Source organism: Clinocottus analis, unplaced genomic scaffold (assembly GCF_023055335.1).
Source record: "Clinocottus analis isolate CAN_PGR_092001 unplaced genomic scaffold, fCliAna1.0.p SCAF_13, whole genome shotgun sequence".
Taxonomy (NCBI): Eukaryota; Metazoa; Chordata; class Actinopteri; order Perciformes; family Cottidae; genus Clinocottus; species Clinocottus analis.
In genome coordinates this window covers 2,256,045-2,314,130 of record NW_027175854.1, presented here as the reverse complement: position 1 = coordinate 2,314,130, position 58,086 = coordinate 2,256,045, and the positions used below count along the sequence as shown (strand labels likewise).

At 40.2% G+C, this 58,086-nt stretch overlaps 8 protein-coding genes across 16 annotated transcripts in view; 2 read left to right on the top strand and 6 right to left on the bottom strand.

Annotated features, from left to right (window-relative positions):
- Positions 1–2,473: 2,473 nt before the first annotated feature.
- On the bottom strand, positions 2,474–4,112 carry tmem141 (transmembrane protein 141). Its single transcript, XM_068574425.1, has 5 exons — positions 3,958–4,112; positions 3,738–3,804; positions 2,935–3,018; positions 2,735–2,845; positions 2,474–2,631 (listed from the first exon to the last, which is right to left on the bottom strand). The coding sequence occupies exons 1-5, from the start codon at positions 4,009–4,011 to the stop codon at positions 2,570–2,572; spliced, it is 378 nt and encodes a 125-aa protein (XP_068430526.1). The 5' UTR covers positions 4,012–4,112; the 3' UTR covers positions 2,474–2,569.
- A 3,898-nt stretch (positions 4,113–8,010) lies between these two features.
- Positions 8,011–11,712, bottom strand: zmynd19 (zinc finger, MYND-type containing 19). Of its 2 annotated transcripts, none has more exons than XM_068574433.1 (6): positions 11,448–11,712; positions 9,716–9,775; positions 9,505–9,611; positions 8,773–8,913; positions 8,363–8,543; positions 8,011–8,193 (listed from the first exon to the last, which is right to left on the bottom strand). In XM_068574433.1, exons 1-6 carry the CDS (start codon positions 11,496–11,498, stop codon positions 8,050–8,052), a joined length of 684 nt encoding a protein of 227 aa, XP_068430534.1. In that variant the 5' UTR covers positions 11,499–11,712; the 3' UTR covers positions 8,011–8,049. The 2 variants fall into 2 exon arrangements, with proteins under 2 accessions (XP_068430534.1, XP_068430535.1); XM_068574434.1 differs by lacking the exon at positions 11,448–11,712 and adding an exon at positions 11,132–11,391.
- Positions 11,713–14,147: 2,435 nt separating this feature from the next.
- On the top strand, positions 14,148–18,796 carry bspry (B-box and SPRY domain containing). The gene is made up of 6 exons (XM_068574432.1): positions 14,148–14,519; positions 15,179–15,277; positions 17,218–17,448; positions 17,607–17,632; positions 17,730–17,854; positions 18,214–18,796. Exons 1-6 carry the CDS (start codon positions 14,148–14,150, stop codon positions 18,747–18,749), a joined length of 1,389 nt encoding a protein of 462 aa, XP_068430533.1. The 3' UTR covers positions 18,750–18,796.
- Positions 18,797–21,319: 2,523 nt separating this feature from the next.
- coq4 (coenzyme Q4 homolog (S. cerevisiae)) lies at positions 21,320–26,117 on the bottom strand. Its single transcript, XM_068574361.1, has 7 exons — positions 26,054–26,117; positions 24,807–24,959; positions 23,727–23,823; positions 23,521–23,623; positions 23,284–23,413; positions 23,008–23,101; positions 21,320–22,267 (listed from the first exon to the last, which is right to left on the bottom strand). The coding sequence occupies exons 1-7, from the start codon at positions 26,115–26,117 to the stop codon at positions 22,084–22,086; spliced, it is 825 nt and encodes a 274-aa protein (XP_068430462.1). The 3' UTR covers positions 21,320–22,083.
- A 146-nt stretch (positions 26,118–26,263) lies between these two features.
- traf2b (Tnf receptor-associated factor 2b) lies at positions 26,264–38,701 on the top strand. Of its 3 annotated transcripts, none has more exons than XM_068573770.1 (11): positions 26,264–26,392; positions 29,768–29,970; positions 30,845–30,923; positions 31,147–31,245; positions 33,220–33,381; positions 33,475–33,549; positions 33,930–34,004; positions 34,698–34,922; positions 35,223–35,526; positions 35,798–35,946; positions 36,037–38,701. In XM_068573770.1, exons 2-11 carry the CDS (start codon positions 29,795–29,797, stop codon positions 36,253–36,255), a joined length of 1,563 nt encoding a protein of 520 aa, XP_068429871.1. In that variant the 5' UTR covers positions 26,264–26,392; positions 29,768–29,794; the 3' UTR covers positions 36,256–38,701. The 3 variants fall into 3 exon arrangements, with proteins under 3 accessions (XP_068429871.1, XP_068429870.1, XP_068429872.1); XM_068573769.1 differs by having other exon boundaries at positions 26,277–26,417; XM_068573771.1 differs by lacking the exon at positions 26,264–26,392 and adding an exon at positions 26,705–26,765.
- Positions 38,702–39,840: 1,139 nt separating this feature from the next.
- fbxw5 (F-box and WD repeat domain containing 5) lies at positions 39,841–47,300 on the bottom strand. 5 transcript variants are annotated; one of them, XM_068573766.1, is made up of 11 exons: positions 47,211–47,298; positions 46,774–46,806; positions 45,815–46,010; positions 45,522–45,679; positions 44,090–44,273; positions 43,795–43,943; positions 43,354–43,671; positions 43,065–43,248; positions 42,823–42,970; positions 42,361–42,573; positions 39,841–41,891 (listed from the first exon to the last, which is right to left on the bottom strand). In XM_068573766.1, the coding sequence occupies exons 2-11, from the start codon at positions 46,783–46,785 to the stop codon at positions 41,606–41,608; spliced, it is 1,848 nt and encodes a 615-aa protein (XP_068429867.1). In that variant the 5' UTR covers positions 46,786–46,806; positions 47,211–47,298; the 3' UTR covers positions 39,841–41,605. The 5 variants fall into 5 exon arrangements, with proteins under 5 accessions (XP_068429867.1, XP_068429865.1, XP_068429866.1 ...); XM_068573764.1 differs by having other exon boundaries at positions 46,774–46,852; positions 47,211–47,285; XM_068573765.1 differs by having other exon boundaries at positions 46,774–46,839; positions 47,211–47,285.
- A 2,636-nt stretch (positions 47,301–49,936) lies between these two features.
- On the bottom strand, positions 49,937–53,359 carry LOC137784201 (PR domain zinc finger protein 12-like). Its single transcript, XM_068574693.1, has 5 exons — positions 53,143–53,359; positions 51,545–51,735; positions 51,263–51,418; positions 50,960–51,074; positions 49,937–50,789 (listed from the first exon to the last, which is right to left on the bottom strand). Exons 1-5 carry the CDS (start codon positions 53,357–53,359, stop codon positions 50,356–50,358), a joined length of 1,113 nt encoding a protein of 370 aa, XP_068430794.1. The 3' UTR covers positions 49,937–50,355.
- Positions 53,360–57,680: 4,321 nt separating this feature from the next.
- Positions 57,681–58,086, bottom strand: part of fubp3 (far upstream element (FUSE) binding protein 3) — an 18,867-nt gene continuing 18,461 nt past the window's right edge. For both annotated transcript variants that reach the window (XM_068574459.1, XM_068574460.1), the window contains exon 19: positions 57,681–58,086. This exon is cut by the window's right edge and continues 1,026 nt beyond it. The gene's annotated coding sequence lies outside the window, so the exon portion shown is untranslated.

Here is a 58,086-nt window from a genome sequence, read left to right as displayed (position 1 = left end):
TGTTTATCTCTGACCTGCCCAGACTTGAGCTCTCCTCTCGTCATCATTTGTGCAACCTTTAGCTGTGATTCATGTTGAAGATACTGTCACCCTCTCACAAAGGACTCCATGTGATTTATCAACTGCCTAGTGCATATTATTCAGTTATTTTTCCTGTCAGACCAGGTGTTGAATCACACATTACTATGTTTGACAAAAGTACTTTTTTTCTATATGAGAGATGAGGTTGAAAGAGAGGACAGACACTCAATAAATCCCCTCACAACATATGCCGGCACCCTCACTCTGACATTCAATCACACACCAGTTGTTCTTGTTAACATATCAATGTGTGGGCATTGATTATGACTTGAGGCTAAAGAGAAGGGTCCAAATAGATCAGATGTTCAAATACTCAATACTAGTGTTTTAGAGTATACGGATACACGGTGGGAATGAAATATAAATACAGTTAATTGTGTTTGTTTTGGGGCTTTTTTCCCCACTTGATTGTTATATAACCAACAATAAAATGAAAGTGAAGAAAGAGGAAGAGACACACTCGCTGTCCATTTGCAGTGATAACTTGACTCACAGGGTCAGAGAACGGAGCACTCACGCCTGCACTTCTCATCTCTCTTTCCCATGTTGTCACGCACGTGTACTGCTGCCAGACACACACACACTAACACACTTTACAAGCCATGCCAGTGGTCGCCAAGCCTGCCAAAAGGCCAGTAACGCTGTTTATCGCTGTTTCCGCTGTTTGTTTCATTTATTGGACATGTACAGATCCTCAGCTCCACTGCACAGTCACTCCTCTCATGTAACACACACACACCCACACACAGTCACAGTCTTTTACTTCATTATCTCCTGTTCTCTGTTCCTCTGCAGTCTTTTCCTTCAGCAGCATCAGTGTGCATGTGACAAAGGATTTGAGAGCTTATTCAATTCATGGAGCCGTTTCTTTTGTCGTAATGGAGAACGACGGAAAGAGAATTCAAAACATTTAAATCTTGGAGGTGTTAAATCAGATTTGAATTACAGTGCGAGGACGAGAGTGAGTGGAAGCGAGAGTGGGGGTTGATTCAGGCTTCACAAAGATAGGAAGGAACAGATGAACATAAAGCAAAGCTAAATTTGTATCTTCCCTTGTTCAGATTGCCTTTACTTGGTGAACATTGTTCTGATACAAACATTGTAAAAAACGTTTTACTAATATGAGCTTCTCGGAGTTAGTGAACTTTCTTTAGCTTGTTCTCAGTGAATCAAGGCCCTGGACTTTGTTCCCTTCATTCCCTCGAGGTGTTAAAGCCTGAAAGACTCAATTGTTTCAATGGGTTGCACTGCATGGTGCAGAATGTATGTTGCTAACACCTTCATGTACAAACTAGTTCAGCGATGCAAATAAACAGAAGCAATAGTGTAGTTTAAAAAAAAGACAAATGTAATTATGAGCACAATTTTTATTTGTGGACAGGTTTACAAACACAAAGAGATTGTGTTGACAGAGCTTTAGTGCTATCAGACATTTTTACACAATTCTCAACAACTCTTCTATTTGGGTACTTCTCTTTATGGTACGTTTGTTAAAAACATGTAGGTGTCTTTGTTTCTCTGGATTAGGAAAGGATGGATCAATGCTGTGTTGTTATAATGTACTGTAATATATATTGGCGTTGACTAAATACATTGCCTCTAATTTTTATATAGGTAATAACATATACAACAAAGAGTGGGTTTGTGGATGATGGCATCTATTAGCAGGATGGAAGATCTCAAATTCTTCACTGAAGACCACAGTAAAAATTATTGAAATATGTCACATTTACTTCACAGTACAGCTTTTCTCCTCTCAGTTCTCACATTTGCCTAAATCAAGGGACAATTCAATTCTTAAAACTGCAAATATTAAATATTATCCTGAGATTTTGCAGGGTTCTTTACGGCATCACGGCACTGACGACCAAAGAATGAACATGCAATGTCTAAAGACAACAAACATAAATGATTGAACGTGGATTACACTAAGCACCCTAAGCATTTGACCAGATCACTAACATATGAGATACATGTTTATCTATTTTTTTAATGATGAGTTTTGTTCAAGGCAAACATGATTAAAATGATCAGTGTAATTTAGATAATATGCTTAACTGGTTTGGTCTACCCACCAGTAACTACAAGGCAGCTGTGCAGATCCCGTGAGGTAAACAGTGACCACTAGTGGTTGGCTTTGGTACAACAGCGTTAATTCAGTTGCATGTCAAACAAACACGTCCAAATAATAATACCGGATCACAAGCTTAACATGGGCGTCCTCCTAAAAACCCAAACTAATTCCTGACCTCTGATTTGGGAAACTCATCTGTTTATCCACACAGTAATGCTGTTATGAAATTCAAAAGCTCCTCAAACTCTGAAACGGAAAAAATGACTTAATTCATGTGGCGTATTGCAGAAATGGAGGTGGAAAAGAAAGACACTGAAATGCAATCATATACAGAATATATTTTACATCCAGCACACTCTTTAGTCAATACACCACCTGAATATCTCAAGCACACAAGTTCATTTCAAACGATGTTCATTCCATCGTGTCACCATATTTTGTCTTCTCAGTTCCTTCTGATACCTTTGGTTCGGGCACTGAAAGACAGAGAAACATAAAGCATTACAGTCTGCAAACTGTCCTCATTTTACTACTTTCCAGGATGAGCCATGAGGGTCTGTAGCGACGCTTTGTACTCACCCTGCGCCGGCGTTCTGTCCGGGACTTGTCCTGTTTCCAGCAACATCCAAAGGTCTGTACATTTCTGCGTTTCCCAGCGAGTCACTGCATAACTTCCCACTGATGACGCCACTGATGAGAGAAGAGAGAGTTAAGCCGTTATGGCTGCGAGGGAGTCTTGTGTGTTTAAACCCGTTTCAAGATGATGTTTCATCACTTACTTATTGAAATGAGAAGGTTCCATTGAAGAGGGTAAGGAAGCTTCTTCTGGAGAACCTTCTGAAAAGCAAATAAACTACCGACACCTGAAAAACACATGATGAACATTCAAACTTTCTGTGACTGATTCAATATTCACGACACTCATTTTCATTGTGAGAACATCAAAAGTCCTTTACAACATTATTTTTCTTCATCTGACCGAAACATGATCCATTGTGAATGAGTCAGTCTGTAAGCACTCTTTTTTTTGTCATCTGTGCTGAATTCCAATAACGATGTGTGGAATCACAGAAGGTTATCATGTTCATTGACTTCATTGTCGTTGAAGCCAAACTGAGCTGTCATCTTCAGCATGCAGTCTTGTGTAATTTTCATGAATGGATTAGAACATTCTGCATATATCACGTATATTACTCTACAACTATTATGATAGTACAACTGTCATTACTGTGTGTGTTGAGTTGAGTGTGCACCATGTAATGAAAATGTCCTGCTTTATTGATACTAGAAACATTTGCAGAATATAGCTCCCTCTTGTGCTACGCACGGGTAAGAAACATAGTGTGGTCTAGTTTTGTCGGTCTTATTTCTTACTTGGTGCATCTCAACATGCATGTAGGACTTTAGCTCAGTAAAATGTGTAATATATGTGTTCGTGATTGGAATTGGTGTCGTGATTTAAGTGTAGAAATACGGGGTAGTCATGTATACTTTTTAAAAAAATGTTTGATAGTTCAGTGACGCAAATACAAATGATAATAGTGTATTTTCCAGTGTGGGGAATTAGATACACATCTCTTACCAAATATAAAGGTCGCAGTCCCCTTCATGAAGGCACGAGACTGACAGGCAGCATAACTCTGTAAGCCCTGAAAGACAAAGTGAGAGAAAACTAACCATGACAGCTTTTACGAGACAATTTGACCTGTATGAATATGGCTATGCGGTTCAATCTTTTGATTGTCGGTGTCCTGCGGGGTCAACAGGCTCTAGTGACGTAAGAAAAATAAAAAAAAACCCACCGGGTGCTTTGCTGCCAGCGAGTCGTCCACTTTAGTCAGACCGATGTTGACCATTCTGTCGTTGCTGTTGCAAGCCAGAGGTCAACGTATTATATGGATAGTAACATTAGTATCTTATGCTGCGACCGTGTTCATAACTTCACTGTTATAAAACTTCCGCGTTGCAAACCAAAGAGCAAACACAGAGGAGAGGAACAGCTGTTTGTATAAACACTAGCGACGCCTGACGGAGAGGAGGTGGTACTGCAGCTCCTCGCCAACGAGAACTAAAGAAAAACACGCTCCAGTTGTTAAAAGCAATGTCAATGAATGAGTTATGGTGGCAATTTAAGTTAATTACATTTTTTACAGTAAATGTTTTTTTCCTGCTTTGTTATCTTGTCAACAATCCTTCAGTTTTATCTTGTGGCTCCTTTGGGAGAGCCACCGGCATTGACTTTAAAAGTTGCTATTTGTCTATTTAGATGGGCAAAAAGTAAATCCTCTATCTGAAAAAAAAGTGAAATTATAGTAAGCATATATTATATACACCAAAGCTACTAATTATATGTTATTATAGATAATTTTCCACACATTATAAGATGAATTTGATGCTTTAATATTATTTTGATCATCTTTGGTCACTAATCAAGAATATATGTATTATTTGGTGACAATACTTGCAAATGCATGTAAAACGTTACCTACAGCAGTATTAAGTTTAAGTAAACACATTAACGCTTCAATAAGTCATCTTTCCAGCCTGTCGTTGTGTCTGGAAAACGCTGTGTGACTTCAGGCCTTCCACAACAACACAGCCTGCTGACCGCCGCGACCTCTCTGTTGAACTTTGACACCACGGAGACTTCAAGGGTTCTGCTAGAGGCCGGACATGAGCGAGAGGAAGAAGAGGCAGATGGGAGAGAGACGGACTACTGCTGAGACACAAGTAACAACACAGAGGCTAAAGTTACCAGACATCTGTTCCTTGTTACACTAGAACCAACAGGACTACAAGTGATGAAGCCAAAGAGTTGATGAAGGGATTTCTATGTTTTTTAAGATATTTCAAACACAGGGAAAAAAGAACAAATCCACAAATTCACTACAAGAACTCAACGGCAGAAATATCAGCATTCAAATCTTTGAGAAAAACATGTAACTCACTATTAATTTTCTAAACTTCTTCCCTACATTTTTACTTTCTTCTTTTTTATACACTGACCCTTGAATTTCCCTTTGGGGATCAATAAATATCTATCTATGTATCTATCATTAAATTAAAGGGAAGAGTGATGGAGGAAAATGAGCTGACTGGTCAGCCTTTTGGTTTGAGGGTTCAAATATCAAGCTTCCCTTCCGCAGATATCACGTAAAAACACTTCATACTAAAATGTAGGGAAATGATTTGGGCTACAACTTGTGGTTATTTTCCTAATCTATTATCTTTTGATATTTTGTTTACTTAGTATAACGCAAGAAATCTTTTAGAAATAGAAGTTTATAAACGTTTGTTAACATCTTGTGGACACCTATGGGCAGTGCAGGTGAAGTTAAAAAAAAACAAATAAATATCCCAACAACTATAAGACCTTATTTTACAATTTTTACAACAAGTTTTCTTCTGGAAACTATCTTTCATTATTAAGGAGTTTCCACATGTTCTTCAGTCTTTGACCAAACTGTTACCTACAAGCCAATTAAACCAAAATGTATTAATTTCTTTAAGCAACCTTAAATTGATACTAGATCAATTATAATACATTCTAAGGACTCCACAAGCTGACTCCAAACATATGGAGGTTCATTTTATTTATTATCATTTTACATTGGAAAAGCAACGGTCAGTTATCCCCCCTCCCTGCCCCAACTGTACTTCCATTCACATATTGTAGCTCTTTATTTCTAGGTGATTAATGTTTATATTCTTACAAAACAAAAGGATCTGTACACTCCAAATCATCCAAATCACACCCCGACCTTCAACCCATCTAGGACAAACACGCTAACACGGGGAGCCACATTTTTAGTGCAGTGTTGAAAACCTGTTCGCACACACATAGAAAATAAACAATCAACAAGTCGCATGTACAACTGAGTTACATGCTTACTATGTGTCTGGACTCCTCACCTGAGACACAAGAGGACACATTAAGCAGGTGTGCGTTGTAGGTAATACAAGGAAGGCAGGCGATTGAGGATGAAGTTGACTCAAAACAATTTCACTTCGACTGCCGTGTCTTAGAAAACAAAAGCTGGAAATGGTTCATATAACCACTCCAAATAAAATCTAAAAAGGTCTGTAAATGAGAGTGAGGGTGGAGGCGAGGGGGGGATTCAAGTTTTACACTCCAAGACATCTCTTGCGTGGAAGATTTTTAGTGACAATGATGGTGTGCAGTATTTTTTATGGAAAATTGGAAGGGCAACACAGAGGAGGACTCACGTGTTCATTCAGGACAAGGGAAGGAAAAAAAAACAAATAACCAGGTTAAAGTGTTCCGTCCCCCTCTTTACTTAAAAAGATGTGACATAAAAAAGGTCCCATGTAGTCCACTTCTTGTTTTGTTTTTTTTAGAACATTTGCCTTCAAATATCACCAGGACAAAAACATGTTTCACAATCAAATGTTTTAAATAAATATAGCTCCATTGATAGAATTTATTCAACAACAACAAAAAAAACCCTTAGAGCAAACTCTCACACAAGAAACGTAGCCCTGCCTCCCCTCCCTGACCGAAACACACGCATACCAGAACCCTGCAGGTGCAAAAAATACAGTTGAAAAGACAGTTGTCTGTTAAAAACCAGCAAACTAAGACTGACTGGAGGGACTTAAACCAGTTGATACAGGAGAGCCAAAACTACACAACATAGTACTTTGGTAGATAATCATCAGAGATTAGATATTAGACAAAGATACTTTGTGTCTTGAGAACATGAAATAATTATTTTGAGACCAAAACAACAAGCTTTGTTTATGTGACGCAGGCCTTTAAAGTGCTGAGATCACCATGAACAGCTTCTTAAATAACGGGAGATTTTGTTTTGTTTTTGCTAATTGTTTTCAAAGTAGGAATTCAAACGGTGTACCTTGTCTCAAACAACACAAGTCTGATCAAATTGATAGAAAAATAAATTAACTCGTGGGTCAAGAAAACGTCTAGAAAAATGTTTTTGCCTTATTTGGCAGCTACTTTATTATAGAACAGTGAAAATAGTTAACCCATCAATTTACGATTAAATATGAAATTTAAAACTGTGTAATATGGCCCCTTTAAGAAGAGAAAAGACATACATTAACCCTGCCTGAAACCAATGTTGACCATTTCAATGTCCTTCAGTATATATTGGCAGCACATACATACCCACACACACACTCACAAACATACATACACACACACACACACACACACACACACTCCCACACTCAATACTGGTAGTGTGATTCAATCAGTGAAATCAATCAGATGTGTGTCGTGGTTGGCTGCGCGGGGAGTACGACAGACAGGGAGGCGGCGAAGGTGTGGGTGACCATGAAGACAGCAGCCGTGTGCAGAGAGGGAGCGATACAGTGAAAAGGTCCATGTCCCATTGTACCAGTTGAACGACGGGTACTGCAGCCCCAAGGCCCCCCCTGTTTGCACAGGCGTCACCACACCCAGCGGCTGGGTGGAGGAACTAAAGTGGATGACGACGACCGTCTATACTGTGGTCCAAAAAAAGCTTGTCCAGTTCGTCAACAAGACAACTTTTCCCCCCACACATACAAAACCATAGCAGCAGGTAGATCTCGAGGGTCTCCCCTCTCGAGAAAAATAATGACAAAAAATAATAAAATTATAATAATAATACCTTTCCTGTCATCCAGCAAGCTATGGAGCATTACCAGTTCTGGAAAGTGGCAGATGCCTTTTTGCTTGATTCTCCTTCCCCTCCATCTTCTTACCCCCTGAATCCATCAATCAAGCAACCAACATTGTCCTCCGTTGTTAGTCTCTTTTCAGCAATTTTCCCAGTTTTGCACTTCATCCCCGCCCCCCTCCCATAAGTCCGACCCTATCCCCCCCCACTGTTCTCCCTCCTCCTCTCCCAGACGAGGATGAGGGCAGATCATCGTTCGGGCTCCGACTCGAGAGCCAGCACCCGCTTGCGCTCGCGACACTGCTTCTTGTGGGCGGGCCAGTCCCTCTGCTGGCACTGGGAGCCGCAGTAGCGCGCCACCTGGCAGCGACCGCAGATGTTGAACTCGCGGAGCTGTTGAAAGACGAGGAACAAGATTATGTTTGGCTCTGTGACCCGAGGTAACAGTTTTGCCGGACACATCAAAATCTAGTTGGGTCCATGAGGGGGGGAAATGTGTCTGGAAAATGCCTCTAGCTTTGATCTCTCACTCAGAAAATATCTGAACTTTCACAGTACATACCCTCCTCTCAATGAGTGAACAAGGAGGATAATGACACTCATAGTAGGTGCAGGAGCACTCCTCTTCCTCCACCAGCTCCCCGTTAGCGTTGTAGTAGCGTGTGCGGCTTAGCTCCAGATACTGCTCCTCCACAGGGTCAGCTGGTACCTGCTGGATGGCCAGCCAGTACAGAGACTGCTCTCTGGACAAGTCATGGAACATGGAGGAAATATTTGGCTTAAATATTTTCTAAAAAACTCAATGCAGATTTTGTGTGACTGGCAAGTGAGAAAAAAAATCTTCTCTCAAGATATCAGGATAAAAAAATGAAGTAAACAAATGAATCCGACTGGCTTTGCAGACACACAAAACATATGGCCTGGGCAGTACTCCATGTTCAGCCCTTAGCACTAGCATAGCTGTGGTCCTACCTCTGTTTGCTGGAAATCTCTTCCGGCTTGGGGCTCCAGCCCACTGGCACCAGTCGCAGGTTGTCTAGCCGGTTGTCCACCGTCACAGAGTTGATGTGGATGACTTGAAAACTGGGGGCGATGCCTCCTCTGTGCTTCTCCCTGTGTCAAGACATACACATCATAAGTCAACCAGTCTCTTTATCAATTACATAACAACTTTGTGATCAAGATGAGACCCACTGATGTAGCGATGTTAATAGGACTGCTTTTTAGCAGCTTACTTTTTTATTTCAACACTGATCTCATGTTGAAGGGCATGAATTCTAAAGACCACAAGAAGAGACCTTAAATATATTTGCAGCTCAGTCATTTTAATAGATCATGGGGCAAGGTTCAATTTATTTATTGATAAACATGGGATAATATACCATGATGAAAATGATGAATAACAAGCAACTGTCAACTCCATAACCAAAAATGCAGATGGTGTATCTCAAGGGGAGTTAACAGTTTTACTGGCTGCTGTGAATTGGCTTCTTCAGCATTGATCTTGCAAATTGAACTATTTTTTTTTAAAATAAATCAAGACTGTACACTGCAATAATATTCATCTGTGTTCAGACACCCTATGATAATGTTTGGGTAAATGATAATCGAAACACCCCACAACTCAACAATAAGAATGCTCGCCAACGTCTTAAGCCCAGATACGGCTTATTCCACACCCGATATAATGATCAAAGTACTTACCAGAGCAGCTCATGCAAAGGCCTTCCTGCCCAGCGGCCTTTGCCAATGTCGAAAGCGTAGGCAAAGATCTTAGCTCCATTGCCATCCGCATCTACCTCCATGCGCGCCTGGAAAGGACACATTGGTATTTTTAAACAAATGTACTATCAAAGAAGTGATATCAGCAATACTTCTCATCAACACAAGTTGCAGTTGAATCTTCATAGTTTACCTCAAATGCATAGTTTTCCACAAGCGGTATGTCTTGCTCATCAATCAGTGTGTATTTTGTCTGAAATGAGAGAATGGAAAAACAATACTTTCATGTCAACAACCAGGACACATACAGATGCAGCTATCTTTGGTATCGCCTGCTTTTGGGATCCTTTACAAGAAACCCAAAGGGTAAAAGAAAAAAGGCAATGTGAGTGAGTGCAGACAATGTATAAGTCAACTTGCAAATCAAATCACCTTCAGGCAATCACAAAGAGCACTTTGAGCAGGTCGGAACTTTATACTCAAACAGTTAAAATCAATAAAATTTATAGAATCATTTGATAAGCCCATGCTTGCCTATCGAAGAACCACTTCCTGTTATTTAGTTATGGCGATCAAGAACTTTGAGTTACAAGAGAGACTGGCAACACAGTTATTAACTGTGTCCCACCTGAGGAATGAATCAGTTCCAAATGGGGCTTGAGTGTATATTTATGGACAACCTATCTGGTTTGAACAGACGAGCAAAGACAAACACCACTACTTATTAAAAGTAGCTTGTTTGCAACAACATGCACAAATAATAAGCAGTTTAAAGTATGTTCAAACCCATGTTTGGTCATTTGTCCTGCACATGACAGCTGCAGACAAACATAGTCATCATAAATGTCCACGTGAACCAGCATTGAACATCCAGCCTCAAAATGCACATTTAAAAAGTAGAAACACAGTCTGGTGTTGACCAGAGCTATCTGAACTTTTTGTTATTAGGTTGGTATTTCAAATGCACGTGACAAGATACCAACACAGTAGCCCCTCGCTTCACTGAGCTTGGCACAAAACCGCACATGGTGTTGTTTTCCACATACCTAAAAGGTCCAAATATGCAATGTGACACGTTGTCTCGACTGCCAGACTATTGTGTAGATCTTAACGGGTGTGACATCATGTAAAAAAATAAAATAAAATGCCGTGTGCCCAGGAGCACTGTCACTCAGCAGGTAGGCAACTGATTCAACCCAAACGGTCTGCCCAGTATACCCACAGTGCGAGTGTCTTGTGACACGCGCAGCTAGACACGAGTCTCTCTTGACCATCATTCAGCCACACTTTGACGTCGCATTAGTCACTTTAACTCTGCAACTCAAGCCCCCCAAACACCCTCTGTTTTCGGCTACAGATGTAGAAAAGTGTGCCGTTCTGCCGGTGCTTTGTCACGTTGCACAAAAGAATCAGTTGATGCATTGAGGCAATGGCTTCCTCATTAGCAGACACTTCACCGTGTAATCTAAATAACACAGCTAGCGTGGCACTGCTAACTGTATCACTGGCCGTTAGGACGATATGACACCAGCGTCGATAAATAAATACTTGAATTGTCGTCTCAGTTGCAACCCGACACTAATGCCAAGACAAGGACCCGTGTGTTTACCTTTGAGGCACTATTCTCCCGTTTAACGTCTGCCAACTGCTAACGTACCCGGCTACATGCTAGTTAGCTGCATAGCGAGACCGTCGGTGGCGGCGGAGGAACAGACAACCAGTCTGGCTCGGCCGGCTCCTCTAATCCGTTCAAATACAGTTAAAATCGGCAAAGACGCGCCCCTCCCGCGTCGGCAACGGGTTGATAACCATGAAAGCTGTTGACCGACACCGTCTGTCACCCGCTAAATCCGTTTTCCATCGCCTTTTGTGGTCCCCGCGGGCCCTCCCCCGGCCGCACATGGCAGTCCTGGGCTCCTGCTCACCTTCCCGGCCACACGGCCGAGCCGCACGATCCCGAGCTTGAAATCCGACATCAGGAGGACGGGTGGTGGTGGCGACAGAGAGAGAGAGGCGCAGGTTCCAACCGAAGCTGTTAGTCGGGTTTAAAAGTCGCCGGGGCAGCCCCTCAGCCCCACTGCGATGCCAGTTTGGGTTAACTGGATGGGTGTTCGCCCTGACTCCGAGTCTCTCCGGCGGCAGCCCAACCTCGGTGACACACCACCGCTGCTGGCGCAGGAAAGCCGAGCTGGCTGCTGGAGGGGCGGGGCCGAGGGAGGCGGGACGAGCCGCTCAGCAGAGCGTCCAATCAAACGCGACGTTACTTTGCTTCTATGGGAAGCGTCCTATCGTGTTGTCCAATAGCAAACGAGTATTTTTCAACGACCGTCTGTGTCAGTTATTACGTCTTTAAATTCTCGTGACCACTTCCAGCCATTTTCGCGCGAAATGTTTGATGGCGAGACTTTAGCGATGGATGTCTCAAGAGAGCTGAGTGGTACTGAATTTACCTCAGTAGACTGAAAGCATTTCCCTCATAGGCCAGCATTTTAAAAGATGTATCTATAACACTGTTAACAATTCCATGTTAAAAGTATATGTATAGGCCCTTTCGGTCCTTTTTATAGAATTGATAATGACATTCTACCGTGTAGTTTGTGAGTAAATTGTTATGGTTAAAATGCAAAGAAAAAAGAAAAGGAATTATTGATTTAGGTATAGAATTTACATTTTAAATATCAGATGCAGAAGTCCGTCCTTTTTATGTTTATTCTTCTACTTCCGTTATTTTTGTTATTTTACTTTGACTTTTGTAATGCCAGTAATAATTATCATTTTGAATAGACATTTCAACGACCTGACATGTCTATTCATTAAAGGGATGTACCACAAATGATTTCTTCCCACACACTGATGCTCAAATTGCAGCACACAGGAGGACGTATCAATTGCATTCATCACTCTAAATAAAATCCATGTCCTGGATCATAAAAGCGTCTTCTTTCCCAACACATCTGTGATAAAGCGTGACTTTCAGTTCAGTGACTTAAGTGTGTGAGCACCCTCTGGAGATCAAGATCTGCATTACAGAGGCTTAGACGTTTGTGCAATTATAAATGTAGGTGAAAAGTTTTAAAAGATTTTAAAATTGTATGGGCAAAAAAATCTGAGAGGATTTTTCATTTATTAAATAAATTAGAAATGTTTGTAATATTGCCAGAGTTTCTGTTGAAATAAATTGTTTCCAATCTATTTTCAGTTTTCTGACTTTTTAGAAACCCGTGGTTTTCATTCAACACAGCAATAATATTTGGATTCATTAGTTAGGTGCAGATGATAGCACTGTTTCCCAACAAATCAAATCAACAATCATGGTTTTATGTCCCTACACTCATTAACTTAATTAATTTGAGTAGTAAAGAAGTGTCAATTGAGTATTAGTATATTCTTTAAGAAGAGTATACATTGTTTCACTGCCTTAAGTCTATTTCCTGTGTTTTCTGTCAGGGATAGAAGATGCAAACAGCAAAACTCAAATTTATTATCATGTTAACGTGCTGTTTGAGAGTTTTAGCATTATTCACATGTTATTTTAGTGTATTTTATGGTTGCACCATGGTGTGGATGTAAAACATTTCAATATTTTTTTTAATGAATCGACCTGATAAGGGCAGACCATATTTCCTAAAGTGCATTTGAGGTAGTTTTCTCTGAATTTAAGAGCTTTTCCAGACAGGGTGTTGCTCACAATATTGCTAAACAGAGCTGTCTCAGGTGTGTCTGCACCTCAGATCCCTGGGTTGACACCTATGATGACATCGTATCCATCACACCTATATCCACCCTGGAAAATGTGATTACTTTTCCACCGTGTTCTTACTATGGTATTTAGTAAACATTAGCAAAGGGAAATAGTGGGATGGTTTTTGAATAGCAGACTGCTAGAGCAAAAAAAACAACAACTCTTAATTCTTTTCATGAAGGAATGCAGGTTCAAATCCTGTGATTTTTATTTCGATATTGAGATGAGCAGCTATTTAAGTTAAAATTGGCATTTAATCATTGAAGTTAAAGACAGGGTACCGTTTGTGGTAGTTTAAACTAACACAAATCATTCAAATGTATGTGTATGTATATTTCTCATGTTTTCCATGTACCATTTTGCAATACTTATAGCAATCTTGAAGCTTTTAGTTATGTCACTGACACAATGAGGATTGAGCCTCTGGTTCACTGATGAATATGTATAATGTGTATGGGTGTGTGGTGACTTTAGTTTTTTTTTTCCACACAAAACAATGTAACTGCTCCGAAACCTGAAATCTTGAAGCTGACGTGGTTTGGTCTTCACTTTGGATCACAGCTACATATTTGAGACATTTTAGGATTCAAAAGACAAATACGGGAAGAGAAACAGTAAATGAAGGAAAGCTAAACAAATAATGAACGGCAATATCTGCTAATTGTTATTTATATATATATTTACATATAGGTTAAGACGGTAACAGTTCACGCCCAAATCAAACAAGTGAAACCAGCATAGCAGAAAGCTTTTCCCCCTCAGCTCTGACCTCTGGTGTCCGCGTTACTTCCGTGTTCCGCTCACCTGTTACACCTGTATTACAGCGCCGTAGGCTACAGGTGCGACTCCAGCTCCGCCGGTGCACCTGTTGCGTTCCTGTGCCATGACCGAGGAAGAGCTCACAACGTGCGACTTAACATGCCCATCTTCCCCGACAGGCTCGGAGGAGACTTCAAGGGGCCTAAAAACTAAGGACATGGATCTCGAGCAGCCTATTTTCTCCGTGTTGAGCTGCGGTGTGAAGCAGCAGCAGCAGCAGGCGGACACCGCGGTGGCGACCCCACCGGCCGAGACCACCGCGGACTCCGAGTCCGGGATCTTCTCTGGTGAATACGAGGTGTGTGTGGAGCATGAAGCGGAGCTGGACTGGTTCTGCGGCACCGAGCAGAAACTCATCTGCTCCCACTGCGCCATCGTGGGCGCCTGCCACGGACACACGGTGACCCCTCTGGCCACCAGAGTAACCGCAGTCAGGGTGAGTGTGTATAGGCCTACTTTGAAATAGCTTCATGTAGTGTTTTCAGCACCTGTTTACTTTTTTTTGTATGTATTGACTAGGCTGTGGGATGATACAGCTCTGGAAATGTACAAAGTAAATGTGTTTTTTTATACTGTCGTGTTACAAATAGCCAGGAAGATACTTTCATTTTGTGTGAATGCATTGTGACGTCTTTATTTTCCCTATTCTCAACTGTTTGACATGGCTTTTGTCTCTTTTTTTATTACAAATTTGACCTCACTACAAAGCTATATCCTTCTTTTTTTCTCATTTTAGTGTATTTTGTGAGAGAAAATGTGTATTTTTTTTCCTTTTTCAATGACTCACTTTATTAAAGGATTGTAGTTACATAAAGCAATGAGGACTGACTGATAAAGTGGGAAAAACTGTCACATATTTGGCAGTGTGATATGCATATTGCATAATTGTTTCTTGGGTGCGCCACAATTTGAATGCTGGTTTTTGTGCTGATTCCTCTGCATGGTATTTGAAAAGACAGGATTTTCTTGTTGGGTCCCCAGCTGATGTGTGTGCCTGTGTGTGTGTGTGTGTGTGTGTGTGTGTGTGTGTGTGTGTGTGTGTGTGTGTGTGTGTGTGTGTGTGTGTGTGTGTGTGCGTGCTTGTATTTTCACCAGAACCAACTGGTGGATGTTTGTGAGAAAATGCAGCTTCAGGCCCTGAGGATCGAGAGATTCATCGACCAGACGCTGACAGCCAAAGAGCAAAAGCTTCAGGTGAGAATACCACTCATCCCCTCCCACTAAACCTCCGACTAAGGACTTCACAGACGCAGTGTCAGCCCCAATACTGATCACGTTGCTCAGTGAAGCCTCCAATGTTTCACAAGTACATTGTTTTGATGTTGGCTGGCTCAGCTTCATGAAACAGTCCTGTTTTTACCTGCTTTGTGGTTTGTGTTGGGCCTATTTAAGTCTCTTTGTATTAGAGCTCAACATCAAGATTATGGTATGAATATTATGGTATCGAGAACTATTTCTTCAAGTATCTGATTCATTATTAAACCTGTAAGAACATAGTAAAAAAAAAACACCCCAACTATTCTTCAAATTGCTAGTTTGGTTTAAACAACTGTTCCAAAATCCAAAGACATTCAGTTTTTAATGACATAAAACTGAGAAAACCTCCAAATCTGCACCTTTGTAAAGCTGGAGCCATTTTGGCTGATAAAGAAATGCATAGATTATTGCATGTGAAACTGTTATTGTCACATCAACATGGAGAGGACATTGTTAAAGAAATTATAAAGTACATGGTAAAAAAAAACACTTTAATGTAAATGCACATGCTTTTACATTAAAGTAAATGCATGTTTTACTATGTTGAATCATAAAACATACAGAAATACAGAATCAGTATAATGTTCATGGTAATAGAATATGTTATAAATCCAAATTATTTTGAATATCGGGGTTGTAATTGTGTCTTTTCCACAATTTGCTTCTCTAAAAATAACGAGGGATTTTTGATTTCATTATTCAAAACAAGTAAAACTTTGCAGTTGCACAAGTAAGATCAATATAAATTGTTAACTAGTCATTCATAATTTGCTGATTTAATCAATTTCTTACTACCAGGCAACAAAGCAAAGGTTGCCTCTTTCAGTGCACCCATCTCCTATTTATTAACCTCCATCAACATAATGGGTGTCTAAAGTGGTCAGAGACACGCAAGTTTAATTTTCTAGGGGACAAGTTACAACGAGTAAATCAAACCTGAACACACCACAAAGGCAGGAAAAACAAACACGGTGACACCTTATCTGATCAAAAAGCAAATCAGCAAACCAATATGTGTATTAACCTTAAACAAACTTACTCCACACTATGGAAACAATGCTTTGGGTTCATAATCTAGTCAATGAATCTCTGTATTGGTGTGTTTGTTTGTTTGTTGTTTATGGTTATAGACGTGGGAAGTCAACTGTGTGAAATTCATGAACCGCCTCTGTGCTTTTATGGGACTTATCAAGTGTCTGGCTGCTTGGGCAGCGACACTGTTTGACCCACATGTTTCCTAATGTTTGATGTATGAGATACTTTGCTTCATATCGGTGGCTTGAGGAAATACGCCCGCCCTCCCAACTAGACCTCTTAAAACCTGCAAATAAACCTGCAATAACTGCCAGTAGAGCGATGAGAGTGAAATAAAGCTGTGAAGTTGTGGAGCAGAAAGCTAAACGATGAGCTGAGACTCCCTAGAAAGCTCTGTGAAACCGATGGGAGCTGCAGGTTCACATGATAATTGCCACATTTTAATTTGATTCATTGTTCAAAAATATAAGTTTGGGCTTCTCAAATATGTAGCTTTCTCTGTGTTTCTATGTCATGGTGAATTGAATATCCATTGGTTGTGGATTGCTGTGTTTCATCTAATCAGAATTTAAAGAGTTTGGGCTCTAGGAAAGTGCAATGATCATTTTTTACAGATTTTCTGACATTTTGCAGATTAAACGGTTTGTTTAAAAGAAAAGCTTTCGTGCGAGGTGCAAAGAATATCTGATAAACTATGAGGGCATTTATACAATTGCAAACATGACACCCTTTTGACTACTGTCACACGGATACAATATAGATTATGCAATTTGATTCAACACCATGTCATTTCTCCACTGCAACACGAGTTGTCTAATATCTCTTCTTGTCCCTCGGCGTAGGTCGCGGCGAGCAGGGCGAGGGAGCAGGTCTTGGCTCAGGTCAAAGCGGCACGTGACGCCCTGGAGGATGAGGAGCAGCGTCTCTTGGAGGAGGTGCAGAGAGAGGAGGAGCGGGTGGAGCAGTGTCTCCTCACCCAGAAAGCCCACTGGAGCCAGGCTTTGGTGAGGCTGACGCAAACGCGCTCCGGCCTGGTGCACACGCTGACACACACTCCAGACGCACAGCTGGTGGTGAGCGATGGGACATTTTTGTCAGGAAGTTCAGGGATGACTAGACGTTTGAACAATAGAGGAACTTGTGGTTAAAAATCCAGTAACCTGATAATGAACAGAAATTGTGAAAGTACACGAATGCCCAGAAGACTCATTACTTTCTTTCTGTCTTTCAGACTAGTGTCCAGGAGCTCGCTGACAGGTAATCTTTTATACATGACTTGATACATACTTGTGAATGTTTTTTTTCTTGTATACCAGAGAGGTAACATCTCTTCTTCTTTGTGTTTTTGCGTCAGGGTGGAGGGGGCCGACGGGGTCGGGGATCCATGTGACACAGTCCAGCTCAACCTGAACGCAGACTGCAGTGACAGCAAGCTGCTGAGAGGTCTGTGGGCCACCGCATTGCTGCTGGGGCCAAACGGTTAGTGCGATTTATATTCAACCCTCATGAACGTGACAGATCCAGCAGGACAATACAGGGTGATTACACACATTGATTATGGTCATTAGCATACTCATAAAACCGGAAGCTGCACAAAGAAATAGTATCAATGCTCCAAACAGAAACACGCTGAGAAACCGTACAAGCTGGGTGAGGGAAACTGTCTTTCTGTGACATCCATCCAGTGGTGGAAGATCTTTTTCTGACGTATTTTTGCACACAGAAGCTTTTTGTTTGGACATATGCTGCACATATTATTCATACAGAATTCTCAAGCCTCCTCACGATTGATTGCATCAGCTCATGCCATTAACTCCATATTTTCCTTCTTCCCACAGCTTATGGATCATCTTATTTAAGGTTTGATGAGCGCACAGTGAGCCCTCTCCTGTCCCTCTCTGACGACTTCCACACGTTGACCTTCTTTTACAAAAAAGCTCGCCAAACGCTGCCCTACGACCCGGCACGCTTTGACTGTTGGCCCAACGCGCTGGGTTCACTGGCCATGTCCTCTGGCACCCACAGCTGGGTGGTGGATGTGGGCCAGAGTGGTGCCTTTAAGGTTGGGGTCTGCTACACCTCTCTGGAGCGCAAAGGCTCTGGAAACGAAGCCAGATTGGGCCACAACAGTCAGTCTTGGGTGCTGTCCCACTACGACGGGGACTACTCCTTCTGCCACGCGGGGAAGAAGGTGCCCCTGCAGGTGGCGAGGAAACCCCAGAGGATCGGCGTGCTGCTGGACTGGCCGAGCCAGACGCTGTTGTTTTACGAGGCGGACTCCAGCACCGTGCTGCACTCGGTCACGCATCACTTCACCGCCGCGCTGCTGCCGGCGTTCGCCGTGACGGACCGCAGTATCACCATACTGCACTGACACAAAGCCCACTGCCAAAAACACTAAATGACCGTAAACATGTGAAGAAATGTAAATATGATCAACAGCTAAAGATCCTCCATCTGACCACGCAGTTTTAAAAGGCGTGAATTTATATTTATTTCATTAGCTTTTATAACAGTTTTAATGATTCAATAGAGTTTGATTTAGAGATTTTTCTGTCGATCATATAATACAGTAGTGCTGTACCAGCATTTAGTTTGACTGATGATGGCTGTTTTTTTATCTTTGTAATAGAGATCCTCCATCAGTTTGATCTGTTTAAGTCTCTTTCTGGAAAATATTAATAACACTGGTTGATCCAGGTCTGTTTTGTATGTTTTTGAATGTTATGTGACAAAGAAACTCAGTATATGTTGTATTCATGTTATATGAACTGATTGTACGTTTTGATAAATAGAATTACATAAAGTATGATTTTGTGATTTCTGTTGCATTAGTATAGTATCAGAAGTGAAACTCCCTGTTTGTCCTTTTATGCTGCTGCCGGGTTTTGTTTTGTTTGCGTTTGATTGGAGAACGTAGTCGAGTCAAATGCAGTAAGCAATACATTACAATACCAGCAGTCTCTGAGGGCCTTAGCAAGAAGATAAAATATGTTAACAGAACTCAAAAACATTTGTCATTGTTGTGATAAACTCAGTCGCGTAGAATCTGAGAACACTGTAAAGGTCAAACGTTTCCTAAGTTAAAGTATATAATTTAAATCAAGAAAATGTACTAGAAGTATCAAAAGTAGCATAAAATGCCCCCATGTGACAGTTATTATTTTGTCACATGATAATTATCATTAAAGTGCCGGCAGCATTTTACAGTTGTAGTCGGTTGAGGTGGAGCTCAGGTTGAACTACTTTATATCAGGCTGTGCAGGAGTCATTCATGTTTGTTTTGTTAAACAACTTCAAGGCGTTGCAGTTTGAGTTTCAAATGACGAAATCACTGCGTCCATCATCAGTTAAACACACACAGGTGTCGTGTGGACGACATTCTGAATTGTATTGTTTACCGTTCGTATCCTGCTATATGACAAGAAAGGATCATGTTTATTTAGCTCAAGTTTTTTATGTTGAACTAAGGTCTACTCAAAGGCTGCAACTAATCACAACTATCCAGACCCAATAGTGACATAATTACTTGCTTTTGAGCAACCAATTGCCCCAAACTAAGAATAAAAAAAAGAATTAAAAATAATTAAACGTAAAATAATCAAATTCATCACTGCTGAATATTTGCGTTAAATTGTTGCTTTCTGTCAATCATTGTTTCTGCTGGGTGTGTACATTTGCATGTTTCTTAGAGTTGTTTTCTTGGTCAAGAAATCTCTATTTGCAAATAAACTAGTAACTAAACAACAATATTTACATATGTAAATAGTAGAAGTATAAAGTAATAAAATGGACATACTCAAGTAAAGTACATGTACTTCAAATATGTCCCAAAATACAGTAAGTAAATGTACATCCATTAGACCACTGGTAAAAGTCTGTAGGACAGATGTTTCCATAAGAACAATCATTGGAAAAAGTACATTCTTTTTAAATGAATAAAACAAATGTAAAGATCATAAAGTGTAGAAAAGAGCCAATTTGGGAATCAAGGCTCTGAACTCCTTTGATACGTTTCATAAGTTTGGCAGTACACCACTAGAGGGCAGTAATGTCAAATTAAACCTTAACTACCAACGTCACAAACGTGAGCCCTGCAGCAACTGTGTGCTGGTGAGGATGCTTCCTCAGATCAGGACTGTTTCTCTCTGTGCTGGTGAGGATGCTTCCTCAGATCAGGGACTGTTTCTCTCTGTGCTGGTGAGGATGCTTCCTCAGATCAGGACTGTTTCTCTCTGTGCTGGTGGGGATGCTTCCTCAGATCAGGACTGTTTCTCTCTGTGCTGGTGGGGATGCTTCCTCAGATCAGGGATTGTTCCTCCAGGTCTGCGGAAAGCTCCAGGTGCTGATTACAATCAGACACAAATTCAGAAAACTGAGCACACATATGTGAACCTGTTGGGTGAATGTTTGTGCATTTGAACATTGCGAAAAGAGAATTGGCATTAAGCTTTAACTTCAGACACACGTGTTTTAGGAAGTACGAGAGCAACAACCCCATAATAAGAAGTATGAAGGGATCTGAAACTCTACGTGCCGAAAGGGTAAAGAGAAAAACTATGATCAAGTCGTGATCTCTCTGACTCGTCACAGTGGCATTTTAAATCCAAATACGGCATTGTTTATTGCATGGTCATTTCTAAGAATGAGGTCAAACGACTTTTTAGGAGAAAAATGATTTGAATAGTTTCTGGGTGAGTGATGTTGGGGATCTCCAGGAATGTAGCAAGTCCAGATTTTCGTTATGATTCCTGAGCTGTAACATTGCAACAGAAACCTCTTCCAATAAAGCAGTTCAAATTGACATCTAGTGTGTTTCAGGCTCGGTTATCGCCTCTTTGGGCTCGCTGAATCAAGCTAACTTTAAATATAATTAACTAAAGAAATAAATTACCACATTTGGGTGACTAATAAAGACGCAGAGTTTTTTTTCAAATCCTTTATTTGGAGGGAAACAAATCATTAATGGGGTTAATCTTCCACATTTAACTGTTATATCCACAATGTAACATGGCTTAATTGTGCACATCAAGATATTGTATATACTAAACTAAATGTATGATGAGACATTTAATAAAAAGGTTCTCTTCATGTTTTCTGATCTGTGGATTTCACACGTAAGCAACACATTAAAAAAAAGAAATTGCTTCTCATGAGAATGTTTTTAACTAGATCAATATTAAAAGGTATTTTCCACCCAATTTATCTTACACCTGCCAAGCAGTACACACCGTGACTTCCTGCGAACGTCACTATTACTGTAAAATGAGGCTTTGTGGACGGCGTCTACGATGAGATAACAGATGCACCTGCACAGTTTTATTTTAAGCCAACATCTGCTGCTTTCCCAACCATAAATGTTAGTACTGCTGCTTGTGCACGCAAGTGTTCAATTGACAGCACAGAACAGTACAACAAAACAAATTTACTTGCCAAATGTTGGCACAAAAAATACAATTCATATTATTATAATATGACTTTTTAGAACTCACACCAGGTAAGTATAGTATTGGTAAGTATTTAATAACGGACATAATTCATTTCATAAATTGATTCAAACATGTACACACTTTCTCAACAAACGGTGGCGACTGAACATGACCTGTCGAACCAAACATGTGATCAGCTGAAATGACTTCACTCCAAATGATTCACATTTCAAAGTTAAAGTTTGGCAATTTTCTCCTTCCTGGTATTTTTTGTCTTCCTCAGATGTTTCTTTTGTTGGTAGCAGTGAGACTGACAGGAGGGGGCTCTATGTTGAGCTCTCGTCGGAGGTCTTCGACGCTTTGCGCCCATCGTCTCTCGTAGAAGATGCTGAGGACACAGCGAGCCTGACGGCCATTCTGCAGAGCCCAAGGACCCAAGGAGGTGAAGAGCGACTGTAAGCGGCTAGAAGAAGGTGAAACGAGAGGAAAGGTTCATCATGATGGAACAATGAAGAAATCAATTCATCTCTGATTAATCAGTTACCAAAAAGCACGAGGAAGTTCAGCTATTAAATGAGGAAGTGTTCATGATTTACAGGTAAAGGAGACAGTTCACAAGCGGTTGTTCTTCATAACAATGACGAAAAAGTACAATACATTGTCTGTTTCCTCTTATCTCTTTGTAAAGCTTCACACTCGAGCCAGACAAAAACCTTATGAACTCTACTTTCATTTATTTTTGATAGAAAATTCAAAAGGCCGCATTGTTTTCATAGTTGAGTTAAAGCTTTTTTGTGTTCAATTGTTATGTACAATTCAAAAGACCCCAAAGGAAACCTGAACTGATATACTGACTTATGTACGTATGCATATATGCATGTATGCATATATGCATGTATGCATGTATGTATGTATGTATGTATGTATGTATGTATGTATGTATGTATGTATGTATGTATATATTTTATTCTGGTCTGTTGCTCAGAAAAACAACACATGTCAATTTGGTCTTTGAGAGATTGACATAATCATTCTTCACAAATTCTTTTAAAACAATTAACCAAAAGAATAATTGGCAAATGAATTGCTAATGAAAATAACCGTTAGTTGCAGACTGTACTTACACTCCACACTGCTACAGAGCTTACTAAATGTCTCGTTGTCCACCAGGACCATGCAGCAGTTCAAACTCTGGTAGTGTACCTTGAATTCAGCCGAAGAGGCCCCAACACCGCTCCAAGAGCACACATGGGCAGCCCTGTCTGAGCAGCTTCGAACCATTTCACTGCCACTTCCCCTGAAAGTAGCAAGAAGGGGCAGCAGGGTCTGTCATTCGCACAATAATTCTTGCGAACACTTTTTGTTGTCCTATTAAACTGCTTGGCTCTCAAGAATTGTGCAGGATGATGATGGTCTGAAATATCTTGACTTAATATCTTGGGTACCCTTTTCAGTTTCAATTCGTGAAGCCTGACTCACCCAGCATGTTGGTGGGCATGCCCAGTAAGGTGTGCAGCAAATCATGGACCTCTCTGTATCTCTGCATGACGTACGCTAGTTCCTCATCGTCCACAAACCTCACGTCCGCCCTCGAGTCCGGGGTCACAAGCTGAAAGAACAGGAAAGTGAAAGTGAAGACGAAGGAGAAACTTAAAAGAGGGAATTCTGAAGAAATGTGTTTTTCCTGATGTGATCAGTCTGAACACAATCGCTCACATTTTCCTCCAGAAAACGAAGGTATTCTCTTCCGAAAGAGCCGTCCGGCAGAGAGGCCATCTCGTTCAGATCGAGTGTCGACAGCCGGATCCTGGGCCTTTCTCTGCAATAACAAGTCATACATAATCAAATGTGATTCGACGAAGAGAAAAGGCTGTAAAAAAGTGCCTGAATCAGAGTTACTGTACGCTGTTACAGGGACTCACGTAAGGATCGTGAGGCCTTCAGGGTCGTTTCTCATCTTGTCTCTGATATTTATCAATGCTAGGTGTCCTGTTGTTTCCCCGAGCACTGCAACCATGTCTGTAGAGTTTCAAGCAATTATATGGTATTAAATGTAGAGATTTGTTGCTGCTAAGCCTAAATTTGATTGCCGTAGAATAACACACAATTTGACCTAAAGATTAAACAATATGTTATTTTGATAATATGTGTTTTGTCTCCAAGTAAAGTGTGTAATATAGCTTGAATGGACTTGATTCAAGAGCCATTCCAGACATTTTTCACATAAGAATCAGTTTATTCATCACCGGGAGTAGAAGTCAGCCTGTGAAAACAGCTGTTCATTGTCTTTTGTGGCTTTGAAGGAGATTTTTTTAAGTATGACAGAATATCTGGCTGAAACTATCAAGTCTGATGTCATCAGGTTTGTCTTGTTTTAACGTTAAAAAGAAAGCCTGCTCTACAAGTTGTGGGTGTGGAGTTGAATAAACTGTGTGTTTCCCATGTGGGAGGAGAAACGGAGCACTTTTTAAGATCAACTGATACTGTTGACGAAAAGTCAGGTGTCACCCTTTAAGGACACATGCAGTTTCTAAACTAAATGTGTTAGTGCTTTCTTCTCCCCTGAAACTTTCAGGGTAACTGCATGTGGCCTTGCTTTTGTATTCATTCTCATTTCTGTTTCCACGATATTTTAGAAGTGTGTAACAATGGTCTCCTGAGAATAAAAGATTGAGAATGAGAAACTGTATTTAAACAGTTTGTGAGAAAAGAAACCTCGGGTACAGTTTCCAACCGTCAGTTTCATTTTACAACTTTAAAACGAGCTGAGACATTCAAGTCTTCAGCTTGTGATTTACTCATAAAGGCAAACACCAGTGTAATAATACATTTTTGTATTCAGTTAGAATGCAATTGCTATAGAGATCAATTTAACACAATTCATTCTCATAGCAAATAACATAATAATAAAGACAATACATTTTGTTAAATTAAGGCTTGGGGGGGTTCATGGAAAATTCACAGGCATTTTTAAGAAAAAGGAAGAAGCCAGTCAGTCTCACCATGTCTGTAGGGGTTCTGTAGTGCAGCCACACCTGACCCCACAGCCAACAGGGCTTTCTGGAAGGGGGTTGTGAGAATATGTCCAGGATACAGCCCATCATAGCTGCTGTCTGTCCGCACACTACTACTACTGTGCACCTGGTGGACACACGCTGCTTGAGCAGCAATGTGGGACAGCATTAGCAACATACTGGGAAAATACGACATTATAAAGCACTAGTTTTTATGTGTTGTCATCATGCAAAAATACCAACTTAGTTCATTGATGTTTGTCAAAGCAAAAACATTTGACAAAAAGTAAAGTGTAGAATGACAAAAAATAAATTTTCAGCATCAATGGGCTCCCACTTGATCTACTACAGTTGTTATTTCTGGAGCAATGTAATTTTTAAGAATAATAATAATAATAATAATAATAATAATAATTCTTAGAAATGGCATTTCAGAAATTACAATTCTCCAAGAATAACAACTGTAGTACAACAAGGGGGAGTCCATTGATGCTGAAAATTAATTCTGTCATTCTACACTTAACGACAGTGAAGCTGTTGAATATTATTTGCAATATATATTAATAATAATTCTTAGAAATTACATTTATCCAAAAAAACAACAACTGTAGTACAACAAGGGAGGGTGTGGGGGGGGGGCATTGTATGTATAAAATGATTTTGGTAATGCTACGATTCAGTGATGTTATTGAATATTTTGGTAGTATGTATTTTGCGCATTGCACTTTGCAGACTGTCCCTGTGCGCACAAGTCACACAGCCGACCCGTTTTTATAAAATTAAGCTTGTAGCTTGTTGTCTCCATTACTATGATTACAGAGAGGTGTCGTTTGTGTTTTAACACCATTTAGTGAAAAAGTTATTGATCCGAGAAGTTCGAATCTGTGAATCTCTTTCCAACTTCACCGGGACTGCGTTATGTTGTGGAGAAAATAAATATTCTAAAGTAACGTTACCTTTTCTATCGATTGACCGCGAAAAACAATTGTTTCCGACAAGCTAATTATTGGCATAAACAACACCATTGTCCTTTAACTGACAATCGTTCACTACATTGAAGTTAGCGGAGGGGTGTGTAGCCTCGTCTCTGAAAAAGATGCAACTCGGCTCCGACATTTTTGGATTTCTGTATTAAAACAGTGAACGTACATTTAGATGGCACTTATTTAAAACGTAGCGGTAGCTTTTTACTTCATCTAACTCAGAAACGCTTAGCTATATATCGAAACTCATACCTTTAGAGATCAAATATAGCCGTTTTAAGCGCTGGCAAGGTCGACCTAATACGGGCAGCCACATTTTTTGAGACGCTAATGCGCATGCGTCATGATCTGATAACCGCGCTAACTTTTTACTCCGGGGCAGCCCTGGCGAAGGGGCGGTGTTGGTCAGTTGGGCTGAATGCACTGATGCAGGGAGTGACTCCGATCGGCCGCCCGCTGCCATGTATGAAAGTAAGCGCACGTAACAATGAAATGGTAAACACAGCTAAAGGGTGAGCTGTCCTTCTTCATGCGATAGCGGGCATATAAGTTTCGTTTTTCTGACGAAGACGAAGCGGTGAAGACGCCAAGGTTAGGCCGTGTTTCTACTTTCCAGGTGAATGACTTGGCAGTTTGCCAATTTAGTAGATCATTCGCCAAACCAATAAACACCTCATAAGTTAGCTAAGCTAGCTTCCTAAAGTTGTGTCCGTTAGCTAACGTCACTCATACACACCAATAAGTGAAATGTAAGTCCGCGTTTAGCTTAATCACTGTTGTTAGCCAAAGACACCAAAAATGAAGTAACGTCCGACACATATGTTGGTCTGTAGTGTGTGATGAAAAGGTCACAGATGAACAACTCGATTGTGACTGTTTGTGACGTGGGTTGTGGGTGTATCTTCACTGAGATAACTAAGCTTGGGCGGGTTGTGAAGACGACGTAAACGGGCAGACTTTCTGGGTGAGTAGATATTCTGCTGTTTTCTGCGCAGTATCGCAGAGGTTTGCAGGTTCACAGTTATGCAAGAACAGCTGAACAGAGAAGGAGAGTTTACAGGGAGCAGGAAGAGTAGAGGCTGTTTTTCAGGCTTCAAACAGCTGCGACTAGCAACGAGGAGCAGTTGTTTGTGTCATAGTAGTAATGGCTGTGGAGACTGAAGCTTGAGAGTATTTGACTTTTTTCAAGGCGTTGTTTTGATAGAGTGCAGCTACGAATCTGCAATGTCTTTCAGACACTTTTACAAAGTTTAACTTGAAGACCAGATGCAGTTCAGTCTTCATTGTTTTGTTTGTTTGTTGATTGAGTGCTGTCATGTTACTTCCGTTCTTGTTTCTGTCATTTTCAGCCACAGTGTACACACATTCAGGTCTTTGTGTTAGTCTTCTCAGTATGTTGGAGTGTATGCAGAAGAAATCAGCATACGTTTTCTCCATCATTCTTGTTGTAGTGTTTGTACTTGGTTTGCATCTCAAAGGTCCAATGGATACATAAACTAAACAAGAGCTTGGGTGTATTCATGACATAAATAATGTTTGCCTCATTGTTCCCTTTGAGGCTGTTCTTCATGGACCTCAATAATGTTTTATGAGTTACCACATCTTTTTATCTTTTTGTTCCATTTGGACATGTTTGAACTTGTCAAAAAATACTAAACAGCTGTACTATTGTGTGTTGAAATAGTAACACATATATTAGTCATCATGTACTGGATGTGATGAGAATATCTGCATTTGGAGAATGATGCCAGTAAAAGGCCTGTGGCTTTCCAATGAGAAGCAACATCAGGGTTTTTCTAAGAAGGGAAATATGTTTTTTTTTCTGCTCAAACAGCAGTTTTCTTGAGGTTAACATGATGTAGGACTATATAATAGGACTATATATTAAATTTAGGTATTCATTTCATATGTTGACCTTTAAACACCTATTAACATCTCTAGCAACATTATCTCTGTTTTGTCCTTGTTTATTCAAAGGCAATAGGCCATCTGGTTTGTTGGCTCAATAGAAAAGTATATATGTGTGACATTTGCGTAGCTCGGTAGTTTGGATCCCAGAGCCACTTAGAATTTCCCTTCCTTCCTCAGACCATTTGGGAGATTTCCTGTGTCTGGGAAAGGGCTTAAGTTCCTTTAAAAGTTAAAATAAGCTTAACCAAAAAGAGGATTCAGAGGTTTTGTTTTAAGCCACATAAGCACAGTTTGGTAAGATTTTATCATCCTCAACTGTTTGAGCGGCTGTCTTTTTTAAACAGGCAGAATAAATAGTGTCTTTTTTTAAGTGTCTTGGTAAATAGTGTCTTTTGTAACCATGCGATGTTGGTTGCAAATTTAGCAAATATAGAAATATAAACAGATACCCTTGTACTCTTTTTACATTCTAGGAAAACTTCTTGTCGTATACTTTTGGACAAACATTTGTGGCAGTTTGACTCGCAAAGAATTTAAATTCAAGGGTGAATAAATTGTTCATTTAAAACCTGTGATGACTCAAGCAAATCAATAGGGTGAGACAACAGTGCTCAAAGCTAGAGCAAAGTTTAAACCAGATAAACTACATATCATACAACCAGAAATAGTTCAATGGTTGTTCTTTCATGTCGTGGCATGCAAAGCTGCAATCTGCAAACATTCTTTGGAGAGTTTCCAGAGACACTAACATGAACTATATGTTATGTAGCACACTGTGCACTCATGACATAACATTTTCTGCATCGGTCTGTATTACTTAGGCACTGTGACAGGCAAACAAAAACTGCTGTGTGCATATTACTAATGGATTAAATGTCAATATATAGTGACATGTTATGGTTTATGGGAAAACCAGACCCCACTTATTTTACCACCATTATAAACAAATGAAACATTCAAAGAGTGGACATTCGTAAACTACTTATGAAGGCATGAAAGTTAGCAGATTTATTGTACAAATGTAGTTCCACAACCTTGTTACTGTGCTTAATGTAGTAGACTGCGGGGCAAAATTATGGCCACAATAGGTTATTTAGTCTGCCTATGATATTACATTTTAATTCCACCATTGTTGAACACGCGTTCAGTTCGTTGCAGCAATACTTGCAGCTTAATCTCATGAACAATGCTTGCATTATATTTGAGGAGGAAGCTTGTGAGATATCTTATCCTGTTGTCTTTACCGTTGATAAGGAGATAAGATTATGACTTGATTATGGCACCACTAGCCAAGATCTCTTCAACTTTTGTAGAAGTTAAAGTGACTCAGAGGTTACAACGTTCCGCCTTTCTGAATACTGATTAGTTTGGTCCAAAGTGCAACATTTTGACATTTGAGCCAGAACCACTTTGACCTGTGAAGGTCAGCGTGACAATGTTTTATTCCCATAAAAGACTTGATACAACAGTTCCTCGTAGCACTTAACATTACTAAGGTAACATATTGTTTTATATTGTAAGAAAAACTGGCAAACTCTTGAGACTTCTTTTGATCAAAGGGCAAACTATTTGACCAAGGTTCACAGCAAATATGTGTGAGTTGTCAATTAGCCAATGAGTATGCTCTTGTTAACTTTGCACAATTTTTAAACAAACAGAAAATGTTTTCCTTACATTATTTCTCAGTGAATTTTAGACACAGACAAGTTCCATTGCAGCCTCAACTGTTTTGCATCTTTTTGAATTATCCAAAACACTATTTGCATAATTCCATTTAATACAACATGCAAACATGAGTTGGCTTTGACATGACTCGACATGACAGGTTTCACAATGATGAATCAGCTTTATACTCTCATTGTACAACAACCCTGTGCTTAGGGACTTGCATGCTGCCCAAATTGTGGTTTCAGTACAACATGTGCTGACACTTATAGTATGTGTAACTCTGACATACTGGCAAATAATTAAGGGAAGCTTGTCAATCATTACAGGTATGTCAGCGAAAACCTAGTTTAACTGTTAAATGCTGTTATGTGTGGTATTCATTGACAGGATATCGCACCAGATTAATGGAGAAGAATGGATCGAATCTCGTTGGACTGCCCCAACTCTTTACCAGGGATCCCGGCCAGTGTCCTGTCGGTGCCCATGGAGAATAAGTACAAATGTCAGCAGTGTCTCCAGGTCCTGAGGAAGCCTGTCCAGGCTCAGTGTGGCCACCGCTTCTGTGTACACTGCTTCAAGCAGCTCATCAGGTAGACTGGAGGTCCTCAGACCACCTACAGCCGTGTGCAATGCAACCCCTTAACCCACTAATCCTTCCCTCTTACCGGACACGCTTCAGCACATCCTGTGTTCTTATCTCTGCTCGCCTCTGTGGATTTTTTGCACCCAAGATCAATTACTTTATTCAGACTCATCCGTCACATGACCGGACTCTTTTTACTGAAGTCAGTGAATCACAAGGATCTGACCATGCTGACTCATTCTAAAGGTCTCCATTTCTTTTCTACTTCTTTCTTTGGTCACTGACTCGTGCATTGGGAATTTACAACAATTCCATTAGTCTATCACCTCCTTAGGCATAAGGGGACAATACAAGAAATGTAATATATACATAAGGCCATATATTAAACTGAGCATTAATAACATGTATGTGATGAAGTCTCATGTTGCTAATCTTTCAACATTCACACAACAGTAAAATCACTTGATTTTCATGTGACTTTGCTTGCACGTGAAATGTTGTTTCACATGTGCAAATTTTTGAAATTGAGGCGATTTCATGTTCTCGTTGGGTTACCACTTCTGCTCTAAATGAGATTTCATATGTACTTTTTGTTTTGTGTGTGTATTATTGTAAAAAGCTTAAACTTCTTTTTTTTCATGAATTTCCCACACCTCATGAAAGATTGCTAGTTGCATTATTTGTGCAGCGCTATATGCTTTTTTTTTTTTTTTTTTACAGCTGTTGTATTTTTTTATGTTCATGTGTCAGCTAATTGAGCTGTGGGCCATACTGGTCGGCAGTTGTTGCCATAATAAATCAGCAGGAAATTGTTGCTGGTTTCTAGAACCTACCAGTTGTTGTTTTTTTCGGTAAAGTCACAAACCTGTTTTGTTTGTCAGTTGTGGGCCAAAGCCTTGTGAAGCCTGCCGCCAAGAGGAGATATATGAGGAGCCTATTTCCATTCTCAATACGAATGAGGTAAGTTATTACGTACATCATTTGTCAGCCAACATTGTTGTTTTATGAGACTTCTTCTTAGACTGTTCTTTACTTCCACTCTGATTCAAACTATAGACCTATGACTAGACTGATGGGAGTTTCCTTCACCCCACCAGCACACAATGCAACCTTTTATGTCTGTTGAATATTATAATTATTGGCTGTATGAGTTCCCTTCACTTTGTTCTTTGCTCGCCCCCAGGCATTTCCAGACAATGCAGCCGGTCGAGAAATAGCAAGTCTGCCTGCCAGGTGTTTAAACCAGGACTGTGAATGGACAGGCTCAATAAAAGAGTATGAGGTGAAGTATTAAGTTCAGCTTTTATTTTGTCCTTGTGGGTGTGCTTACTGCTTTCTTCTTGAGTCATTGTCCACACTGGTCCAGATTAACTGTGTACAAGTGTCTGTTTGTTCCACCCAAACCTGTACTGTCAGTATTCTTTTAGAATATTTCTCAACCACACAGAATTTACCCTGACCCTTATAGTCTGCATTCTTGTGTCAGGGTCACATTTGATCCCCTGCAGGCCTGAACTAGCATTTCAGCAAAAAATGTGGTTGTGTTGCATGAACCTCGCATTGCTGCTGCAGCAGAGGAAGTGAAACTTAACATGCAGCCTGGAAAGTCCCCATGTTACCAGCTTTAAATACAACAATAACTCAGTGGGAAAGTACCCGGATATAAAAGGCCTGATAAAGGTTTACGTGAACATGAAACTAAAGTTAGGCTGCACCAGTTCACAAGGGAACTACTCTAAGTAATTAAGTAGTTTATACTCACTGGTAATTATATTTAAAAGGAACTCGTTCAGACAAACAACCACGTTCAGCAGACCGGTTTGTATAATCACGGAAAAGCCCCATGTGAATTACAAGTTGCCCTTGTGTTAGAGTGAGGGCCATCTCTTTTTAGTTTTGTTTCCACTGTAAACTTGTGTGGGGTGACTTAGATTGTTGAGTAAAGAGTTGACTTCCCAATGCTGCTTCTGTGAAAAGGTCTTACTTAACCGTATTGTGAAACCAATCTAGTTCAGCTTTTACACAAGAAATGTTGAAACAAAGGGATGGTAGGGGATATTTACAATGAGTGCACAAAGCTGACGCTAGAGATTATATTTGCATGATTTGCAAATGCGGCTCTTACTGGTTACCTTGCTGAAAAAAAAACACATGCTCCCTTTTTATTGACCATGTGGTCAAAGCGTGCTATCATTGGATTACAATTCTAAAGAAATCATTACTACGCTGTGTGAAAAAAAACCCCACATGTCAGCGGGATATTTGTGGGTGGCCATCTTTTTGTTTGGCTAGCTCACGTGAGTGCTGGTCTTTCAATAATGTAGCTGGGAAAACTAACTAAACGTGGTGCCAGAGAAGTGCGACTGCGGTTAACGATGATTCATATTCGGTTTGGTTATTCGGTTTGAGATTTTCCAGTTTAGCGTGTTTGAAAAGTGAGCAGTCAAAGCAAAAGCGGCTAGCCTACCTGCGGTGTAGTGTGCTCCAGCGTGGTGTCAAAATGAAAAAAAAACCACTTCCTTGCCTAAAAGCGTCACCTTCCGGTCCGCCCCTTTCATTTCCCGGTCTATTTCAAAAAATATTTTCGGGGGTCAAACACCTTTTTTTAGAGTTTTCTTCCAAGTAATGTATTGTCACTCTTCATTTTTTTAAATTTTTTTTGTGCTATTTTTTGTACTTATTTATTTATTAATCCTCTGATGTTTCTGTTTCGTTTGTTTCAAGTTGTTTTAGAAAAAACTCTCACTGCTTTATATTATTTTGTGTTTTAACAAACATACAAATAATAATAACGTACGTAATAATAATTTACTTCTCAGAATATTTCTCCTAATTCAATTACAGGAAGAACATTACAATTACACAAAAAAAACGGCTTAATTATAATTGTTATATACTTATTTTCATGTGCTTTTTATACACGGGAGATGATTCAGATTACTGGTATTGTTTTTCCACAGTTCAACTGTCAGTACATCCTGTACAACACATGTTTACATGTGCAGGCGTGTCTGACATTTGTTCAGAGCATTCATTTTAACAATGATTGATAAGGGTGTGCCAGCGTTATAAAAAACAAACTGAAAAGCTTTTTGTGACATGTTCGATCAGCTTCCATGGGAATGACACCATATGCACACAAGGATGTTATAACACCAACTGCCTTTCTTTGGTATCATTTTAAAATCACAATGAATACCAGACCCGTGCAAGCAGTGAAAATGTAGTAATAATAAAATCTGTCCTCCATCTTCAGGCTCAGCATGAACACCGCTGTGAATTTGAAAAGATACAGTGCGAGGCCTGCCACACCTCAATCCTTCGTACGGAGAAGGACCGACACGATGAAAGAGAATGTGAAGCACGAACGCTCAACTGTAAATACTGCAAAACGAGCTTTAACTTCAAAGAAATCAAGGTGAGAGATGGAGATTATTCAGTGTAAAACAGTTGATGTTTGTTTACATGGACACAAAATAATATTCTCTCGCTCCTGCATGGTGTATTTTAGGCCCATGATGAGATCTGTGTAAAGTTCCCCTTACAATGCAAGGACTGCGGCAAGAAGAAGATCCCAAGAGAAAGGGTTAGTGCTGCTCCTCAAAGTACCCTTCAACTTTCAGTATTGATTCCCTTTTTCGAGTGAAGTGGTTTTAAAATAATCTGCATGTTAATGTGGGACAACTTTATGACCAAGTTATACTTATATCTGGTACTTCAGCATAGAATAGTCACTGAATGCTACAGAAAGCATTCATACACCTGTCTCTAGAAAGCACATGTGAATTTCACAAGAGTTTAAAGTCTTTTTTTTTTAATGAAGGTAGCTTTACAATTCCCTTTATGACCACTAGTTTCGGTCTGACGCAATCCTGTACTTCACTTTTCACCATTCTGTTTCAAGTTGATGTTTGGAGCTGGTCCATGACTCTTAACCTTTCTTTTTCTTTTCTTTTCCACCTTCAGTTCAATGACCACAGCAAACAATGTGCCAAGTCAAAGACTGCCTGTCCATTCAGCGACGTCGGCTGTAAATATGTGGTATGTAAGGTTGGCTTGTTTTCAAGGTGTTTGAATGAAAGTTTGACATTTGATAGCGTTATATGACAAATGTGAAGATTTATATAGTCAGCTGAGCATAAAGAAAGGAATCTGGGCTAACAGCTAGCATGACTCTGTGCAAAGGGAGTCACGCGAGCTCTGTCATCTGCCTGCAGTCTGCATGCGAAACTAAATGCCCTCTGATGTTCGCTTCATATTTAGTTGATGTAGTCGATCACATGGGGTTTTAACTGTTAAACCCTTAAGCAATATTATTTAAATATCTTTTTTCTGAACTTCAATATTTATTGTTTCTTATTATGTTAAATAGTTCATTTTATGAATGTTAATATATCAAGTTAATATTTCAAGCTAGCTTTTCACGTGATCCTTGTGGAAAAAAATTAGTTGAAATTTCTTTCACAATGATTATTTTCTTTCTTCAAATATTCATGATTGGTGCAAAAAAATATGAATTGAGAAATTATTCAAAATTGTTTATTTGACTGTGCAACAGTAGTCTCTATTTCAAAATATACACTGTATAATAATTATTTTTCTTTTTAAATGATAAATAGATTTAATTAAAAGTATTTTAAACGTTTTACTATCCCGAAAAGCAACATAATTCATGTCCTGCAGTTTTCAAGTAAAGACTTTTTAAAGCTCAATAAGCTCTGTTGTGCTTCTCAGATGGAGAACGGGAAGCTCGGCGACCATGAGCACAGCAGCACCATGGAGCACTTGCGTCTGCTGCTGCCCATGGTTCTGTCGGTGTCTCGGCCGCGGGCCGATGCTCCGGGTCCAGGAGAGTGGCAGGAGGACTCTGGTCTAGGCCTGTACAGGGCTCCTGAGGAGGGGGTCTCTATGGGCACCGGAGCTGCAGCCTCCATGCAGTCTGTGGATGTGGAAAAGAAGGTGGGTCTCAATGGCTTTAATGCTCTTTGTTGATAGATAGCTAATGTTTAAAGGTTCTGAATGAGGATCTAAATACACTTAAGTACCCAAGTACTGTTATCTGTTTGTCTGTGCACTTTATTTTAATTAAATATTCTATTCTATTGTGAATTTAAATTGTAAAAGTCATGCTCCTATTTCTTTTTGGACTGTGTTTATTGTTAGGCATCACCTGCCAAATTCCTTGTACGTGAAAACATATCTGGCAATAGATGGTTCTAACTTCCGATTCTGAAATGTTTTTGTTGTTTTTTTCGACAGGTGAACGCTTTAGAAAACATTGTTTGCGTCTTGAACCGAGAGGTCGAACGCAACTTGATTAAGTTGGAGGATTTCTCGCATCAGCATCGATTAGACCAGGAGAAGATTGAAAACCTCTCCAATAAAATGCGCCAGCTGGAGCGGACGGTCACCATGAGAGACCTGCAGCTGTCTGAAACCGAACAGCTGTTGAGAGAACTCCAGTTCTGCACCTACGACGGGGTATTTGTGTGGAAAGTCTCTGACTTTGCTCGCCGCCGACAAGATGCTGTGGCCAGTAGAACGCCTGCGATGTTCTCGCCAGGTAAGAAGACACAAATACTCCCCGTCCCTTTCAAAGGTCTTCTGTTCAGATATGGTGTATCGTGTGTCAGATAAAAAAGGTTATTTTTTTTAATCTGAGTGATCTGAGATCATGTGGCTCGCATGATGTGTTGGCGTGCAGTCGAGGGGAATTTCACTTCACTCCACCCTTGTTGTCCTTGAGGGAGTGAACATGTCACTCCTATGCTCACATGATTTTGTTTTTAAGCTCTTGTTTTTACATCGTGCATTCTTCTTGTCTCTCCTCGCAGCGTTTTACTCCAGCAAATACGGCTACAAGATGTGTCTGAGGCTGTATTTGAACGGCGACGGGACGGGCCGAGGAACTCACCTCTCGCTGTTCTTCGTCGTCATGAGGGGAAAGTGTGACGCTCTGCTCAAATGGCCGTTCAGCCAGAAGGTAGCGTCACTTTTTAAAAACAATCTTTCCACCCATTTGGATCCACAAACGCCACAACAAATGGCTCAAAACGACCTCCTCTTTCCCCAGGTGACGCTCATGCTCTTGGATCAAAACAACAGGGAGCACATCATCGATGCTTTCCGCCCCGATGTCACCTCCACCTCCTTTCAGCGGCCCATCAGTGAGATGAACATTGCCAGCGGCTGCCCGCTCTTCTGCCCACTGGCCAAACTGGCCGGCAAGAGCCCATATCTGAGAGATGACACCATCTTCATCAAAGCTATTGTAGACCTCACAGGCTTGTAAGGTGTAGTCTGTGGAAGGATACACCAAAGCAAGAAGATATATACATATCGAGTTTATATTATGATAATATTTAAAATAATTATCTATAATCTTACTTTAATATTATATCTAAACTATACAATAAGAAGGTCATCAAGCGTCACATTATAAAGGATGCATAAGGTTGTGTTCAATCATGTGGTGGATCTGTGATCTTTATGGACATCCGTCTTTCGTGATACCATCATGGAAGTGTGGAAGTGTATCTAGTTCTGTTCATGTCTTGTAAAGTTAGACTTGGCAGTACTTAAATGAGATGAACAGTTAGTATTTCCATTTAACGATGTCAGTAGGAGTTACAGTGAAGTGCTTAAAATAGTAAGCTTTGAGTTTTAGGAACATTAAAGTGGCGATCTTATAAATATGTGCAATATTATGAACGGGGTGTCTGTGGTGACGTCACTTAAACACACAAGGAAATCTGAAAAATAGCATGTTGCTCTGACATTTTGAAAGCAGCCAAAACAAACCTGACTGCTAAACTCTGAGCACAATGCCATTGTTCTCAGTCATAGAAATTCTAAAACAACCAATGCTGAAATCTTAAGGATTGCCACTTGAGGAGCTGCTGACTTACACACTGTCCTGATAAAAGAGGTCCATCCTCTGTCATCTTCATGTGACGCTGATGGCATTCAAATGAAACCTCAGAACTTAAATCTAAATTATATAACACATATTTGTATCAAATACTTTCTATATAGTATATAATATTTTATAATCGTTAATAGACTGTACTCCGCGCTGCAGTATGTGGGTCAAACATCCATCTCTGGATGAAAAGTTCCCTTAATGTAATTTTATGTGAATAGAAGCATTTAAATCCCAGTGACTGAGAGCTCTGAACATCTAATACTGCCCCCATGTGAAGAGGCGTGTGCTGTTCTCCTCTGCAGCAGGCCATGTTGAAATTTAATCATATAGAACTGACTAAATAATTTAAAAGAAGTGAATTATATAATTTGGTAAAAAAAATAATTAAAAAACATTTATATCTTTTTAATATTTAGCTCACATCACTGCTGCTAGTGTTGCTATTTACTAAAAATCATTATTAACTCATATTCACCCTATATTATATTCACATTATAATCATATTATACACCCTTCCTTCACATTAATCTATGCATATTTATTAGGATTAAGCCAAAAATTGCTGATTTTATTTCCACTTTATGCAAGTGCTTTACTATTAAATATGAAGACATATATAAATGTTTGTTCCGAATGTTACACCACTCCTTTAAGGAATTCATTTGAAGTGAATTATTATAATAAAGTACTCTAGTGAATTCATTTTGACATTTATTCCTGCTTTTGTCTAATTGTTTTTTTATATGCACTTACAAGTGTGATGTCATGTTCACTGCTAGTTAGGAACTTTCCATATTATGCCATTATGAATACATATACAGCGGGGAAAAGGTTGATTAACTGAAACTTGTAAAAAAATCTTTGGTCTGTTTCATACTTTTGGTTTCCTATTATAATATATTCATCTTGGGCTTGAACAGATTGTCATTGTTCATACAGTACAATAATCTGTGTATTAATCAATAGTGAAAATAATAACTAGATAGAGACATACTAGAGAAAATACCTTAACTTTTAAACTATAGGGCTATAGGTTATAGTCCAGATGCGTTCTTTGAACTATTATATTTCTAGGAATCATTGATAATGTCCTCAAGTAGAAGCGTCACAGATGGGCTTAAAGTAAAAAATCCCTTCATCTGATGGTTTTCACAAATAGTCACGTATGAATATTTCCCACTTTGGGCGTCGGAGGTAATTTTCTGTTTTACTGTGAAAACCTTTCCGATGCCGTCTGCTACAGAGTGAAGAGACGTGTCTAACGACCCACACGAGTCACGGAATAACCTGTCAAAAATCACCTGTCGAAAATAACCACATCAACTGTGCGTCAAAATCATAAACCACAATGTCACGATGGTGTGGGAGGCCGTACGCTAACCCAGTTATTTGTGTATTTTGTATGTTCCTGTTTTGCTGTTATGAACTGTCAACAAACAAGTAAGAAACGCGTTTACAAGATGATTCAAAGCACTACTGATATCCATTATCAAGATCCTACCTCAGATTGTTAGAAAAATGTCTTCAGTTTTATCTTCCTGAGAAATCAGGTTTTGTTCACAGCTCTGCAGTTGCAGATCCAGAGAATGTGAGAAAACAAGTTGTTTCCTTCTCAGTTTGCACGTTACTTTCACACGTTATGTTGAGTTCAAGTCAAACATCCAACTGGAGCTCATGATTAACGCAAATTTAATGAGCGTCTTCAGCCTCTTGCCTTAAAAGGACATATGTACTTGTTTTTGTCAAAACTGCATCATTATGCGAGATTAAAATATATTGTTGGTGACTAACAAAGGTGTGTAATAAAGCTTATGCCTGGGAAAAAGCTACCTCATTTCAATCTGTCAATCCTTGTTTTATGACTAAATACCTGCAAGACTATCGACATTCCCATCAGCCTCAGCTGCACATTAAGAGCAAATTAAATTTTTTTTAAAAAGTATAGTATGTTCTAAAACAAAGTTATTGAAAATATCACTGTACAGTATCTAAAGTAAAGTATGGTAGGCTTTAAAAAATAATAGAATACTCATACATTTCTTAAAATAATATTTTAAAAAAACTGCATTTAAAATGCCATGAAGTCATAGAATAGTCTGTTTTTTAATTGAATTAAAATATTGTATGTTACAAAAAATGTTACTAAAAAATCATAGATGGTCATAACAAATAATTAACAAGTCGTAGAATAATATACCATATAAACATGTCATTAAAATGTTTTTTTGTACAGCATGCTATTTAAATGCCATAAGTCAGTGTACTGTTATAAAACATTGTTGTAGTATGCTGTAAAAAAAGTTGTTTAAAAAGTCCTGAATAATTAGGTCACAAAAATATGTATAAAATATATTTAAAATACATAATACAAACTATTTAAAAAGCCATAAAAGGTAATAGTATATTCTATATGGTATGTGATAAAAAACGTTTTACAAATTAATAGTATAGTATTTTTAAAGTCATAGTATAGTATCTCTTACCAATCAGACATAGTTTACTGTCATAAAAAGCCATAAAACATGTCACAGCACAGTACGTCAAAAACAACTTAAGTCATAAAAAGCCACAAATATTGTTATCGTCATACTATTTCTTTAATGAAAGGTTTAGACCTTGAAAACAACAGCTGGAGTGGAGTTCATCAGCTGATGATCAACATCCTGCAAGACAAAGAGAAGGGAAACAGGACACCGCCCCCTGGTGGAAAGGAGGGGTCGTCACAGTAAGTTAACTTAGTTTAAGATAAAAAGTAATTAAAAAGCCATCGTATAGTATGTTGTGAAAATATCAGAAAAGTGGATACCATAGTACTTCATCATAAAAGTGACCATGAAATTAAATATTTCTGTAATTTAAGTCACAAAAAAATGCCATATTATAGAATGTCTTTAAAAAGTCACAGTACAGTATTTCACAAAAATACATAAAAAATGATAGTATGTCAGAAAAAGTAAATATAGTCATAACATAAGTCAAGGAGTTGTTCTTGAATTGGTGAAATAAAGAAGTCATTTAATGCGACACTTCAGCAGACGTGGAGCCTTTCAGGGCATGCTTTTTATTTTTTATTTCAGGGGCATTTGAAAATGACTTTCGAAGACAGGAAACACATTTAACAAAATGGAGCTACAGCTGTCAAAGGGAGCCAAGGAGAAAAGTTCATGACTTACTACACACATTTCTAACATGGAAAATATTGTTACATTTTTGGTAAGAATCAGCTGACGAAGCGAATAATTCACAGAAGTTTGTCAAAACAATTTAACATGAAAATGCAACCAGTTAACTTTGGCGAGCCGACCTGTCATCATGATTTAAGTGTTGTGGTGGCGATTGTTGTTGTTGTTGTTGTTTATGATCAGTCACAACTTGCTTCAGCAGGGAATCTACAAAAATATCCAAAAGTACCTGGACCTCATGCTGGTTGAACTGCAACTGAAAGACAAGCGCCACGGTGTTTTAATCAGGATTTCGAAGAAGCAGGAGGTTTGCTCTTCCTCTTCTTTTCATCTCCATGTCTTTCTTGGTGATATTGATCTTTACGAGCACTTCAAATGTTTGTGCATCATTGGTTGTCCTTTTAAATTAATCTAATATCAGCAAATACATTCTGTTGTACTTTTAAGGAGTACTACACACACCTATCATGACTCAATGATGTGACAATTCTGTGACTTCTGTTCTTCCAACAGAATCAAAACTTAAATATAATAGTTGTACTCAGAAGAGCTCCTGTGATCCATCTGGTGATGAATAAAAAATAGCCAGTAGACATCTAGTCATCTGTCGCTTTCAGTCTGACAAAATTAAAGGGTGCATTTTTGTGCTACAAATGAATAAAGGTGTATAAATACATTTCTACATAATATAGGCCCAAATAACAATAAGCCACACAAACAAAGAAAATTTTGTTCAGTCATGCTTCACGCCAACTGTTCCTCATCGACTCTTGGAGATTAAGTTGCTCAATAATTCTACTTTGAATGGAGGTATGGATCATTTACGAGACACAAACAATAAGATGGGAAATAATTAAAACAACGAGACTGACTGCATCGAAAGCAATAAAAGGTTGTCTTCCCTTTTGGGTTCAAATGTTTTTTATAATTACCTGAAAAATGAGTTATAGGGGGTGTTCATACTCAAAACATCAATTGGACATATTCATTAATAAGAGAATACATTTCTGAAGTCATTCTCAGTTACAGCACTTTGCCTGCCGCACACGACAGCCGCGAGGTCTTGTCTCTGCAGGACGTCACGTACATTTACAACTCAAGTGCAGGCGAGTCGTGACCGCTTCACACGCAATGGCTACACGTAAAAAAAACATACAAACACCATCGCTCGAGTGACACGTGTGGACGTCTGTCTTATGCATTTAGGTGTCACCGCTACACTATCTCTACCTGTGAGAACATTTCATACCACTCCCGTCAACAGAACAGAGACGGTGGGGATTGCTCTCCTTCGCTGATGCGACAGCGCTCTCACGTGTCCGACCCTGAGTCACGTGAAGACACTGAGCGCTGCCGTGTGTCACAACACCGTGACCTCAAGCAAAACCACCGACTTTAACCACACTTCACATATACATGGAGTGTATATATATCTATATATAGAATTATATATAGATATATATTTTCACACAACAGGAAAAAGATCAAACTTCCTGCCCCCGCTCCGTCCCACTGCAAGTGTTTTCCAACCTGACTCATGGTTTCCCATTCACACTGCTGGCGTGCGTTGAGTTCTTGTTGCGGCTCAGCCAGGACGGCAGAAGGCTGCGGGCCCTCAGCGGCCGGGTGGGGGCCTGCGCCATGCGGACCATGCGCGGTGAACGCCACACCTTTATGGTAGAGTCATCGCTCGCGGACAGCAGCAGCTCCTGGTCGGCGGGGCTGAACGCTACCGAGTTCACCACGTCGTCGTGCGCCAGGCGTGCCAGGCAGATGTTGTAATGGCGGTCCCAGATGTAGCCGTGCTTGTCCTCCGCTCCGCTACAGGCAGGAGATCAGAGACGCGAGTCAGCAGAAGCCTCTACGATGTCGTTATTGCAACATTTTTGTCAAAGCACTCGCGTCAGGCTGTCATTAGTCGGGCTGGAACAAGCAATTATTTCATTATTGATGTTTCTGCAAGTGTCGGTGCTTTAGATACAATGAGTTAATAAATTGCCGGAGCTGTTCCTGAGATGATGGCGGCTTCCTCCTTTCAAACAAGCATCAAGTTTACATCATTTTTAAACTACATTTGCACAACAACGGATGCTAAAAATAATTGCCGCCACATGTAAAAAACAGGAGCGCTGTGATGCCTCTGTCCACACACTACTCCAGTATGTAAACACAGATGTTTCTACAACAAGAGCTTTCTGTTGGCACAACCGTATCACTTCTCTTTATGGCAAGACAGAGGCAAATGAATGGCGAGGGAAGCGTAAGTGAAAGCTGGTCTTTGGTCACCCACCTGGCAACAAAGTCCCTGCTGACGTCGAGGAAGATGAAGAAGCACTCATCGTTAGGCGTGAAGGCTCGGTGAGCGCGCAGGCTCCTCCTCTCCTCCCTCAAACTCTTCAGATCGATGACATGCAGGTCGATCTCCTCGGCGATGGGAGGAGGAGACATGGGGTCAGAGATCACACACCCGGCTGGCCAAGCCCGGCTATTCACATAAAGGTACCTGACAAATGAGAGGGAAGGAGTAAATGTATGATTCAATGGCATACGTAATCAAAAACGTTGATTTTATGCTGTAAAATCAGTGAAAACATAACACAAACATTAGATCCATGTGTAAAAGCTGAGATTTTGGCATATTTGCTCCCATTTTGCAAAACAGCATTTTGCCACAGATGTCCCAGTCGCTATTCCAGTTCGTTAATGTGAGCCCACATGAAAGCACACTGAATCTATATACATATTGTATTACCTGTGGTCTGGAGAAAGGCCCATCCCAATGATGTGTCCATGGATATCAATAACATGGTCGAGGGAATCAAAAAACTCATCTGAACTCCGCTCTTCCCCGAGTACAGGACCACAAGTGGTCATCTGGTCAGGCTTGATCCGCTTTATACCTAGAGAGGGACAAAGAGGACCGCATGAGACGCCCGACAGCATTGGGAGGAATCTTTCTGATGCATATCAGGCATTATTAACGCTCCATCTTACCGATCTGGTGAGGGGAGTATGTAAGGCTGCCGGTGGTGAAGAGTAAGTACGTTTTGTCCTCTCCCTCTCCGGGCTCAGAGGGCTCCATCAGGCTGGACTCGGGGGCCTTCGTGTGGGCTCTGCCTATTATCTTCGCCACGTGATTCTCAATCGCCAACTCCGTACGCCCGGCAGTTTTACAACTCTAACAGGGAGGAAGAGAAGCACAAAAAAAGGCAGTGTAAAGAAAAGTATGATTTAAAAAAAAAAAAAAAGCATCGACAGGCCTTGAGTTTTACACCCACTTCACCTTTATAACGTGCTCCATGCCTGAGATGGAGGGGTGAGCCGAGCGAGCAGTGGGAAGCCTCGCTTCCTCGGCCCTCTCCGCTTCCTCGTCGTCTTCCTCGCTGCCGGAGGTTCCCAGATCAAAGAGGAGTGGCTGGTGCTGCTGCTGCTGCTGCCCCTTCTGCCTTCGAGCCTGGGACTGGGCCTCGTAGTCCAGCAGCAAGTCCGGGGTGTCGTGACGGCGGCAGTGGGCCACCATCACCGTGCGGATGGTGCTGGCGTTGATGTTCTGGATCTTGAAAAGGCGCTTGACTACGTTGACGTTCTCCGATTCAACATCCTGCCGGGGAAAAAAAGTGAAGGAGGAAGAGGAGAGACAGTGTGTGTGTGTCTTTGTACTCAAGCGATACGCGTTTTTGACCGACAGGACCCGAAAGGCTTTCGCTGCTGCACTCGGTCTCACCTGGAAGGCTTTGTTGAGCCAGAGCACAGAGCAGGACATCATTTCGCCGATCCAGTGCAAGTTCCCAGAGATCAGGTGGGTCTCGTTCAGCCAGCAACCAAACACATCGTACGGCTTGTTACTCACACGCGACAGCAGTGTGTAATTGTCTGCAGTGTTTAAAGACATTTGGGGGTTTGGAAGAGTTTAATAGACAAAAAATATGCAATCGAAAACTAAGAATAACTTTAAGAAACATCAACAGGAAACTGCACACGATGACTGCTTGGAGTGTGGGAGGGTTTGTGGTTCCTACCCAGACTGATGACAGCGATTTCCCCAGACGAGGAGTGGTGTGGGCCCAGATAGACACCAGACACAAGCAACAGGGTGTCGTCAGCGTTGAACTGGGAGAACTGGGTGTAGCCCCAGTTAAACTCCCGCATGCTGGAGCTGTGCACCATCGAGATATTACCGTCTAGCCGCTCCGTGTCCCATAGCTGCACACAAGAAGCCAGAGGACAGGTTTGGAAAGAATTAGGTGGATGATAAGGAGGACGGCAGCTGATGGTGGTCACACATTTAGGGGATCAGAGAATGTACTATTCATAAAGATGATTTATTGTAACCAAAGGTTGCTGCTTACGCCTGCCAACTAAAAGTTTCCTTAACATGTTGCATCTGGGTTCAGTGGAAATCTGCTAATCGGTGAGCTCCAGTGGACATGCAGCCGACAGTGGTAATCATAAACTTGCTATGAAAATGAAACCGTACTAAAGTTTCTTAACAAGCAGCAATTGCATAAACAATCTTCAGCAAAGCGAGTTAATTTATCAGTGTTCAAATGATAAATTTCCCAGGTTAGTGTTGAATTTAATGCCACATGCTCTGGCTCTCTTGGTCTTTTAACACTCTGAATATTTTTTTTCTTCTTTTTCTCTTACAGTATCTCAAACTGAATTTTGATTTTTGTTTTGTACATTGTTGCATGAATAGGCAACTCTCACACAAACAAATCGTAATGAGTTCTCAATAAGCTGCATGTTCTCACCTAAAACTGTGAATATCTGCTTTTTTAAATTTGAAATCTGAGAAAACAAGTCATATGAAAATGTCTTGATCCAGCTGACTGTTCATAAGCTGCTTTGTTTCAGGTCTGCGTTTCATCACTCGTTGCTTTGACAGCTGCAGCTTTTTAAACCAGCTTCAAAGAACCAAGAAATCCAGAATCACATCAAATCATCAGCATTATTACAGCTCGGTCATCCATGTACAAAGAACGGACGCCCAGGAAGTGACTAGATAAAAAATGGTTCTGGTTACTTTCAGTCTGACCCTATTTTTTGCCAAACTATTGATTGGGTTTAAAATGTTTAAAATCACCTGTTTTGCGGGTCTCTAATTCACCAGCCGAGCTGCTTCCCAGCAGACAAGCGCCAACATTAAAAAAATAGGATTGAATTAAGACTTAACATTCTAATGAAACTCATAAAAAGTATTTAAAACCTGGAGAAATAAACTGGGCAATAAATAAGAACACAAAGAGATTCATTTTTGTGTAACACACATGTAACAGTCTGAGTAGCAACGTGTGGGAAAAACATGTTTTAGGTTCACTTGCTGAAGCTCACTTAGGCCCTTCAGTGTGTGGGTCTACTTTAAAGACAGACTATCAGTTAACCAGAGAAAAGAAAATCCCTATAAAAGATCCGGGACGAAGGGAACCTCAATAACCTTTTAATCCCTACCTTAACGGTGCAATCTTTGGAGCAGGAGGAGAAGCGGTGACCCCTGTGAGAAAAGGCCAGGTGGAGGACTTGGTCAGTGTGTTCTCTCAGCGTCTGGACCTCCACACAGGGGATGCAGTCAAACAGGCGCCTGAACTCCCTGAACCATGACCCCGCCGCTGCACAAAGAAAGATCAGGTTATTTAAACCGGCAACTGGCCTCTCAATATCTATACTCAAAGCTAGTTTTAATGTTTTTGTTTGTCTTGTACTGGATGAAACCGACTTCTTCTGTTAAACAAATTATTCTTTACCCGGGTGTCGGGGTACAGGACGTGGGATGCGGTAGTAGCTGTAAAACAGCTCCCTCCAAAGGAACTCATCTCGGGAGACAGCCAGCCACTGTCTGCAGGTCAGACCTACTCGAAGCACGGCATCATGGGAAAGATGCAGGAAGATCTCCAACACCAGGCTGTCCGGAAGAACTGGGCCACACTCCATCCTAACATCCTGTGTACAACACACACATCACAAGTACATGGAAGCGATGTAATGTTTAGTTTCCACTGGTTTTGCAAGACGTAGCAGATTTTTTTTAAATCAGTATTTGTTTTTACATTCATCAATTATGTTCCACCGATAACTTTGAAACCCTTTCTTTTATTCCAGATTTTAATTTGATCATGATAACACTTCATTTTCTTTAAAAAAAAATGTAAAAAAATACATTCACTGGGTGTACCACAGGAAAAAATAGAAAAATGTTGCAAACCCCTAAGGCCTAATTCTAAAAATAAAAATACTCTCGTACATACAATGGTCTTAATTAATCAGTAAGTTGTTTTTCTAAAAAAAAATGTGAGGAAAAAAATGTCCTCATAGAAATAAGAATATGTAGTATAACTTAAAAGCAAACAAACAATCTGCAAGCATTAATATTATTGTGACATCTTCATCCATAAATAACTAGAGGTGCCACCTTGTAAGGTAAATGAGCCCACTGGTGTGTGTTTCAATACATTGACTGAGCTGTGTTCAGCCGTCTGAGCAGCTCATTAATAAAGAGATCATCTTTACGTTTCTCCATAAATCCAAATGCTCCTCATCCACTTCCTCGTGAACAGGAAAATAAAAAAGCAGGGTTTGTGGGAAATGTACAAAATCAGAGTTGCTGGTGGAAAAGAGCTAACGTGGGATGCCATCAATTAAAAGCTCAAACCAGATCATTAGTGACATTCATGCAAACACTCAAGAAGAAATAATCGGTACCCACGTCTGACTCCATGAGCTCATACGAGCAGCTCTTCTGTGAAGAAGCACTCCGTCGGGTGAAGATGACCTAACATGGACATCTTGCTTAACAGTTAAAACCCATCACAAGTTCCTGTGTTTACACTGACAGCAGACTGTCTCGCCTTCCTGACCAGCAATGACACGAAGGATATATAATTATCTAAAGGCGAGCGTGCGTTTGTTTCAGTTTTTTAAGCTTAATTTCAAACTATGCTAACAGTAAACGTCCATCAAGCTAACGTTAAGCTAGCTAACTTGTTAACAAGCCAGCTAGTTGTTAGCTGACGTTTGCCCTCAACTTTTAGCTACGACGTTTATTTCTGACAACATGTGGTCACTTTTATAATCTGATGCGTTTGTTGGAGGATTTAATGAGCGTGGCTCAGTTAACACTTGTTGACACACACTGTGACCCACCTGCTGGATCAGAGTATGTTGGGGAGAAAAGCAACGGCGGGCTAGCGCCGAAGGATAGCCACAGAAAAATGACAACAATCCTGCAGTATCGGTGAATAGACCAGACTGTACGAACAGATCACAGCATCGTCGATCAAGACTGCACCAACAGATCACGGCATCATCGAGCAAGCGAGACCAACTCAATCTATTCGTATTTAAGATACATTTCCTCTTAAATATGATTACACCATCTCTTGGTGGTCTAGTAGCCACAATATATGTAGTGGTTAAATTATATAAAATCTGATTTTTCTTGTATTTCTTATTTAATATATGTTGTATCTATTATTATTGATGCATCTTTTCAATGTGTTACTATATTTCTGAATGTAATGTAGTTTGCTCCTCGAGTTGTTATTGCAACTAAATGTTCATGATGGACATATCATTATTTGTATATACAGTTTATATGCATTGTATGAAAATATGACTATAGATAAATGTGGACATAGTTATTATCTTAATTATTGTCTTAATATGTCTTTGTTCACCGTTTCCATGTATTTAAATAAACATGCAAAGGGGAAGACATAACAGTAATACTATACTTCCTGTATCTGTGTGGTGGCCCATCAGTCAGTGAGAGTCTCTGTAACAGAATCAACGCTCATTGGATCTCATCTGAACGGATTACTTCAAGACTAACTCATAAAGAAGACACTCATCTGGATCTATGCTGTGACTACTATTCTCTGGTAAGTATTCAAACTTCTTCATACAATTCAAACTATAAATTTGTTGGTCAAAATATGTTTTTTATTAACTAATTGTTGTATAGGACATCTCTAGCACACAAACGGTCTCATTCTAATTCACTGTAATGAGAAACATATTTGTATCAACTTACTCTGCATAAAAATGCAGAGTAAGATTGTGTGCAAAATGGAGCGGGTGAAACAGATAGGGGTGGGATTATATTACCTTCCACAACATTATCTCAGCAGCAGCGTCAATGATACTATGAACAGATAATAAATATTAAATAAAAGATAAATATGATCTGTTTCTTCCTTTTTTTCAGCTCTGCACAATGTCGCTGTGTGGATAGCTTCTTGCTGTAGCTCCTCAAAGAAGGACAAGACAGCTGGAGGATGATTCTACCAGTGTAAAGGTACTCCCTGTTGAGTGAAATTAATCACCTTGATGTAATGACCGATATAGATCGGATGGCTAAAGTGACTTTTTTTTCTTCAAGATGTGGGGCAGAAGGTGTGGACAACCTCTAAAGATGAAACAAGATCCAGTCAAGATACTCCCTAATTCCCTTTGAACACAAGAGATGTCCACATATCCCCTTCGCCATATTTATTTATGAAGTTCATTAACTTGCAGTTTGTTGATCTTTGTTGCTCTGCACTTGTTATAATGATGACTTGTCTGAAAACTCCTTGTTTGGAAGTTGGACAATGTCTGACAGCAGACATGTGCAGCAGTGGCTCGGAAGTGTCTCATATCACTTGTATACTAATTATTTATATAAATACAATGTGTTTAATCACATCCAAATTATTATGTATGTGGTTATTAAGATCATATAATTATCTCTGTCATGTAAGTGTCTCTAGGAGAGGCCCAATTATCTCTTATGAGACTCTTTTTTCTGAGTATCTGGCGCCATCATGTGGAAGAAAAAACAACTACAATTAGCTGCCAATGACTGATTTGCATACTCACTTACAATTTAGTGACATTAAGTGTATGATTAAAACACACCTCTTTGATCAATATAAAATATTCCGTGTTGTTATTTAGTATCAATTGCTACTTTTCGATGCATTAAAAGGCTTTAATGAAGACAACTTTATTGTCCACTGATATGGAATGGATGGCAATTCATCAAAACGATACACATAACAAGAGTACTGACAGTATGAAAGCTCAAATTAATAGAATACACAACATTTCAGAAAAAGCTAAACAAAAGATTATAATTTAGTCTCTAAGAAATAAGCAAGCCAACTAGGACAACTCCCAGCAGCCAGGTAAACAAGTTGCCAGTCTGACACACAAAGAAGAAAAAAAACACCTTTGGCACTGAGTCAATGTGCTGTCTGCCTGTCCAGGTTTGACCCCACCACCTGTGCTCTACCCTGCTTGACTCATGAGTCATCTACTGGGAGTCATAATCCCTCATGATACAGAACATGACAGTCAGTTTAAAAAATGGAAGGAAGGTTTGTTTATCGGACTTTTCTGTTATTTTACTGGTGTGATAAACAAAAACAAACCTTTTGTTAATTTGAAGAACCTTGGCAAAGTATCTGTTTCTTTAACAATGTTTAATTCCTAATAAAATAAGTGTTTAAGTTATGGACTAATATATTTTCATTTCAAACCTAGTATTTATCTCTGAAAAAAGTTTTTGATTCATGCAGTTAAGTAAACTTGACTATATGATATATGATTCATTATATATGATATACATGATTGATCAGGAAAAGAAGAGTCTGTAAAGCAACCACGGAGAATAATTACCATCATGTTATATCTTACCATATTTATTTAGAATAGAAGAAAGCACAAATGTATTTACATTCACATGTACAGTATAGCATTCAATACAATTTTACAATTACACAACAGTATAGTATACAGTCTGTGCAAGATTAAAGTGACAATTTCAGTATACAGTGAGGATGCAGCTGAAACAATGTACACCGGTGGCCACGTCCCTTAGTGTCTATTCCTACAAATCTCTGACTGTTTTCACCTGAGCTGGTGAGGATGTGATGCAAAATTAACAGTTTAAAAATGTAGAAAATATCGTTTTTCTGTCTCACATTTGTCATGATGTAATGACACAGGTTTAAAGATTACACCGAGAATAACAACTTGTTTTTGTAAAATCTTCAGTTGTTTTTCAGCATATAGACAAACATTAAAACATATCTCTGCTGGAAATCTGATCACATTATGGCCAAAGAAACAAGCAATACAAATAAGGCAACATATTCAAATGTCTGTGAGATGCTTTGCCATCACATCAACTCCTTTATATCCTGTGAAGGCCTGTCCCATCAGCGTCTCCGTCATGCTTCTCCACTCCAGCTATAACCTAAAGTGCATCGTTGTTCTGCGTCCCTGTCCCTCCGTGTGCCTCTCATCATAGCACCATGGTGGGGATGTGGTGCACCAGGGGCATCTGGTGCTGGTGGGGCATGCTCGTCATCTGTGGCGGAGGAGGAGACACTTTGGACAACATGTCGGCTGCGTGCGCAGCCGGTTTGTGCCGCGCGCTCTTCTGGTGCGCCCTCAGGCCCGCCAGCTGCGAGTACGCGCTCTGACACACGTGACACTTGTAGGGCCGCTCCCCGGTGTGCAGGCGCACGTGGTTCCGGAGGGTGGACGACTGGCTGAAGCGGCGGTTGCAGAAGCGGCAGACGAAGGGCTTGTCCAGAGTGTGGATGCGCATGTGGGAGCGCAGGTTGCTGCGGGAGTTGAACCCGCGGTGGCAGATGACGCAACGCATCCGACCGGCTGTGGTCGTGGAGGCCGGTGGGGAGCAAGAGGAGGGGCCCTCGCAGGAGTGGGAGTCTTCTGGCAGAGGGAACAAAAAAAAAGGAGGGCAATGAGATTAAGTTTGTCTCAGATGAGTGCTGCTGCTCAGATTTATCTGTTTGATATGTTTTCCAGTCATGGTGCATGTTGATCTGAAACGCACACCACATGAAATAAACTGGCAGGATGTAACTCGTAGAAGTACTCACCATTCCTGCTCTTCTTCAGTTGTTCTTCATCTATTCCCGGAACTCCAGGGATCCCCAGGAACGTGTTGTGCGTGTTTCCATACCAGACAAGAAGCTCCTGGTCTGGCGGGATAGTCTGAGGAAAGAGGGCACACAAATCAGTGTCTCTGAGTTACAGACATCATATATTCAATCATCCCTTTGGCCAGCAGACGGCGCTGTTCTAAAGGGCATTTACATTGTTGATGGTCGTCAATAGAATCCTATAAAGGTTCACAGACCCTGCAGTGGTCTTCTCACAAAAAAACTACAGTAAATTCTCACCTCTGATGCCTTGTAGAAGATGCTGCTGCCGATCTGCACCACCTCCAGGTTTTGCTCCTGTTCGTTCCGGGCGCACTTGATGTAAGTCATCCAGCTGCGTTGGTCCTCCTGGCTGGCATCGATGAAGTAGCGCACCGTGCCGTCTTCATTGAACACCTGAGCGCACACAACAGCGAGGAAACGCGCGTAAATATCTAGAGGAAGCTATAAAACACCGACTCTGGATCGGCGTAACTTTGTCGTAAGCGCAAGCAGAATGAATGAAGTCCAGACTCAGCTCACCTCCCACATGAGATTGTTGTTCTTGAGCAGGTCCACGTGTTCAGGGGACAGGACTCTGCCCGTGAAGGGGCCCATCTCAGTTCCTGCTTTGATCCAGGTCTTTGAGAAGATGCCCAGACCTTCTCCAGGGATCGAGCTCTGGGCGATGATCACTTCACTGGGCAGCACCAGGCTGGACAGCTTCTGCACCTCTGCAAATGAAAATAAGAAATGTGAGAATGTTAAAAGGAAGGTTAAGATGTAAGTGTTTCAAATAGAGACACGTGTGCACGAGTAAAACTGCACATCCCAATAAAGCACAGACAGATCAAGTAGATTCTGAGTCGATGCCAACGCGCCTCGTGAAACAGGAGCGCTGGAAAAGTTCTGAAAGCAGCTAATGGACTGGATCTTATTTTAGTCACGAAATATTAAGCTACACCTTATCCTCCGTTTAATTCGATTATCTGGTTGAATTGAAAGTTTTTGTTGTGCAGAGAAACCCCCTCGGAAAGCAGTTTCATCCACATCAGAAAGGGGGAAAAGAAGAAGAAGAAGAAAATCGTGCGCTTCTTTAATGTCAAAATCAAAGATTCTTTTTTTTTTTTGGCTTGGAAAAAGCCGGGCCGAATAGGGGTTAAATGGTCCTCTATTGCTCAGGGTCCAGCAATTGGTCATGCTTCAGATGTGATATTCATTAAAGTTTACTGGAAAAGAAACGGCTAATTCCAAATTCATTATCCTTTTAAGAACTTTGTAGCAATAAATTTGCGCTGAATGAAACGAGGACTTGTTAAAAAGACTCAGGAATTTCTGCAACAAAAAAATGGAAAGGCGATTAGATGGTTGACATGCAATGAATAGCATTAGATTTACCCTTCACGGTGCATTATGCGAGGAACAGCAAATCTTTTAAGGAGAGAGAAAGAGAAAAGCTCCGGAGCCCCATAGCTGCCAAGAGAGGAAAAGAGACTGTCCGGAGATTGATGAATGCGGGATAAAAACCCGGGACGTCTCAAAGAAAGGAAACCTTTCTCTCCTCGAGGTTTAAGTGGAAACTTTCCCAGGTCAAGCACAAAGTTAACCAAATGAATTTAATGCCCTGCGTCTTTCAATCAGCGGCAGCTACACGTCTAACAAGCCTCTAAACGCGAGGTCCAGCGCTCTGAAGGGGTTAACGCGTTAAATGGGTCGAAATAAAAGCAGCAAAACGAGGGAAAATGTAGAAAACAGCAACAAGTTGATGAGAGAAACTTTTGGGAAATAATGTCGGAGACGGACAGAGGGAATTATGTTGTTCCTTGCGCAGGAAATAAGGAGGATATGATGTGATATTATTGGGAATAAATGCCCAAATATTTATGCATGTCTCGTGGATTTCAGTGATACACAATTGTAGCAAACATACAATCTAAACTAAACAGATTATTTGAAATAAATCAATTTAGGCTGTGCTTCATCAAAACTGTAATCAAATCATACTTTTTATTTCCACAATTGTTTTTTTAACTAAAATATCCTTAACGTTGTATGCTACAACCCCACAACACACATGTCCAAACATGCACAGCAGAATGATACAACAACCGGGATTAAAGTGTAATAAAATAGTCCCATACCTCCGACGAAGGACTGCGCCAGCACCTCGGCGGTGAAGGCGGTCTTGGGGCTGCCGCTCTGCCGCTCCTCCGCCAGGTGTTCGCCCAGCACGTTCCTCCACCTGCCGTACAGGAAGCTGTGCAGGATGTCCGAGGTGATCACGTCGGACAGCGAGCGGCTCGGACACTTAAATCCAGACTTGAGAGCCAAAGAGTCGGCGGGTAGCACGGAGCCCATGTTGCAAAGAAAAAAAGAAGAACCCTCTGAGTAGAGGCGAGAAACAGCGGTTGCAGCTGCAAAAGTGGAGCGATATCTTGTGGGGGGGAGAAAGAGAGAAGCAGAGCTGCTCCTCAGTGCGTCCTTCTGCTCCAAACCGTGTGTGCGTAAAGATGCCCTGCCTGGCTGTGCAGGGTCTCTTTATATAAGTGGCCAGTGTGACCCCTGTCTAATTACTTATTAATGACACACCCCTCACCGAGAGGAGCTGCCCGCTGCACCGCAGCTCACCAGCAACGCGCAGCCGAGAGAACAGAGAGGACAATTGTGGCCCCGAACTTTATTTTAGCAATTATCTGCACTTAAAGTTGAAGTTAAAATAAAAGAAACATTTTTTTTGGAAGCTGCAGATGCATGCTGACTGATGAACTGTTGATGCGTTAAATGAAGAAACATATGATGGAAGTTAAAAGCACAATAATGTTGTAAAAATAGATTATAGTGCAAATAATTAAGATGCACACTGTAGCATACAATTAAACTATTTCACTTGTTGTTAAAAACAACAACAACAACATGTATGTATACTTAAAAAAATGCAACCAGGTTTCAGTTTGTAAAAACAATGAATAAAGATCATGTTTCTGGAAGGTGAAGTGATAATGTGAGCTCTTCTGTGCACAAGTGGGTCATTGAGTCTGGGAGTTGCTCGCCCATTTTTTTCTCATGCATTTGTTATTCATGTGGTGGTAGTAATATTTTTTTTGTGAGGAGTTAGCGCGGGAATAACAAGAATGGAAACAAGCTCGACGTGGAGTTTTTTTTCCAGCATTGTTCACATGCAAAAAATGCAAAGCTGCTTTGACGTGGTTCACTTTTTCAAGCCCTTGTTGAGGTAAGCGGTTTAATATTCATGGTTGTTCGGAGCCCCTTCTGTATTGTGACGACGTTTAGATGAGTATATACGGCCCTTTTCTTCTCTATAGTCACAGTCCACTGTGTTTTTTCCTCTCTTGCCTATTTTTCGGGCTTGATGGACTGGGGCTAAATGGGCAGTTTTCCTTCTTTTCCAGCAGAGAGGACATCTTTATTCCATCCCCGGCTCACAGGTTTCCTATTCAGCTCCCCTCCAAGTAATGTCAGGGCCCTGAAAAGTGCTGCAAATCAATCTTTCATGGTGTTTTGAGGGCAATTTGACATCCATGCACTCCTCTTTTCACTCCAACAACTACAAGGGGATTGTCCGAAAAATGGGCAAGTTGTGCTCTCTCTTTCTTTCTTTCTTTCTTTCTCTCTTTCTCTCTCTCTTTCTCTCCCTCTATCCCTCTCCGGACGAATATGGATTATGGCAATGTTATGGAAAAGAATATATGGCAACTAAATACAATAGCGGAGGTTTTTCTTAGCTGAGGAGATAGTGAAAAGGCAAGGTGAGTGACAGGGCACGAAAAAAGATTACTGTGAAACAGCTGCTTTTTATGAGCGGGCCCCTCCTACATTTGTCTCCTTTTCCCAGATGAAATTTCTCTGCTCTTTCAATGGGATTCTTTCTCATCTAGATTGATTTACATTTATAGCATTCATCGCACAAATCCGAGGTAAATGGCGGAGGACAGGGGGTGGGGCCGCTTCTTTATTAAAGAGGAATTAAATGAATTGAATTGGGGTAACGCATGGATTTGATTTGCTTATTTATGCATTAACCTATGGCATTATGTGGAGCTAGTAAAGCCGCGGGCATGTCAGCAATAGCAAATCATCCTGCTTAGCTGTTCCATTGTAAAACAATTTAAGCTATTATTCTGTCCATTTAAAGCTTATCAATTTAATGTGGATGATTGACAATTATTGCACAAAGAGTGCGGTAATTGTTTTATTTCAAAGAGCTGGTGGGAAACCTATCAAAGAAAATCATTTGTTTGTGGATTAAATAGCAGAGTTTAAGCTTATTAAGAGAAAATAAAAGGTGGAGACAAAAGACTCGGTCATGTCGAAGTAATACATGTGAACGTTTAAACTTTAATGACGAAATAACTTAAAGTAAAAGACACTTTTAAATAGAATAAGATTAGATTTAGATTTTAAATCGCTTATTTTTTCCATGTATGCAATAAAAATATGTTTTCCTGGTAAAAAATAATAGTCCCCTTTAAAGTAAATGTGGCTTTAAATACTATGAATCAGTGATACACACGCGCACAAACTGCTGCCATCCAACCAGCTGGAGGGAAGAGCGCAGGGTCTCTGGGGATCCTCCGCAGGGTCATTAAAAACAGATTACGGTATCTGCCACAGTGTGGAGGAGACTGGAGATCGGCTCATCTGTTGCAAAGGTGAGAGAGGTGCCGGACGCCCCCCCCCCCCCCCCAAAGGAGCGGCTCTGCAGCCTCCCTGTTAGACATGCGGCGCAGGGGGGAGTCACGCGACACCTGCTTGATGTGGAGGAGCAGTTTACCTCAATTTACACAGCGAGGAGAGCGGCTTTTAAATTGTTTAGCCTAAAATATTAAATTGGAAAAGTGGTTTTCATCCTGTATAATAATTAAAACATTAGCTCTGAATTCAATCCAAACACAACAGAGGTGTAAACTAACTAAATGCGTTAACTAAAGTACAATGTTGATGATTCTACTTTATATTCTATTTTATCTGACAGCTTTAATTACTGCCAATTCTTATTACCGGAATACAAAATATAATTTAATGTTAATTAAAATAGCTCCACCGTTACAAGCTGCAACATTGGTGATACTTAAAGTGAACGCATCAACAATTATAATTAAATATGTATTTTTTTTTTAATGAAAATGGCTATTATAGAGCAACACTTCAAAATGTGTTTAATAATTTTGCACTTTTACTTTGTAAACACTTATTGTGTTTTCATGACAAAGTATTTCTACCCCTGTGGTATTGTGAGAATATCTGAATACTTGTTCCATGCATTGCTCCATGTACAAAATACAAACAGATCAATAAAGCTCATTGAGAAAACCATCCGTCGTTATAAAGTTATTTAAGGACGATGCAGTGTTTGCCTCAGTGGTGCAAGTAAAAGTACAACCACAAGGTGATACATGTAATTAAAGTGTGAATTGTAAAAGTTCTCACAAGGTTCCTTCCATCAAGTTATATTATAGTAGTTGCTTAATGCACTATATAAGTTGATCATATAATTGTTAAGAAACAATTCAACTCACTGTAGCTATAGCTGAATGTATTTTATTAAAGTACAAAAAAGTGCAATATCTTCCTCAGTTACAGTATGAGTGAAAGTATAAAGTGCTATTTCTAAATTAAACAAGTTCAACACAGAAACTGCAGTTTATTTAATAAAAAAAGTTTGATTAGATGTATAAGACAGATAAACAATGTGTAATAATTGGCTGCAAAAACTTTAACATTCTTGTTCTGTAAGTTTGGTAATTTATGAAAGTCTTGTAATACTATTGTCAAGTCAAACTAGCATAAAATCTAATTTGCCTCAATGAGTTTTCCACTGTACAATAAAAACACGAGACAAACCCTTTGTCCTGCTCTAAATTCCTGTTTATATGGACGATGGCTCACATGCTGCAGCATAAAATAATCCCTGAAAGAGCAAAAGGTGCCAGAAAGGTCTATATGAATAATAATCGTGCCTCTTCAGCCTCAGTCTGAATGATCCTGGAACAACTAAATCATTAGACGGCAACAATAGACCACCAGGTCAGAAGTGTCCACGGGGACGCCGCCTTAAAAAAGAAGGAAGAGGATCAAAATCAAGGGCTGGATTTGGAAACAGCTGCACGGCATCAATGCAGTGGACGGTATGGGGCCGCTCAGGGTCCACTGTGGAAGGAGTCTCCCTGCTGGGTGCAGAGATGTGCAGTGACAAAGCTGGAGGGGGGTCTGGAGGGGGTCTGGACCGGAGAGCTGAGGGACGACGTGCTGCTGGAAGTGGACATTTAACATGTGCAATGAGGGAAAAGATGGAAATGTTACATTGGTTGTTTGGAGAGTAATGAGATGCTACTATTGTGCAATCGGCATCTTAAAATCATGAAACGTAGTTCATTTTGAGAAAAACAAAATTCTGTAGCGGCACAAACGGGGAACAGAAGTCACACCTGCAGTCTCACCTGTTTGAACAGTTTTTGTGACCGATAGAATATAGTGCTCATAAAGCCCCCATGAATCAGGTGTAGAGTTGACTAACAATTTCCTGAAGACAATAACCAGTTATTTTTGACATGAAAGTCATCTCACTACGTTTCAGAATGCAACAAAAGATATTCACATGTTGATAATAATGAGATGAAACTGAAAATCAGCTTAACAGTACACACTAAAGGTAGTCTGGATGTTTTTAATACATGGTTAACTGTACACAAAAGAAAATAAACCACCATAATTAGACATTTTGAAATTATATCCCTTTTCATTAAGAAATGACGTTAATACCAGAATCATTTTTCCATAATGATGCATTTATATCATTTATATTAGATCACACAAAGAAATAAAAAAAATAATTAAAAAGTTATTAGCATTGGACTGAGTCCAACGACCCACTGAGTCCACAGCGAGGGCTCAGTGGGGCGTTGGTGAACTGGGAGGTACCAAATAAGACAGTTTTTGATCATAATACTTAAAACATAAAAATACTATATTAATTATTACACAGGTAGAAGTACAGCGGCTTAGCAGTCTTGAATAGTTTTAGGTACAGAACATACACAAAAATCTATCACTTCTTATTCTTCTTC

Excerpts from the sequence above, each read along its gene's own strand:
- tmem141 (XM_068574425.1), bottom strand. The coding sequence starts at position 4,011 with ATGGTCAACATCGGTCTGACTAAAGTGGACGACTCGCTGGCAGCAAAG. Across the intron at positions 3,805-3,957 it reads CGCTGGCAGCAAAGCACCCG|GGCTTACAGAGTTATGCTGC; the intron begins GTGGGTTTTTTT and ends TTTGTCTTTCAG. Across the intron at positions 3,019-3,737 it reads GACTGCGACCTTTATATTTG|GTGTCGGTAGTTTATTTGCT; the intron begins GTAAGAGATGTG and ends TGTGTTTTTCAG.
- zmynd19 (XM_068574433.1), bottom strand. The coding sequence starts at position 11,498 with ATGTCGGATTTCAAGCTCGGGATCGTGCGGCTCGGCCGTGTGGCCGGG. Across the intron at positions 9,776-11,447 it reads TCGGCCGTGTGGCCGGGAAG|ACAAAATACACACTGATTGA; the intron begins GTGAGCAGGAGC and ends CTCTCATTTCAG. Across the intron at positions 8,194-8,362 it reads GTTCACTCATTGAGAGGAGG|CTCCGCGAGTTCAACATCTG; the intron begins GTATGTACTGTG and ends GTCTTTCAACAG.
- bspry (XM_068574432.1), top strand. The coding sequence starts at position 14,148 with ATGACCGAGGAAGAGCTCACAACGTGCGACTTAACATGCCCATCTTCC. Across the intron at positions 17,633-17,729 it reads GTCCAGGAGCTCGCTGACAG|GGTGGAGGGGGCCGACGGGG; the intron begins GTAATCTTTTAT and ends TTTTTGCGTCAG. Across the intron at positions 17,855-18,213 it reads ATTGCTGCTGGGGCCAAACG|CTTATGGATCATCTTATTTA; the intron begins GTTAGTGCGATT and ends TTCTTCCCACAG.
- coq4 (XM_068574361.1), bottom strand. The coding sequence starts at position 26,117 with ATGTGGCTGCCCGTATTAGGTCGACCTTGCCAGCGCTTAAAACGGCTA. Across the intron at positions 23,414-23,520 it reads TTCGTTTTCTGGAGGAAAAT|CTTGTGACCCCGGACTCGAG; the intron begins GTGAGCGATTGT and ends CTGTTCTTTCAG. Across the intron at positions 23,102-23,283 it reads CATGCCCACCAACATGCTGG|GGGAAGTGGCAGTGAAATGG; the intron begins GTGAGTCAGGCT and ends TGCTACTTTCAG.
- traf2b (XM_068573770.1), top strand. The coding sequence starts at position 29,795 with ATGGATCGAATCTCGTTGGACTGCCCCAACTCTTTACCAGGGATCCCG. Across the intron at positions 29,971-30,844 it reads TGCTTCAAGCAGCTCATCAG|TTGTGGGCCAAAGCCTTGTG; the intron begins GTAGACTGGAGG and ends TTTGTTTGTCAG. Across the intron at positions 33,550-33,929 it reads AGAAGATCCCAAGAGAAAGG|TTCAATGACCACAGCAAACA; the intron begins GTTAGTGCTGCT and ends TTCCACCTTCAG.
- fbxw5 (XM_068573763.1), bottom strand. The coding sequence starts at position 46,793 with ATGAGCTCATGGAGTCAGACGTGG. Across the intron at positions 42,574-42,822 it reads GGCCTTTCTCCAGACCACAG|GTACCTTTATGTGAATAGCC; the intron begins GTAATACAATAT and ends CTCATTTGTCAG. Across the intron at positions 41,892-42,360 it reads AGCAGGGACTTTGTTGCCAG|CGGAGCGGAGGACAAGCACG; the intron begins GTGGGTGACCAA and ends TCCTGCCTGTAG.
- LOC137784201 (XM_068574693.1), bottom strand. The coding sequence starts at position 53,359 with ATGGGCTCCGTGCTACCCGCCGACTCTTTGGCTCTCAAGTCTGGATTT. Across the intron at positions 51,075-51,262 it reads TCTTCTACAAGGCATCAGAG|ACTATCCCGCCAGACCAGGA; the intron begins GTGAGAATTTAC and ends CTCTTTCCTCAG. Across the intron at positions 50,790-50,959 it reads ACTGAAGAAGAGCAGGAATG|AAGACTCCCACTCCTGCGAG; the intron begins GTGAGTACTTCT and ends TCCCTCTGCCAG.